Consider the following 72089-nt stretch of genomic DNA (forward strand, 5'->3'; position numbering starts at 1 on the left):
ATTACAGGTAAGTGCAGGTGTAAAAAGTCCAGCTATCTTCAATTAAGACACACGTTAAATTTGAGAAAAAATATTGTAAAACAATACCATTTTTTTTATTATTTTTTGGAAAAGTGTAGTTATTTTTCTTAAAGCTGTTACTTGTTTTACATGAGAAATGCATGTTCTTGTCCCTTAAAAATAATGTATACACTTTGAAAAGTCTCACTTTTAGCTTGTAATGTGGTGAATACCAATGAGCAGAGCTCACACGGACCCGGGGTCTCCGGGCCCCGGACAATTACTCGGAACACACAGGCGCCCTGAGACCAGACGGCAGGCCCCCCGAACTGCAGTGCAGTGGCGCCTCTGAGGGCTTCGTCCGTGAGCGGTGTTGCACTCGCGGGACCCCGTGCATTTACATTCCCGGGTCCTCATTCTCTGCAATTCCTCGGGCTTCTCGAGATGCACCAGTTACTGTGAGTTTACTTAATTTCATGATGCCCATTCATGCTTTAAGCACGGGTTTTCCAAGGTGCGTGGAACCAGCGCTCCCTAGTCACACGGCTATTTATCCTGCTCACGTGCTCTGCCCAGAAGATCCGTGTTATTCTCCTCCAGGTTATGAAATGCAAGGGTTAGCGCTTATGGAGAAGTGAATCTCCTCTTTACTTCTCGGGGAGGAAGATGCATTTTCTTACTTAGCCCATGGGGTCTCTTTGCATATTATGAAGATAAATAAGCATTAATGTGAATTCAGTTGACTAGTCTATACCGTGGGGTAAAATACACATGGAGACGACGTTCTCTGGTTTACACAGAATGAGCACAAAACCCACACAAGGGACTGGGGTGCCAGTCAACAGCAGGTGTTAATATGCCTGCCTTGGCCAGAAGTGAGGACTGTTTTTAGACGAAATACGTCATACGCACCACACAATCATAACAAAAGTCATTGCCCGTTTGTCCCTAGCGACCTCGATGGAATCACTTTACATTCAAAGGAAAGATCAGCCTGCTGTGAGAACTATCCAGGTCCGATTTTCACTGAGTGCCTGAACCCCGTCATCGTCGATGGGCCACGAGGGCACCAAGGGCCCAGGTCCGAGCCCCTTCCTCCCTCGGAGACCCCAACTGCCTGAAGCGGTCTGTGCCCCCCGCTACCCGGCCCCACCGCCCCGGGATTCTCACACCGCGTGAGCTGTGTCTGTTCAGTCAGACTTTCAACAAAACCAAGGTTTCGTTCAAAAGACACCAAACCTGGTTTGTAACCCATCACTTCACCCCATGGGGCCATCTCAGGTGAGTGTGGAATCTCTCTCCCGTTTCGTGCCTCTTCTGATTTCACTGTAGCTCGGAGGAGGAGCTACCCCTGCATATTGCTTTTCCAGTTTTGGTGGAACCTTATTACCAACCTGCCCTGCCACAGCTTGCTGATTAAGAGTCAATGAAGAATAATGGAATGTGAGCGATGGGAGGGCCGCTAAATTTCTCTTAGGCCGACCCCCGTATGTTGCTGGTAAGGAGCCCGAGCCTTGCCGGTTAGGGGCTTCATCACCAGCGTCTCCCTGGGGAGGAGGCCGATGACAACAGAGTCTGCCGTGCGTTTTCATCCTCACAGCACCTGCACGTGATGCCCGAGGGCCCCGTTGTCTTTGTGAAGGTGGGGTTAGGTATTTTCACCTGGTCCTGCTGTTGTGTCTGGAACAAACCCTTCTAGTCGTTGAGGCCGATACAGAGGGATCTGAGTGGATGGGAAGATTTGCCTGTACATCTGAGTCGGGGTTCTGGTGTGCAGAACGGGCCGGGACGGATGGCACCTGGTTCCGCCCACTCGGGTTCACTGTCCCAGGTCTCCCTCCCCAGAGAACCTGACTGGCTCCACGGCCCCTCTGTGGAGCTCTGGCGCGGTGTGGATGATCCCGGGGCTCGCGGTTTCGATTATTTCACGCTTCGGCAGAGCATCGAGTGCTGCGGGCATGCCGAGAACTGCCAAGAAGCCCCTCGATGCGGTCTTAGCAGAAGCTATTTGCAACAGCCTGAGGAGAACTTCCTTTTCCATAACGAAGCGTTATTTCCAAGATTTAATTTTGTCATTGCTTTTTGTTTTCTGTAAGGCCTGCTTGATACGAAAGGTCAAGATATCAGCAAAACACAGACAGATTTTTGCTGAATGACATAAACCTGTCAGGAGGCTGGGCTTTGATGTTCCATTAAGTGATCGATGGAGATTACTGACTTTTGGCTAAATGCTACTCAACCAGATAAGGTCAATACCTGTTAGTTCATTGGTGGAATAATTAATCAATCAATACAGGATGCTTGAAGTCAGGGAGAATTATTGCCAGGCTTCTGTCTCCGGCTCTGGTCACAGGAATTATTTAAAAACATCCTTGCAGCATTAACCCCTCTGTGCAGGGCTTATTGTGACATTATGTATCCAGGGAAGAGGAAGAAAAAAAAAAATTCCGGCGAGTGGCACTCCTTGTAACCTTGAGCTCTGCCGAAGGAAAAGCCTCTAACAAGCTGAGTGCATCATCATTAGTTCTCCCTTTCACATCGCCGCGCTCTGCTTGTAAGATAATTACATGCAATTTTTCTGTTTTACAGTTGGGCCACATGACTCCCTGTTCTTTTGCAAAGCCACTCGCCCCTCCCCCAGCCCGCTGGCTGGAGGCTGGCACGGCTCACCTTTAAGCATCTCAGCCGGAGGCTTTTATGGTGGCTGGTTACAATATTTCCTAAGAGCTAAAAAATTATCCGTCTGGTTCACGGAAAAATTCTCTCTCCTCACTACTTTCTATGTCCAAAGCAACCCAAATGCTTCTTCTCAGAAATGTACTAGGCAGAGATTCTTTGTGTTTTTCAAAGTTGTCGATGTTGCCATTTCTTTGAACGTGTGAGTTTGGGACAGTTCATAATCCTTCGTTCTGGCAGATAATTACTTGTTTGTTTTAATTACTTACTGGTTCTTGTTCTGTGGGATCGAAGGATCTTTTCTGTACAATCTACAAGCTACTATTAATTATTTTGCAGAACGAAGGATAATAGCTTGATTTATTTCAACAAATAGTTATTGCATGTGTAGTATGACCTAGGCATAGTAATGACCTTTGCTCTCAAGGAGCTGAAACATTCTACCAACACTTTCCTTTATTCTGGCTTTCACATCACTTCTCCATGTCTTGGTTCATTTAATCAGTGAGCTAGGTAGTAGGTGACTATTAATGCAATGTGTCAGGAGAGGCTAAATCACATAAATCTTATTTCTTTCAAGATTAGTTATTTAGAAAATAACTTGGGGTCAGTATATAGGATATACTGGATCTTGGTTCTTTAAGCTATCGATGACTTTTGCTCAGGGGATATAAACAATGTGATACAGCGTGAGGGTCTCTGTCGGCCACGGGAGCCCTCTGTGTGAAGACACCCTTTGTTCATGTAAAAACACGAGAAGTAAAGGAAAAAGATAAGAAGAGAAAAGGTGAAATATTATCACACACCCTAAACGACCACACTTGGCTGAGCGTTGCCTGGACAAGCTCTGGACACACGTGCCACACTGTTGTCTGCTGGCCACCCGCCCCAGCCAAGCAGCGAGGAGAGAGCCAGCCTATCAGATACACAGTTCAAAACACTGGTACTCGGGATGCTCACAGAATTGGTTGAATTTGGCTGCAAATTAGATGAAAAAATGAAGACTACGCTAAGTGGAATAAAGGAAAATGTAGAGGAAACCAACAGTGATGGGAAGGAAACTGGGACTCACATCAATGGTGTGGACCAGAAGGAAGAAAGAACCATCCGATCAGAAAATAATGAAGAAAGAAGGATTCAAAATAATGAAGAGAGGCTTAGGAACCTCTAGGACATCTTTAAATGTTCCAACATCCGAATTATGGGGTACTAGAAGGAGAAGAGGAAACAAGTGGCAAAGTTATTTGAACAAATAATAAAGGAGAACTTCCCCAATCTGGCAAAGGAAATAGACTTCCAGGAAGTGCAGGAAGCTCAGAGAGTTCCAAAGAAGTTGGACCCAAGGAAGCACACACCAAGGCACATCATCATGACGTTACCCAAGATTAAAAATAAGGAGGGAATCTTAAAATCAGCGAGAGAAAAGGAGACAGTTACCTACAAAGGAGTGTCAGCTGATTTCTCAAAAGAAACCTTACAGGCAAGAAGGAGCTGGAAAGAAATATTCCAGGTCATGAAAGGCAAGGACCTACATCCAAGATTGCTCTGTCCAGCAAAGCTATCATTTAGAATGGAAGGGCAGATAAAGTGCTTCCCAGATAAGGTCAAGTTCAAGGAGTTCATCATCACCCAGCCCTTATTATATGAAATGTTTAAGGGACTTATCTAAGAAAAAGAAGATAAAAATATGTACAGTAAAATGACAGCAAACTCACAATTATTAACAACCACACCTAAAACAAAAACAAAAACAAACTTAGCAATCAACTAGAACAGGAACAGAAATGGAGATCATGGAGGGTTAGCAACAGAAAAGTGGGAGGAGGAGAGAGGGGGAAGGTACAGAGAATAAGTAGCATAGATGGTAGGTAGATAATAGACAGGGGGAGGGTAAGAATAGTATGGGAAATGTAGAAGCCAAAGAACTTGTAAGTATGACACACGGACATGAACTAAAGGAGGGGGATGTGGGTGGAAGGGGTGTGCAGGGTGGAGGGGAGTGAAGGGGGAAAATGGGACAACTGTAATAGCATAATCAATAAAATATATATTTTTTATAAAGGCTCTTTGGGGTAATTTCTGTGACACAGGAAATAAAGCCATAGAAGTCAAGGGCAGGGCTGCAGCTCCTCGCTAATCCATGGTGAGGGCACTGGGCACGGGCACGCAGTGGCTGCCAGCGGCTGGAAAACACACTCACCCTTCCATCACCGGGCCACACGAGGGCAGTGTCAGCTGGGTTTGTTTGGGGGTCTTTTTCGGTCCTGTTATTAATGTGCCCACTCTTAAAGTGGAATGTAAAGAAAAGACAAATAACTTTTCCTAATCCGTCCATTCACCTATCCACCCAGGAGACAGTCTGGGCAGGTGGGTTGCACCGCATGATGCCGACGCTTCCTGCCTCAGACTCATCTCCAGGCGCCTTCGAGCAGCAACTCGGCTCCGAGCCTGTGCATTTGTGCCTGAGACAGAGACGCTCGGTGAGAGTGAGTGCAAGTGTTTCAGCAGTTATGATTTATTCCGTTCATAGATATCCTTACATTTTCGTGAAAATTCAGAACGGACACCTCCTTTAGCATGAAGAGATCACATTATAGACTATATAAACTTTCATAGCGCCTCTGGACATGTGATTCATCATTTCCCAATTTTCTTAAGACCTTTCAGGAATAAACCCAGAGGGAAAATAAGGCTGGGATGGTGAGGGGTGAGGAAAGGCCGTTTCTAAGTGGTCTGGAGGACCCTGGCCAGGACCCTGGCCGGTCTGGGCACGGCCATGGTGCAGCTGCCACGTGGGAACCATATCCTTCCGCCCTCAGGCATCAGGCGAGAGCAGCGCCCCGCAACCCAAGCACGACCGTGACATTATTGTAGAACAGCGATGCTCCGTTTGCAGCCTGAGGTGGTCATTTGAACAGAGTGGCAGTTTTAACCCCCTGAAGGAAACAAGGGTTGGTAGTAACACAGCTCATGGCCAGAGCTCACCTCCCCCACCCTGGCCTTCGATGCCCCCCTTCCTGCCATGTGACCCCCGGAGCACCCCTGGAGGAAAGCCCGGCGCTCCCCCCATGCTGCGGTGAGGTTGCAGGTGGGTGGCTGGGAACCCTGGGTAGAAAGTCACAGGGGAACCCTGGGTAGAAAGTCACAGGCGTATGTTTTGGTTTTCACTCTGCCGTTGACATCCCAAACTTGAACTTGGACCTGGCCGGGAGCAAAGGCCTGTAATACTCTTCCACAGGACAAATATCCACTCACTCTGCAGCCTCTATGAAAGAACTACTTCGCCCTCGAATGTTTCAGAAAATCAAAAATACTGGTCATTTTCTACTCTGTTAAACAGTGACAAAAATAATATTAAATGCTTTGATCGACATATTGAAGAGAACTTAAAGGTATACTTAAAATTTTCTAAGGTCCCTTTTAATGACATTTTGGCATTTCTATAGAATCAATGCACTGACATGTACAATCGGTGCGGCTGGGCCAAGGCAACGTCGCACAACTGGAAATGACCTCGGTGGCCTCCAACCAGTCCTGAGTGGAAGCTACTTATTCAACAGTTACCATGCAAACCATTGGCACGGTTGGCTGTTCCGTCAGAAGGGCCTAGGTCGTTCCGCAGCCTTGGACAGGCCCCCGCATCTAAACGGCTCCACGGGCAGCAGCTGGCTTCTCAGCTCCGGGCTGAGCCTGCCCTCAGACCCGGTGTCTGCCCGGAGCAACTCTCCACTGAAGCCGAGGGCCGCTCCCGCGCTCCCGCGCCTCCTCCGCCGGGCCCCTCCCACCGTGCATGCAAAGGGGTGCGCCCCCTGCGGAAGACTGACCTCGTGGGGCAGAGGAGAAAAAGGGGTCTTTTCAAGAAATGGTGTTTGGCCAGTTGAGTATCTCCATTAAATAAATGACATTTGACCTTAAACTATATACAAAATCCATTCCAGATCTAAATAGGAAAAATGAGACAAATAAAGATCTTTAGGAGAAAAACACGTTTATGATCTTGAGGGTGGACAAATATTTGTTAAGACATAAAGGAAGCTTTGGAAAATTGGACTGTCATAAAGTTAAGAATCTCTTAATTCATCTATTGTTACAAGACAGTGATTTATTATTAAGAGAGTGAAACAGTCAGTTGTCAAGTGGAGCGTATACCTGAAGTTGATGCCTCGTGAACACTCAGACCCACAAAGCACGAAGGGCTGCCGAGATTCAGCAGGGACTGGCCAGAGGAGGAAGTAGAAAAAAAAAGCAGCGTGAAGGACTAGAACAGGTGCTCACAGAAGAGGCTAACCATGGACGCTTCTCAGTAAATACTTTTAAATTGAAAGTAAAAGCATCGTTTATTACTTAGCTGGTATCATCATATAAGTTCAAGTCAGATAAAAGAGTAATTCGTCGACCTGTGATACATAAATGGGCCAGCCCACCTCCTAATTTTATGAACTGGAAATCATGATCCAATTCCTCGTGTTCAGCCATTCCGAATCAGGGGTCCCCCCCACCCCCAGTCTTTAGGTGGATGTCGGACTGAAGTCTGGTACTAATGGGGTGAATACGTTAAAGAAATACACGGTTTATATGCAATGAAAAAAACCTGATGACTATTTGATGATGAGGACAATTTCCTCTCAGATAGAATAATTTTATGAAGACATACTGTGCCATAAAGAGATCAAAGACCACATTATTATTCCAGATAATGCTTATCAGTAATTATGCTGAATGTATTTCACATTAAGTAACCCAAATTATTATTACCGCTATTTTCCATACCAACAGTTAATAGTGGGTTATTGATCACCATTAATAATGTTTCTTTATTTAAATTAATCAATGCTTAATTAACCAGCACTAAGTAACAGAAGCTAATTGATTGTTATTTGATAATGATATTTCCTCTGGAGGGATAGGCCATATGGAAAAACATTTGTATATTGCAAATCTCAAAGACTGTATGAATATCCAGTACAGATTTATCGGCACCTACATTAAACGGATTTCATATTAAGGACTAGGTCAGTATTTTTGTGTGTTTTTCACTTGTCAATATTTTTTAGTGATAGATGTCATTTGGTGGCTTATGAAAGAAAGCTACTTCTGAGTAGACACTTGCGATAAGCCCCTCAGCACAGACTGGGGCCCTGGGGGCCACTTTGAAAGTGGAACTCAGGCCGGAGTTGGTGTCAACTCTGTGGGCACCAGGGTGCCAGGGGCAAAGCCGCCCACAAAGCTCCAAAACCTTACTCCTGGCACTTTGGCTGTGATGAGCATGTGGAACAGGGGGGCGTGCTCTGTCTCCAAGGGACTGGGGCTGGTTGACCCTTGCTCCGGGTTCGAAGATCTAATTTCAAGGATCCCTATGGACAAAGCCACACCCAGCAGCCTCTAGTGTCCATAGAACCCCACATCCATCACCGTGGTAGGTCATGCCCACTACGACCCATCCTGGAGACCATGCCCTTCAAGAAACCACGCCCATTAGATGGGAAACACAAGAATGCTCCAAGAGAATGGTGCCGTCCCATATTCAGCCATCTGTCCCCAGGCCGCTGAGCGCTCAGAACGTCAGAGATTGGACATCTCAGGCCACACCCGGACACGTGCACTGGCTGCTTTTTAAAAAAGATTTTATTTATTTATTTTTAGAGAGGGAAGGGAGGGAGATAGAGAGAGAAAGAAACATCCATGTGCAGTTGCTGGGGGTCATGGACTGCAACCCAGGCATGTGCCCTGACTGGGAATCGAACCTGTGACACTTTGGTTTGCAGCCTGCGCTCAATCCACTGAGCTACGCCAGCCGGGCACTGACTGTTTTTAAATGTTAAAATTGGTCACCCACTGGGAAACTGGGAGTGACGTGCGGTCCAGACTTCTTCAGGAGATGGGTTTTGAGATTAGAAAGATGTGGTCTGAAACCTTAGCCATTCCGCTTACTATCTGTGCAGTCCTGGACAGTTCGCTTAGGTTCTCTGAGCCTTAATGTCCTCGTCCATTGAATAGAATTTATCAAAGTTGTGTCATTTGTTTACATGCTAATTTTTTACAATGAACATAAGTTTATTTGAAGACCTATTATTATATGCCTGGTGGCCTCCTGGGTAGTGTGGTTGTTATTATGATTAATCAAAACGATATTTCATCAATTATCTGGCCTATGCTAATTTTGATCAACAATGGCAGTGGCTGCTACTGTTTTCTCTTAGTTCCTGTTCTCATTTCCAGGGGCTGAAACAGGAGAGACGAGTGGAGGCTTCTCCACCCCGGTGCGTCCTGGGACCTGAGAAACTTGGGTTCACTGCCCCCTGATCTGGGCAGCAGCTGGCCGACCTTGTCTCTAGATGACGCTGCCGGCGGGTGGCGGTGCACCTTCCCACCGGTAGATGGCGGTGCACCTTCCTAGTTAGAGTTGCCGGCTTCATCTCACGCCTTCGCTCTCTCCAGCCTCAGCTCTGCGACTTGGCTCATGACTGGGCCTGTGTCCACAGGCTGCCCAAACACGAGTTTCCTATCACAGAGGGACCTGACCAGAGGGTAACATTGGAGACTCACTAAGAGTGACCCGCTCAATAATTCTGCCCATCCATTGCTGAGGGGCTGGCCGGCCACAGCCTCGCGCGTTGCGCCACCAGAATAACCCCGCTCACAACAATCCTTCCCGCTCCTTGCCCTAGACTCCCTGCGCCCCTCTGATGTCACGGTCAGGAGTGAATTTCGTTTCAGGCCACAGAGTGCTCTGTCAACAATAGCTTGAACAACAGTGACACTTCATTCTTGTCACAGGAGGTGCGGCGGTCGGAAGTGCATGCTGCAGCTCGGTGGGGCTGCGGTGGCTGAGGATCCTTCTGCCTTCCTCCTCCTCCTCCTCGTGGCTGCTCCGTGGCTCAGTGCCGCAGGGAGCCTCGGCGGGGGCAGCCAGACCGGGCTCCATTCCCTCCTCCAGCGGTCTCCTAAGAAGAAGACAGCAGGTAGGTCAACGTGGAAAAAAGAAATCTATTCTTCCTTACGTCTATGTTTCTGCACACCCAGACAATTTCTGTTGATTTCTCTCATTCATGAAATCCTCGCACGTCTCTTTAACTGGGGTACACACATATCCCTGAGCAGATAGGGGATGAGGCAAAAGGGAATCGGCCCACTGAACAGGGTGTACCCCGGGCTGGTTACAGCTCCGCACAGCCTGAGCTGGGGCTCTGCCAGCAAAGGGGGGGGGGGCTGAAACTTTGTGCACGGTGAGTGGGCCTGCCTGCCGGATGCTGGTGGTAAGTGATGGCTTGGACAAAATGTGCTCTGGGCAGTAAGGCTGCCCGTCCGCACCCTAGGCAGCAGGCAGCCTCAAGAGGGCCCCCAAAGGCTGGTATTTTTTTACCATTTTTCTGACCTGTGGGCACCACCGGTCCCTGTTGGGACAATATGGTAGACTCTGTGAGCTCATCCTGCCTTGACCCGTGTTTTCTACAGCTGCTCTCACTCAGCATATAACCTCTCCTTTAAACACCTTCTTCCCACACAAATTCCACCTTCCATCAGGACCTCCTGTAGTCGGTCTCCTGGCCCAGGTGGGGAACCCGAGTTCTCAGAGGGAAGGAGCCCAGTGTTGGTGGCCTTACCTGTGCACTAGCGTGGGAGTCGGGGTGGATAAGAGTTACCCCCTTTCTGCTGTTCACATAGTTCCCTCCGCATCGATCCTGGCATTTCCCCCGGCCCCATGCACGTGGGCTGGCAGGAGACCACCTTCTCCCCGCCTCCGCAGCTGGCCTCTGGTCCCCGCTTCCACACCGGCCAGCCCGCATCTAACGAGGCAGAGCAACTGGGGCAGTCACCCTGGGCCAGGCAGAAGGGGGCTTCCATGCCGGGCTTTGGAAGACGGGCATGCTGCCAGTTTGACTTCCCGCTGACAGTGAGGATGGACCGTAGGCAGCGACCAGTAACCGAGGAAAGCGGAAACGCTGATCGCCACAGAAGTTTCGGCTCTGCCGGAAGCAGCGCAGTCAGCAGGTGTTTTGTTTTGAAGCGAAAGAATCATCTCCCTGTGTCTCGCCCACCGTGTTGCAGCGTCTGTCCTCAATTTACAGGTGGTGACGCAGCAGCGGGCGCTGCTTCGTGATTGCCCTAGGGATCTGCAGTCACTCCCTAAACGTGAGGCCCGCTGGTCTGTGTGATTCATAAAATCTCAAGGCATGTACTCGCACACGTGCACCTGTGTCCGGGCCTCTGGCCACAGCGATCGTTGCTTCTTCCTTCGCTTGTTCACCACAACCCTGTCTCCACTGCCGTGTGCGTTTGTAGTGTAAAGTAACCTGAATAACCGTCAGTGCTTTAACTTGACTTGTAAGAACGCAGTCCTCCCGTGGAGACGTGACTCAGTAAATACTGGTTGTACAAAAGGATCATGGGGGTGGACCAAATGTCAGGTTTGGCGTTGCTGCCGGTGGGCCCCTCTGGAATGGCGAACTGCCCTTGACCGCCACGTTGCTGTCATCCTTGGCCACTCCACACAGAGCTTCCGTCCAAACTCTAAGGCTCCATCTGTACCTCTCCCTACACTCCTTTCAATGAAATGTTCCATGTGTCCGATCCACCAAATCAAAATCCAAAGGACAGCAACAACAAAACCGCTAAGTTAAATTTAAAATAAAGCAACACTCCCACACGTGTGCACATCATATAGAAGTAGACAAAAGCACGTTGGGATTCTTCTTATGTTCTTATTTCTGCCGGCTCTGACTTGTTTAGCAGTTACACGGTACACCCTGGGGTGACCCAGTTTAGTTTGAGGGTCCTACGAGGCTGCTGGCTCACTCACCGATGGCAGTGAATTCAAATAAAATCAACAACCACAAAAAGGTAATAAATAAGAGTGAGGTGAATTCTATACAAGTCATGTGCACATCGCAGGATTTTTCTACGCCTTTTAGTGCAGTAGGACATTTTCTACTGCCACAGTGGAGTTGCCAGGGCCTCCATAGAAGGCGACCTATATGCATAGCTAAAGACATTTATTTAATCAAGTAATTTGGAATTTTCATTAGAGCCTGGCTTCTGTGGGAGCAAATGTATGCAATGAGGTCACTCTGTCTAGACAAAGTCTATTTAATTTGCCTGCCCTAAACCAAACAAATTACTTATCTATAGATCTCGGCCTACTCGACAATATTCAATATGGTCCGTTGCACCTGGATATTTAGACTCCTACAAGAAGACCACATAATTTAGCTTCATTTAGACCTCATTGCCGTGGTGACCTTCCGGCCCAAAGGCTGTCCAGAAACTTTTCTTCCAGAAACGTGATCGGTGTCGTCTGTGCTGAAATACCTGGTCCCTTTTGGATCATGGTCACTGAATTCACACGTACGCAATTTAAAAATAAGATGGGGGCTTGAATAGCAATACATGTTTGTAAGGAATATTAATTCAGCTAACAAATATTTTGCTTTAGACATCTAGAGTTCATGGAGTATGTGAGAGTAGAGTTGCAAAAATACTTAAAGGGGAATGAAGACCACTGACTGTAAGATTCTATATATTACATAGATATTTTATAGACTATACTACATTTACATAAAATTATATATATATATATACTAAAATACATTAATGCCTGCTAACATCTGAAATTGTTCATCCTAGCTCTTGGTGTGTTACAGCCAAAAGCTCTGAAATTTCCCTTTAACTTGGAAGGATTATAAAACTTTTGTCCACTCATGAAGCTAGTGCAAATAATATGTCCTCCACAGTGGAAGATTTTAATGTGATGAATAAGGTTTTCTAGAATCCATTTTTAATATGCTCAAAACCATGTTTTCCTCAAGCAAACAGGGGTTGTTATTTATTATGAGCACTTTGGCCAACAGTTGGGACTGAGCCACTTAATTGCTTTGTTTGCCGTGGTTTTGAGTTTTGCTTGCTGGTGGTGTATTCCAGCGTCCCGGAGCACTGGGTTGGTTCCCACTCGAATTCTGTGCAGCCACTCACTGTATCTCGTTTTCTACATGCGCCCCCCTGGGGGGCTCAAGTCACCCGGGAGCCTGGCCAGGTTTCAACACTCCTGGGCCTTCCAGCCCCACTGGCCTTGCTGGAGACTTCGACCGTCTCAGCAAGAGCACCCACATATTTAATTTTCTTGATTCTGTTTTCTGGTTGGTGTCCGCTATAATTTATAGTTATTATTATCAAAGTTTCATATTTGCAGTGACACTTTTTTTGTTGATATTTTAGTATTTCTGGTGGAAGAAGGGGATCATAGTGAGTGGCAGAATCAAATGTAAGATTTGACTGAAATCATCCACTTTTAAAAATCTCTCCGGGCTCACCAAACATCTGTGTACACCTGTGAACGATGGTAGTGCTATCTGTAAGTTCCAGTGTTGTTGCAAACCTGGGTATAGATACAGTAGAAACTCAGGTAAACTCAGAGCTGCTTTTTGATTGTGGTAGGTTAGGAGCTTTCTTTGTATTTTTCATAATTAAATTCATTACCACTTCCCTTTATACTGAAAATTCCCACTTACATAGTTGTCACTGCTTACAAGGTTAAATGAAACCCCAACTATCAATGATGACGGTAACTATTTTAGTTTGTAGGGCTGTCGTGTAATCTGGGTTTCTTGTAGTCAATGCAATTACATGTGCTGGGTGTGCTGTTGGATAATCCTTTGCACAAGAACATGTCTTGCATTCGTAAATTCAAATCAATCTCCAATTTTTTTTAAAAAAACAAGACGTTTGATCATAGAATCCGAGCCCTTTGTTTCCCAGCCGGAGGCAGCGGTGGGAACAGACAATGGTAAGATACACAGACTGGAAGTGCTATCGCTCACGTACTTACTCCAAAAGGGGGCAGCAGACGTCTGTGGTATTCCTGCGCTGCGGTCTCCGGCCAGAGGCGGAGTAATCCGTCCTGCTGGAAAGTCTGAGATGGTCCTTTCCTCTATGCAAAATGTGGGATGCAAGTAGATACCAAACAAACAAACAAAAAGGTTATGGGGGAAAATATTTAAGGAACATAAAATACATAATTTCACCTGAGGCAGGTGATTGGAGATGTCAAAAGCAGAAAACTCTTGGAAATGCCATGGTTTTCTTTGTCTCACTGTTCCTGAACTCAGTTAAAACCAGAGTAAAATCATTTTTTTCTTCATTTTTTTGTTCCTGCTATTATGGTACATAGTCCCCCCAAAATTATCCATTTGTACATAATGTATCAACATACTGCTTTTATAAAATGATGGTAGATTTTTAAGAGTGAATATAATTTTTAACAAAATTTGGGCATTTAAAAAATTAAGATATCTCTATTCCAGTTCATTGTGATGAGTTTCTCTTTAAAGGAAAATTCAGCCTTGAATTGGCACTAAAAGAGGAAGCGGCAGGCTGCTTTTTGTCTTATCATCCATTTTTTTTTACATATTGTGTTTTGGCTTCAAATTTCCATTATTTAGCCACTTAAAATTATCCTTTTATTTTAATGTGAAATGGTTCATCTTAAAAATATCAAGCACGCCATTAGACACATCGTGAATTTTGGGGAGCAGACGGAGAAGCAACATGGGTTTCGCACTGTGGCGGTGGCCGTCCGGAGGGGCGGAGCGGACCGCGAGGAACAGGGAGGGTGTCCCGGTGCAGTGCACGTAGGCCCTTCGGAGGGATGGTGCCCCGGGTAGCTGTCCGGGGTGATGCCTGTGGGAGGCCAGATTTCTCACATTCTAACAGCAACTTAATTTTTTATTTGGTACTTTTACAATTTTTAAAAACAGCCTTATCTTTCATGAACAGCCCAAACTAGGTAGTAGTACTTGCTCACGACAAAGGCAGCCCAGACAAGGAGCACTTCTGGGCTAAGCGCGGCGTGAGCGCGGACGGCAGGGGCCTGGCACGCTGGGAAGTCCAGTATTATTATCTTTATCCCTTTCCAGCGGTGACCTCCTCTTCACCCCCGTGCAGAACCCACTTCCTGTGCCACCTGGGCAGCGTTCTCGACAGTGACGCATGGTGTCAGTGGGGGACAGCGGGCCAGGATCGCCTGCTCTAAAACAAGCATCGACGTCATCCTGTCGCTCCAAAGCAAACTTCTACCTTAAGTGACTGCAAGCCTTCCCGGGGGCCACTCTGGGAGGCCCCAGAGGGATTCGTGGTCAGCATCCTCTTCGGCCCCTTCTCCGTGCGTTCTGGGCTCCATCCCCACCCCTGACACTGCAGCTGGACACCCCAGGGCCCTTGCTCCCTCTGCCTGCTCCTTTCGGGCCGCCCTCCCCTCCCAGGACATTCGTTTCTCTTTCTAGCCTTGTTGAAATGTCACGGCCTCTCTTCATGACATTGGAAGTTTTCTTTCAATGATCAGGTTTACACTTTGAGAAATTCGACACATAGGAAATTAGGAAGCACAACTAATGGTAAGTCGACCGGGGAGCTCTGCAAACAACATGTGAACTGGCCGTGCCAACCCTCCCCACTCCCCGGCAGCTGCCTGGATGCGCCCGCTCAGGCCTGCACCCCGCCTCCTGTTCCATGGACCCCTGGTGCTGAATCTGGGCTCCTGTTCCTTTTGCACTTTAAAACAATGTAGCCAGGTATGCATGTACCTTTAGCAATGTAATGCATGTACCTTCTCGCTTTTGAATTTTACTAAAATGGTTCATACTGGATGTAGCCTTCACCCAGGTTTGCCCCCTCCGCGCCGTATTTCTAATACTCTTCCACGCTATGGCCGTCGGCCAGAGGGCGAGCTATTTGCACAATTGCATTGTATTCCATAGGCGACTATTGGACATTTCATTTAAATTCCTTTAAAAAATGAATGTTTGTGCGCTCAGTTTTTAAATATTTTGTTGGTAGGAGCACCCTTGAACCCTCCAGGAATGAACGCTTGTAAGAATTGCTTTGGGGGGATGTAACTATCGGGCGGTAGAGTATATTCCTGTTCAGCTTTAGAAGAGAAAACTGATCACAAGTGTGTGTGTCAGGGCGCACTCCCATCAACAGCGGCCGCTGCCTCTTCACTGCACAGAGTCCATGCGCTGCTGTTCTCGCGTGAGCCCTGAGCTCTTGCAACCAGGAGCGGCCTCCCACCTGCCCCAGTAACAGCTCGCACACCTGGCTCAGGGTTTCGTACACATAGGTTCGTGGTGGATGTGAAAGGATTGCATTTTCAGTAGCTTAAATACCAATGAGGACAAACATCGAGAGAAGAAGACACGTGGAAGGTAAGGGCAAGAGAAGCAGATGTTTATTATCGAACCTAGGGTATGAGCTCACTTTACTACCAGACCCCTCTTTTCCTCCCCCCGGCCCCCAGGAAATGGGGCCAGAACAATGGGGCCAGAACAAAATGTTGGGTTTGTCTTTTTAACGAGGATTGTTTCTTAATATTCACTAATTTATATGGAAAAAGTCGTCAGTATTGTGGATTTTTATATAAGTTGTTGACATACTATTTTGATGCCAGGAACTTCATATTTATTTGTATTATTCACTTTTCAAAGCAAGAAAGACCCTATTACATTTTGTGCAAACCTTTTATGTAGAACCGTGCTTTTTAAATTTTCCTTTTATTCTGTTTCTTGATCATTTTGGTGAAGAATGTAACACAAGTTAAGAAAGAACCTTCACCATTCATCCAGTTTTGCTGTCCACATGTGCGTTTATATGATAGCGTTACTGCGGCATTTCCCCTAGATGCTCTGGGAGCGCAGGGCCGTCCAGCCAATGAGGAAGCAGAGGCTGAGGAGACTCTGATTGGTTTGTGATTCGGCTTTTCTGACTTTGGTCTGGCTCCCGATTAACATCCCTCACCTCGGAAGACTTCACAGCTCTCTCTCCACGAACGTGTTACTGCTGAGTGGCTCATAACCACTCCGATATTGAACGTCCCCTCTGCGTGTGATTTCAGAATGTTCCTCCATATCGATTCTCATCTGTTTTTGTTTATTCTAAAAGGAATCCTACGACCTTGATAGATTTGGGAGCTCCCTTTTTCTTTAGGTTTTGAATTCCTAGACATCCACTGATATTTTATTTTTCCTGTGTATCCTATTATAGAGCGCTCACCGCTATGTGCAGCGCCCATCCCCTCAGACCGCACGAAAGCAGATACTCCCCGCAAAGGGGGCAGGCCCTTAGGTCTCAGTTTCCAGTTCCCGAGGAGACCGGGCCATCTGGCCGTTCCTGGAGAAAGTGCTGGGGAGAATGCCCAGACTTCCGAGTGGGGAAAAGGAGCAGTCGGCCCAGTGCTCGAGGTCTCACCCCGTCTCGCAAGGTTTTGTTTTCCTAAGACCCTCCGCGTCTTCTCACTTTCCCCTTGAAGTTGTCTTTGGCAAGTATTTAAGTAAATGTACACATCACTTTTCCTGCAGCTCATCGTGAAATGTGGTCCTCCTCACACAGGAAATTTTTAATGTTTGTGGAGGCATTTTGTCAGCATTTTCTGTGCTATTTAAAAGATCAGCGTCTAATGGGATTAAGCCGGGTAATCAAATAACAGACTGAGACCTGGGTGCAGGGTTTGGTGCCTGCGGAGTATTCCCTTGATGGATAGAAAGGAGAAGTGTCCCGTGGTTCGGGGGCGGGGGGGGAAGTCACCATGCCGCTGTGCGGGGCATTTCTGCTAAGTCAGCACCTTGGCATGAAACTGATACTCAGATGGGTGGCGGAGGGGACTGATAAAGGGAGGAGGAAACCTGACGAGGTTTCCTATGAGTGCATGGAAAATGTCATGTGATATTTGAGAAACAGCGGGTCTGGAAATGTTGAAGAAAACCAACTAATGCAGACAACGGGGGCTAAAATCCACTTATGGTGCCCTAACAGTCTAGATCCTGGACCAGTTCTTCACTAACGGTTTTCACAGCCTCTGGCTCCACTTTGCTGCCCGAGCCGGCTTCCTTCCCCTGTAAATGGGATAGCAGTTATTCCCTCTGGTCACTGTTGCACGTTCTGGTTTACCCCCAGGGTTCCTTCTTGGTGTTTATTTTTCTCTAAAAATGGTCACGTGGGTATTCACAATTTCTTGTTTTGTTTTTTTTTTTAATTTCTTCTTGTCAATAAAACTCTCATTTAGCTTAGAAACCATTTAAGTTCTGGGAAGACGAAAGTTCACTGATGACTGTATCATACTGTCATTATATACATCATATTTGTGTGTGCACATGTGTGCTAATATGTATGTGTATGCAGTATGTGTAACAGTGGAGTCAAAATGAATTCGTGCATATAATTTTTCACTTAACTTTCTCTCAAGCTTATTTGTTTCATGTCTTGATTTTTCATGAAGCCCAAAATATTCCATGTGGTTAACGGTTCAGTAATATAATCCACACCCTATTCCCAGCCAGTGAGTTTTCTCGCTCCCTGGCACTGCATGTGCTTTAACCTCACGGCGTGTTGTAGGCAATACGATGCCAAAGACAAAGACCTTTTTCCTTTTTTTTTTTTTTGCAAGTATTCTACAGCATTGTCAAATCCTCTCGTTTCCCTTCAGCTTTTTCTTCTCCTGTCACCCTCGTGGTCACCAGCCTCAAGGTGTCCAGTCTCCCTGGGCAACAAGAAGGCATACGGCAAATCATGAAATAGTTTTAAGAAGTGCTAACGTGTAAACTGTATTTAAAAATGTAAGGGGTGGTTTTCTAATGAATTCTGTGTATTGTCTGCCATGTTAGCCAAATTGTTTTAGATAACTTTCTGATGTCCCCAAAATAATCCTATAAAGGCAACCTTGCCTTCTCACTCTTCAAATCTGATCAGAGCCCTAGTTCCTGTTGTCTTATCATAGGACAAACAAAACTTGACCTTGAACATGAGTGGAAACTGTTCTGTGATCATTTGGCTTTCATTGTGAGTCTCCCTATGATCACTGCACATTTTTTACACGTCACAATGAGATCCGAGTTAATCTTTATGTTACATGTATGTTACACATATGAAATATGACACAGAGGGTTATCATACATAAAACTTGATGTATTTATTTTATATTCCTTACTGGGCATTCCTGGATAGAATAATTTTATTGAGAACCAACTTACAATGTTTCATAGAGTATATTAATGGTTAGATGATGGATGGTTCAGTACAAAATTTGCCACAGAAATACATATAGGCTTGACCAGCCCGTATACATTTTTACTAACCACAGCGTTGATTCACGATACATTTGCATACATTTTGTGTCTTGAAATGGATCCTTAAATAAAAAGAAGAGAAATTGAATCTCTTTTTAGACAACGCAGTGCTCAGATCCCTGTCTAATTGATCAGTTTAATGTCTGCTTCCAAAGCAAATAGTTGCGTGCCAATTGAATTCTTAAAGTGTTGTCAATTAATTTCCAAATACTCATCATTTTTACTGGTCAAATTTTTGGCTTTAAAAAATTATCTGTATACTATGATTTTATTTTACATATATAAATATTTTATTGGTTTTCATGGAAAAGATTTTACAAAATAAGTATGCAATTTTGTCTCTAAAATATTGATTTTCTTTACTAGTATAAGACTCACATTATCTAGGCAGCTGACACGGGTCACTGAGGAGTCAGTATATGAGAACATTTGGCTATTATCGACCTGAAGAAGTTTAAAAATAGCATTTAAAAGGTCAATGTGTGCATATCCTATTACTGATTCCAATGTCCATTTCTCTTTATATATGTCCTTGGGCTTCATTATAGGGAAGGGCTTTACTGATGATAATTTGTTCCCTTTCCTTATCCGATTAAAAAATCAATTGTGACGCATTGTTTCATGCACGCATGCCTGTGTATATACACACAGGTAAATTATAGCATATGCTTTGCGAAAACACATGGAAAATAAGCATCGTCTCCATTGGATGTTATTGACACCTGAGTACTTCCCTATCTTGTTAAGTTTTCTAAGTTAAAAATTCTCAACCCCTCACCAGACTAAAAGAAAGCCAATGCACATGTAAGCATTTCTTCATGTTTATAATACTATGAAAAGACCAATTTTAATCTTTTATGAATCAAAGGCCCATTGCAACTCTGGGTATGCTCTTTTTGCTTACATTTATTTCTGCAAGAATACAGCATTTCAAGGGAATACACAGCCAAGACACTGAGTCGGCTGGGAGAGCCACGTAAAGCCCCCCCAAGCCTGGGCCCCGTGCCAGAGTGACGGGCCGAATCTCTCGGATGGGCCCCCAGCACGGGTGGGTTTTCCTGGCTCCCCAGCCTCAAAACCGCAGCACCAGGCACCTTCCCGGAACTTGCTCTCGCTTGATTTAAACCACGTGTTCTTGTTTCATCAGCTGTGTGTCTTCCCGGGCCGCGACAGAGCACAGGGCTGGGGTGAAGCTGGCTTGTTTTCCCACTGCGACTCGCCGAGTTACGAGCTGTTGCAAGTTGTGAGCGCACGCATATTTGAATCGGGCATGAATTCATGCGGCCCCCAGACCATAGAGCTCTTCTGATGAGAAGACCCTCTCGGTTCTCCTACCAACCCACAGAAAGAAACAGACACAGAGACATACACTTAAGCAATAATTGGGGGTGCAAAATACTACCCGATTGGTTCCTCCGGTTGAAATCACTCTGATTTCATGGAAGTTGTTTTCGAGTTCTTAGGGCGACCAGCCAGTGTCATCTGCCTGGGGCCGAGGGTTTGCTAGAACATAAATTTCCCAGCCCCTTGTGCAAAGGGTTACCTAACCAAGAGGCTTTCTATCAATCCATGCCAGTTTTTGAAACCCTAAAAACGACAAAATTCATCTTCCAGTTGAAAAAAAGAGCATTGTCAGGTTTAACATTTAGGAAAAGTAGAAGGAGAAAGTTGAGCTGGGTGTTGTCTAAAGTTCCTTCCAGTTGAAATATCTTGTTATTACCTAAAAAGGGGGCATGCGACCCAGCGCCCACCACCTGAGACTCACACCATTACTTAGAAGTTAACAACAATCTCACCTGATTATCTACCCTGGTCAATTAAACTAAAGTAGTTAATTCAATTCAATTCCATTCAATAAACATTGGGCACGAGTGGAGACCTAGAGGCATTGCCTACTAGAATGCGTGCTGGCCCTCAAGGAGTTCCTAGTCTGGTTGGTAAGGACCACCCACAGTGGCAAGGCACCTGTTGGCGGGATCTTTGGCTGATGCTCTTAGCGGCTACGAATTCTTAAAATTTACTGCTGGGTTGCTCTTTACGTCCCCAAACAAATATACCATTTTATCTGGCCCTGTATTTGATTTTTACGGTGTCTAGACAGGCAGATTTGGCAGTTACCTGAAATAATTCTGCTGATGAAGTCTTCACCGTTCCCATGGGGGGGCGTGCGTTGCCAGGTGGCCTGTTGTTACCCTTTGATGGTATTCATTACTCTGTCATTTGAGCTTTCCCAGTGTTTGACAGAAGCTAGTGCAAAAAGAACTGTTTTGGAGACATACTTCAGCAAAACAGCTAGAGAAGAATTGGTAAAAATGTCCTAGCTTTCTGTTTTGGATTGTAATCTTCAGTTTTCAGGTCAAGTGTGAGATATGATGGCTCTTCTCCTTAGCAGGTAGGAGAAATTCAGCATGTCAGTGAACCTCCCTAACCCGGTGTCTCATTTGTGAAATTGCAACAGTCCCTCTACCCCTGTTATGGGGCCACTTGCAGAGTCGACGCAACACTGCGTGGGACGGACGCATCGGGTTTCCCGGGACAGGGTCAGTGCCGGTAAACGAGCGTGTCTGTGTTGCAGTTGTAACGCCTCTCTGCCTCTACTTAGCGCTTCCTAAAAATTACTGAATCTTCTGTGTGTTTCACGGATACGCAGTGATTCGAAGGGGTTTGGGATTTTCTATACCTGTGCACTGTCTTTAGAAATAAGAGGCAAAAGCCATCAGAAAAGCCCTATGACGCCGTAATATTAAATAGACTACCTGCAAAAGACATTTGAGGGAATTGTACAAAGCAGAAAACATTTAAACCTGGAAAACTATGAGGCCATGAATAGTATCTGTTTCTAATCAGGGAACCCTCCTCCTACTTTTTAAAATTATATCATCGAAGTCATCATCAACATGCCTTTTTCCAAGCTTCTTTTGAAAGAAAAAGAAAGAGAGAAAGAAAGAAAGAAAGAAAGACTGTCCAGAAAAAGTGCAGCCATTGTTAATATAACGAGAACGGTTTGTGTGACATCGGTGTAACCTGACTGTCAAGGAGAGTGGACTGGAATGCGCATGTGTGAACAATGAGGACCTCACTGTACTAGTCCGTGGGGGTGGTAGATGCTGTTGAGTGAGCGTGTGCACTGTGTGGCCGTCACATTCAAGATGACTGAGTGAGTAGAGCAATGAATGTGCAAAACAAATTTTGTGTCAAGCTGGAACATTCCTCTGAGGAAACTATTTGGATGATTCCGAAGGCGTTCAGGGATGATGTCATGAGTGCAGCATAAATAAAAGTGTGGCACAAACACTTCAAAGACAGTCAAGAGTCTGTGGAGAGTGACCCGCGCTCTGGGAGGCCTGCAGCAAGCAGAACCCCTGGGAGTGTGGAGCGTGTGCGGGCTGCCGTCAGCCAAGGTCGGCGACTGACAGTGCGAGAACTAGAAGCTGACCTGGGGATTCCACACACTCCTGTGTCCGAGATTTTGACGCAGGATCTTGGCATGAAACATGTCGTGGCAAAATTCATTCTGTGGCTTTTGCAAGGGGACGTCGTACTGCAGGTTTTAATGACTTGATTCAAACCGCTGCCAATGAGCCAGATTTCCTCAAGAAGGTCATACCCAGAGATGAATCTGGGTCTACTGCTGTGATCGGCCCAGTCGGTGTCCTTGCCCTGTGGACAACGTTTCTCATGTCCCGTATCTTCTTCAATAAACGCGTCTGTTTTTCATAGTACATGGCTGGATACTTTCTGGACAGACCATATGGGTATATGGAAATACTCGGCATTAAAATTTTTTTTAAAGATTTTATTTCTTTATTTTCAGAGAGGGGAGGGAGAGAGAAAGAGAGAAAGAGAGAGAGACATCAATGTGCGGTTGCTGGGGGCCATGGCCTGCAACCCAGGCATGTGCCCTGACTGGGAATCAAACCTGCAACACTTTAGTTTGCAGCCCGCGCTCAATCCACTGAGCTACGCCAGCCAGGGCTTAAATTTTGTTTTCAATACCACTGTCAGTAAACTGGGCAGCGGCAGCAATATCATGCAAAAGAAAGCAGCGGGGCACTCTTTGTAAAGACGGGGGAGACAGGTACACAGAGCACAGGGAGGCCTTGGGCGCAGGAGGATACTGAGCACGCCCTCTGCTCCATGATACTCAGTGTGGTGTGAGGTCTCTCCACGGGTTTTCTCCACATTCCTCAAGCCGTGACATTTTCCTTTACATCATTTCACTCTCCGTGCGGCTGGTGTGTCGCTGGCTGCCTCCGCAGAACCCAACGCCTGTGCCGTCTCCCGTCTTCCAGGAGGACACGTGGCCCGGACGGACTTTGGCATTGCAGCCCTTCCCCTCCCCTGACTCCAGGTGGGCGGCCGTGGGCTGGGCGGCCGTGGGTCTGTGACACGAGGAGGTGTGGGATGTGCCGTCCTCCTCGTTCTGGGTCCCGAGTTCCGCAGCGAACAAGAACAGTTGTGCTCAGTTCTCCTTCCAAGCATGATACAGTGTCAGCACACAGTCCCTTACTGAGCCCCGGAGAGAATTAGAGGCGATCCACAGAGGGGGTGGGTGGGGGTGGACGCTCCCCGCTGTCCCCCTCGCCCCCCCGCTCTGGTGTTTGGACTAAAGGACGTCCAGACGACTGCCCCTCAATGTCAACTCAATGTCAAGCCTCTTCAAGGCGTGTTCACGAGCCGGAGTCTGCACTGCTGCAGGACGTGTGTCGGTGGGAGCTTCCCCAGGACGCCGGGAGGGCCGTGTTCTCTGGGCCAAGGCTGCACCGCGTCAGGGTCAGGCCGCTCGGGCCTCCGAGCTTCCTCTCTCTCTCTCCCCTCCTTCCGGCTTTAAGTACAAAAATCGGTCTTCAGGGATGTGCTGGGAACTATGCAGCTTTTCTGAATGACATTATCTTCTCCGAGGGGTCGTCTCATTTTGGGGGGACAACTGCAGACTTGGCTGAGGTGTCATTTCATTTCCTTTTCTCTTACAAAACCACAGGCTCAGCTCGGCGTGACAGGGTGAGTGATACGCTTGCTAAATCTGCACTAACGTATGCAAATGTAGGGAGGAATTATTTATCAGGGAGGAATACGTTGACTGTTTTTAATAAAGAAAAGTCTAATGAGCCTAAAGGGGAGCTCTGTATGAACTCGGGGACAGACTGGGATTATTTGCTCGGGGAAATGAGCTCCTGTGGAAATTCTAGGGCCACAGAGACCAGCAGGCGCGCACACTCCCTTCCTGGTTCTGGGCTTTTATTTTTGGAGAATAGTGTAGAGGTTTCACTGGCTTTCAGTCACATTTCTGTGCTGGGACTGAAGGGAGGAAGCCCCCCCCACCCCATGGGCAGGGTCCACACCCTCGGCTCCACCTGCCCAGGTCAGCTTCTGCGTACCCGCCTGGGCCCAGGTCGGAGAGACGCCCCAGGGAGGCCCCGGCTCCGCGGTTGATCTAGGTGAGCCGTCAGCACCTGTGCAGAAGGTTCTCCAAATGGATGCTGGTCTTTTGGTCAAAACCCCCTTTTTTCAACTCTCTTTCCTGAGGACTCAGGTCCGCTGTTGCACGTTTTTCTCGGCTCTTGAGTGGGAAGACGGGTTTAAGATGAACTCGCTCCAATAAAAGCATTTTTCCCAAAGCTGATGGTTAGAAGGTTATGTTAAGTAGAACTTTACAGTTTGTAAAGAGCTTTCACATGTGTTAGTTCTCATTAGAGAGTAAAAAATCATCATATATCTATGGTTATATATCACATAGACCATATACACATATGGTCTAGCACATACAACACGTCCTTTTTAGCACAACATTTTTTATTACAAAATCATAAGCATGAAATTGTGTAATATAACAATATCACACTCAAGCACACCATATGACATTTTAGGCAACATGTTCAAATTAAAACTATAAATTATTACACCCCTACTATTTCCCTACCAACCACACCCAGGCAGGCCTTACCTCCGCCGGATCCCATGGATACAGACTGAATCACGTGTGTCCAACATGTGTCGTCCGCCCTCCGCACTGCTGTGCTGACTCATGCTCCTCACGCACGGAGATTGAACTGTTTTGCTTCTGAGAATGCTTAGTCATGATTTTGTTTGGCTCTGTGTTTGCTATTTATTCCTCTATACTTCCTGTGCCAGGAAATCAGAAAGGCAGGGGCCCACAGCTGGTGAGTTACAGTACATTTCTACTACCGGGTGACTTTCACCCAGTGTTGCGCCGACCTTTCTCTGGGGGCACCATGACTCCGGGGGTCTCCGGTTCCTCCAGGCACCCCAGGCTGAGAGGCAAAAGGAAGTTGGTCTTTTTTTCCACTTTTTCTTTTCCTTTTTTGACTTATTTATGAATTGATGCAAATTCAAACTGTTGATTTCTACTCTGAACTTTCCATTCTATTTTTAAGTTTACATAAAAAAAGCCACAAAATGAACATTTGAAAATGAGTTTCCAACGATGGTTCTTTTCACAATGAAACTTTCACTTGAGTTCCAGATTGTTTAGTTAATGTGATACTGCTCACAATAAGTTTTTTGTAAATGACCTTTTTATATTATGTATTGGGTAATTCTTACGGAGTCAGCCATGTACCTCAACCCTAACGTGAAGCAGCTGCTTTTTAAGGGCTGGCTGCTCCCTCTCTGGCAGCGAGCTCTCTCTCTCTGACAGTTCATCGCTTTGCGGATAGTTGCTTTCTCGTGCATCTGTGTCTTCTACCAAGCCTGTGAGATGCTTGAGGAGAGAGACCCTGTCTTATTTACTTGTCATTCTCTTTAATCTTTTCTTAGTGACATCTGTGGTCTGGAACAGCAAGGAATCGAAGGAATCACACAAAAAATAAACAATTCGGAAAAACATTGAGGATCTTTTTTTTTGTTGAAACCACTCTACTTGATTGTTTGGTTGACTTAAGAGTATTTCAGTGACTTTTATTTTGCACGTGTCTGTGACTCCCCCTTCCTTCTTCCTCCAGTGACAAGATAACGGACAGGAAATAAACTGATAGGATGGTCGCAAATGCCTTGGATCTGACCTTCTGAGAAGCTGGTCACCCCACAGAAAGTCACGTGCCCACTCGCTGCGATTTCATAAACTACCCAGAGAGAGCTGAGACATTTGCTACTTATCAGGGCTCCTGCTTTTATATTATATAAAAATATATACATACATAAATTACATAGGATGTTACATATATACTGGAGAAAAAAATGAGAGGCAAAAATGTTTCTAGTTTAGTTAGGTTTTGGAGGCAAAGTGCAATGACCTCTAGGTGCAGATGAATCAGGTCAGTAAATGTTCTTTTGTTGAAAAATGACTCCTTCATAAGATACGGTTTGACCTGGTCCCACCCCAGGGGGGTTTGGGGAGTGTGTTATTATGGCAAGCAGATCCTTCAGTTCGAACATCAACTTCCAAGGGAAATTGGGAGCTCACCGACATTTAGTCACTCTGCATGGAACTGGACTTCGCCTGGTCAGTACTATGCAAGAGATGATATTTCAGCATGGACTGTGTGTGCTGGTCCAGGGTTTTCGCGCCCAATTTGTGCTCACCTGCATCACGTACAGTTAGACTGAGACTTGCAGGCCTACACAGGAGACTAAATTTTTTGAAAAACACATCTACACACATTTACTCTCATCCCTCCCTCTGAATAAAATAATACCCTTTTTATTATATGTTATTATAAAGAAGACAGAGCACACTTCAAGAACAGCTTTTGATGCCAGGAGACTGCATGAAACACTCACGTTTCAGGGCGGCACTGGTGCAGCGAGATGACCTCTGCTTACTGGGGTTTGTGTGAGAGGCATGTAGAACTTCTTGCTTTTTTTTTGCAAACTTACTTTTGTTCAATACATGACATTCTTTAATATAGTGATGAATCTCTACATGTTGGTTTTCTTGTCAAAAATGGCACTGTGTTTAGAGTATATGCATCTGCCTGCTTTTAATTTTGAAGAACTAATATTAAAAACCCCTCGGAAAGCTCTGTAAAAGCAGTGGATTTTATTTCATAAAGCAAATCCATTTTAGCTTTCCTGGTTTAGCGGAACTAAGATTAACATCGGAGAGAGGGGAAAAATCTGCCTCGATGCCTTCATTTCATTAAACGAGAGTCGACAACCCAGAATCCATCCCACAATTAGAAAAGGCTCCCTTTGGTTTTAGTGGAACGATATTGGATTTCAATGTCATTATCGTGCCAGCTTTTATGTACTAGTTAAGCCAAGCAAAATTGCTACTGAAAATTAGGCTTTTTTTTTTCCCTTTGGACAGTGAGGATGCACTAGTTTCAAACAAAGCCCTTATCTTGTAATCCTTGATGCAATATGGAATCAGGCAAGCAATGAGGGGTAATTGCATTCCTGTCTTCAAAATGTAAAAATCTAGTGTTTCATTTTAAAGTATTACCTATGGGGACTCATTGACCTTGAAAATGACAGATTGAACTTCAGGAGGAGAAGTTTTCAAACCTGTCCATGGTACCTGGACATAAGCAGCTGACTGCAATCGTCCCTTATGACCCAGGTAAGTAACTCTGACCTGAGTGAGTGCATGGGCCCAGGTCACTCATTACTCGCCATCATTTCTCGTGGAGTTCAAGGCAATCTAAAAGACCAACACAGTGCATATGAATACCCTACAGAGCCAAGGGGTGGTGACGGCAGGCTGGCCTGCCTGCGCGTCGGCGAGAGAAAGCTGAGCTGGGAGCACCTTACACCCCTCCGGTTGGCTGCAGCGAAGGACGCATGAATTTGCCTGCGGACCCGAACGGGGTTGTGCAGCAGACAGGGAACACAGGGGGAGTCATGGGGCCCACCCAGGGGGCTTCTCTGTAGACCGAACTTTAAAAACAGGGGCCGAGAAGAGAAACTAGGGGGCCTGCTTGGGAGCAGATCGGCTGTCGAGAGATGCCCACACATGAATGGGCCCCCGGAGAGCAGCTGCAACACCCTTTGTGCTTCTAGAACACGCAGTGCGAATGCCCTTGGCCACTAGGGCTCGGCCCCGAGAGCGCTGCCGCGGGTGAAGATCCTCTTGCTCCTGTCTCTCTCTCCCCCACTTACAGCCCAGGGGGCGCCGGGTCACGGTCCGGGTGGGGGTCAAAATGGAGAATAGGCACCAGACACGATGGAACAGACTAGAATCTAATCATACTGTCTTTCCCATGATCGGACTTGAATGGTGTGCCAATAATTTCCTATCATGGAAAACCAGGTATTTTGAAATGAACAAAATGAGAAGCTTATTGACAAAATGTTCCTGGGGAAACCCATTATCTGAGATCGTGCAGTGAAGGTGGGACCCAGTCTAGAGCTCAAGCAAGGGGCAGGGAACACCTGGATGACGGAGCAGGTGGGGGTGTGCAGGGCGGAAGAGGCTGTGGTCCACCCTGGGAGGGCTCTGTGCGGCGGAATCCTTACACTCACGCGTGTGCAACATGTTACGGTGTAGAAGACCCCGCACGAGCATGTACCCCTCACGTAGTTTCGTGCCTGTCCTAGTCACCTGGGAGACAAACAGAGTGACCGGGGAGACCCAGTGTGTGTCCAGTGTCCCACAGGCTGGAAATGGTAGAAGGAAGAGCTCAGGTGACCGGTTCTCTCTGCTTCAACCAGCTGCCTCTTCTGATCAGCTGTCTTTGTTTACACCACTCGGTCATTCTTTCCGGAACTGTTTACCACATTGGGCCCAACACTGAGTGCAGTGCGGGACAGAGCCCGAGCTCAGTATTGCAGGTTGAATGAGCAAACAGGTGGGTCAATAAATAACAGACAAAAAAATGTGTGACTTGGTGTTCAAGATACATGGGCCTGGGTTGCTGGTCACGTTGGACGTCCTTTGAGTTGCACAAGCACAGCGGGCCCCCGAGTTTTCCTCCTGTGGTCGGTGGCGTGGACCCGACTATGTCTCTTTCACCCCATCACTTCCCAAGCACTCCGTTGCTGATGGCTACTATTTCACTTTTTGGAGGGGAGATGGTCATGGGCTTCATTTTAGAGACCTACTATCTTATGAGGATCAACTGATTCTGAATGCCAGAGTGATTTGTGGTTGTATTCTCATTTCAACTGTGTTTAAGAAATCCGCTACAGAGGAAAATTCAAGACAACCTTTGATATTTTCAAAGGGTACGGGAACCAGGCCTGTCTATGTCTTGAACTGCTCTTGGACGTATTTTCTTTAGAATTGGTGTTTCTACCATCAGAAGAATGGAGAAAGGTTGACAGTCCCCAAACGTACTGGTACTTTCTAGTTTCTACCCCAGCGGACCCTCAGTGGTCTTAGCACTTAGAAGCTCTCTTCTGACGCTTTCAACTCCCATAAGTGACATGTGGATGCTTTTCCAACTTTGTCTGATAGTCTCTTCAATTGCCCTAGTCAGTGTGTTAGAATAAACATTGATTTAATTCTGATTCTATTTTCACTTGGAGCTTGTCATTCTGTATTGAATTTGAATTTTGAACCTTACTGCCATACACGAACGTTTATACCAACTCTGGGATCGGAAAAGGAGCTGAATGAATGAGGACGAACTGTCTGTGTACATAGTGACTGTCGCTAGGGAAACCATTCCCTAGCAAATATTTTGCATGGTAGCTGAATTTGAATAGAAGTCGTTTTCACAGATAAATGGTAGCACTAGAATAAATGTATTGTCTTTTTAAATATAAATGCATAATGGAGCCACATGGACCATGCCTTTGAACGAGAACTTAGCGATGCATTCATATAAAGTCTGCAATTAAAAGGATTGCTTGTGTTACATTTCTGTTTTCGCACATTACCCACAAAGTACACTCAGGGACTTTCCCATCAAAACTAGATGACCCTTGTCTTACACCCGTGATTTAAACAGCTAATGAGTTGAGATACTTAACAGAAAAAGTAAGGATTCAGTGACTACATGATTGGGGGCCAATTACTCTCAGTAAGCCTCAGTCTCGTGGTGATAACAATAAGGATGTGGTATGTGAAAAATGTTAGCTTGCAAAGTGATTGTATTACATTATACTACAGAGTCAAATGCGCCGTGTCCAAAACAGGACTGATCATTTGCCATGGCACTTGCCAAAAGTCAGAGGTGATTCTCTGAACAGTAAGGCAGCGATTTTAGTATACGAAGAGATCTAGAGACCAGTCAAAAATATTCAGTCCACTTCCTCTCAGTTACTTCTCAGGGACGTATTATACAGCTGAAGCGCCAACCTACTGGTTTCGTCGTTCCCGGAACCAGAGGGTCTGCCCGGAGACATGGGGAGCTTGCGTGCCTTGTCTCCTGCAAAGCCCCAGCAGAGCTGCCAACCTTTTGGTGTCTCTGGGCCACACTGGGAGAAGTAGAGTTAGCCCTGGCTGGCGTAGCTCAGTGGATTGAGCGAGGGCTGTGAACCAAAGCATTGCAGGTTCGATTCCCAGTCAGGGCACATGCCTGGGTTGCAGGCCACGGCCCCCAGCAACCGCACATTGATGTTTCTCTCGCTCTCTCTTTTTCTCCCTCCCTTCCCTCTCTAAAAAATAAATAAATAAAATCTTTAAAAAATGGAATCTCTTAAAAAAAAAGAAGTAGAGTTGTCTTGGGCCACATATTAAGTACACAAATGCTAATGAAAACTAATGAGCAGAAAAAAAAGGTTTTAACTCAATTTACAATTTTGTGTTGGGCCACATTCCTAGCCATCCTGGGCCGCATGAGGCCAGCGGGCCTTGGGTCGGACACCCCTGCCTGCAGGAGGAGCTCCTCGGTTGTATCGGTCCGGACTCCCTCCCATCTCCTGCTTGTGCCGGAGGACGTGCCCATAGCTCACCACCACTGCAAGCTGCAGCCTGCATCTCTCTCTCTTCCCCGAACAAACCCTTTGTGTCAGAGGAACACCTAGCTGCCTTTTTGTCTGAGGTCCGCACTCGCCACTCGTGCCTGCAGATAGCGACCCTTTCAGAAGACAGACTGGCTTCCCCACTCTGGCCGGCGGGTGCTGGCGGAGTTGAGCTCCCTACCCCACCGCCTTTGGGAGCCTGCGAGAACTCCGTGCCTCGGCCTCTTCCCTGGGGCAGGAAGGACCGCCCTCCAGGCTGGTTTAATGAGCTCATTTGTCTACATACTTTAGAAGTTATACTAATAAACAAGCCAGTGGCTTTTGAAAGTAACTTTTCCACAGGGTAATTTAGAGGTACATTCCAGACATTTTCCATGGGTAGCGAGGATTTCCGTCGGTAACACTGAATTTCAAGGCAGGTGCCCAGAGATCGGGGTGAACGGAGAAGAGTTTCCCGTCACAATTCGGTAGTTCCATCTTTTTAACTGCCCAAGCGCAGAAAATGTGACTAAAATACGGTGAAGATTAAGTGTGCTCCTAGACTGGAAATACCATCCTAGGTTATCATTTTTTGTGTGTGCGAAGTCTGGTGTAGCCATCATTTTAGAGTCCCTCAGACTGAAAACTTCCACATTCTCTTGAACTTCTTTGTTCCCCAGTCCCTACATCCACAAAGCGGTGGCCAACATCTGCACCGTAAATCCCCGCACTACTATTTGTTAGCTGTGTGCAAGACAAACATCTCTTCCTCCACGTCATGCATCTAATAAAGCTTGATCATGGAGGTCACCCTCTGAAAGGGGTACGAGCGGTACTGGTCTACAATATTATGAAGGCACAGAGATTTTATAAATCGAGTAAGAGCCCTTGAGCTCCTTGTTTAAAAAATAGTCTATGCATGCACCAGCCTGCATTCTCATAAAACATGGGAGCAAAGCTTGTGTGCCAGGGCTTCTTGGAGACTCACAGGAAGTGAGGCAGGAAAGGGGGGGATAAAAGACAGTGCTTCCCAGGCTGGCCAGGGCCCCATCAGGAGGAAGACAGGAGGCCAGATCCTGAGCAGGTCTTTAGAAAGTCCTCACGGAGTCCCTGAAACATTGAACAGTCCTCCTTCTCCTGTCTCGCTCCTCCTGGGTGCACGTGAACTGTCCTGCACATATGGATTGGGTTGCTCACCCTTCTTCAGTCCTTCCCTACCCAAGGGCCACCTGGTGTCCCACCCCTGCAGGCGCAATGAAAGGCAGAGCATTCGGAGCAGTGAGGTTGAACTTGTCTAGCACTGGGATGTGCAGCCCCCATGATGTTGATGCAGGCCAAGATGGAGACCTTGACACAGGATGGTCCTTGCCCACGGGTGACCTGGTACAGTGGACAGTAGGAAGACGTAGGCAATCCACGCAAAGACCCTGATGCCTCAGGGCCAGGGGAATCCAGGAGAGGCTCGGACTGTGTCTAGTACAACACCAGCTCAAGAAGATATTTCTGACATGTTTGTGATGCAGTCATTTGAACTTTACAAATGCACTAGTCTAGGTCACATTGCCACTGGATGTCAAAGCAGGAGGAAAAGCAAGCAGGTATGCCGATTTCTAAATGTGACAAATGGAATAATAGTGACTGTGGGAAGAACACAAGTGCAGGAGAAATCAGTGAGTGGTTAGCGGCATGATTTCCTGCCCAGCATAGAACGACTTCCCCAATGCTAGTTACCAGCTGCCACAGGAGAATTCCTTGGAGCAGAAGATGAAAATGACTATGACTATGACTAGCACGTCTATAGACGTCCCTGTCCGGGGAATGAGAAAGCTGAAGTATCAGTGAGGTAGTCTGCAGACACTTTGCCAAAGCTCCATAAAGAGCATAATCTGGCCGACCAAAAAGAGAATTTCAGTGATTCAATACTTCTCTCTCTGTTTTAATTTTAATATATTTTATTGATTATGCTATTACAGTTTTGCTATTTTTTTTCTCCTTTTTATTCCCTTCCACCCTGTACCCCCCTCCCACCGTCATTCCCCTACCTTAGTTCATGTCCATGGGCCATACATATAAGTTCTTTGGCTTCTTCATTTCTCATTCCGTTCTTAACCTCCCCCTGTCTATTTTGTACCTACACTTATGCTTATTCTGGTACATTTCCCCCCATTCTCCCCTACCCCTCCCCACTGATAACCCTCCATGTGCTCTCTATTTCTGTGAATCTGTTCCTGTTCTAGGTGTTTGCTTAGTTTTTGTTTTTTTTTAGGTTCAGTTGTTGGTAGTTGTGAGTTTGTTGTCATTTTGTTGTACATATTTTTGATCTTCTTCTTTTTCTTAGATAAGTCCCTTTAATATTTTATATAATAAGCCTTTGTGATGATGAACTCCTTTGGCCTGAGCTTATTTGGGGAGCACTTGACCTATCCTTCCATTCTAAATGATAACTTTGCCAGATAGAGTCATCTTGGATGTAGGTCCTTGCCTTTGATAACTTCAAATATTTCTTTGCAGCCCCTTCTTGCCTAAGAGGTTTCTTCTAAGAAATCAGCTGATAGTCTTGTGACAACTCCTTTGTAGGTAACTGTCTCCTTTCATTTTGGTGCTTTTAAGATTCTCTCCTTATCTTTAATCTTGGGTAATGTAATTATGATGTGCCTTGGTGTGTGCTTCCTTGGGTCCAACTTCTTTGGGACTCTCTGAGCTTCCTGGACTTCCTGGAAGTCTATTTCTTTTGCCAGATTAGGGAAGTTCTTCTTCATTATGTTTTCAAATAACTTTTCAATTTCTTGCTCTTCCTCTTCTCCTTCTGGCACCCCTATGATTTGGATGTTGGAATGTTTAAAGCTGTCCTGGAGGATCCTAAGCCTCTCGGTTTTTTTTTTTTGAATTCTTATTTCCTCATTCTGTTCTGGTTGAGTGTCTATTTCTTTCTTCTGGTCCACACCATTGATTTGAGTCCAGATTTCATCCATGTCACTGTTGGTTCCCTGTGCATTTTCATTTATTTCACTTTTCATAGCCTTCACTTTTTCCTCTATTTTGCGACCATACTCAATCAATTCTGTGAGCATCCTGATTGCCAGTGTTTTGAACTCTGCGTCTGATAGGTTGGCTATCTCTTCGTAGCTTAGTTGTATTTTTTCTGGAGCTTTGATCTGTTCTTTCGTTTGTGCCATATTTTTTGTCTCAGTGTGCCTGTTAGGTAGTAAGGGGTGGAGCCTTAGGGACACCCCTGGGTGGGGCAACCCACGTGGCTGTGTTGTGATGCTGTGTGTGGGGGAGGGGTCAGAGAGGGAACAATGCCGCTTGCTCAGCTCTCTGCTGACATTCAGTCACTTCCCCCGCTACCCACAACAAATTGGGCCCTTCTGGTGCTGATTCCCGGGTGGGTGGGTTTGTGCACATTCTAGGACCCTGTGGGTCTCTCCAGTGAACTCTCCTATGAGCTGGGAGTTTCTCCTGCTGCCGTGTCAACCCCCACAGGTTTTTTCAATCAGAGGTTTTGAGGCTTAATTTCCCCATGCTGGAGCCCTGGGTTGTGCAGTCTGTCTCGCTCCCCAGTTGTTTCTCCTGGTTTATCTGCTCATGAACGTGGGGCCACCTGCTCCACTAGCCTCCATCTCACCACGAGTCCTCTCTACTCAGCTGCCGGTCTCCGCCCCTCCTGCTGGTCTGGGTGAGTGTTTCTTCTCTAACTCCTTGGTTGTTGGACTTCCATACAGTTTGATTTTTGGCAGTTCTGTTTGTTTTTTTTAAATTTGTTGTTGTTCTTCTTTTGGTTGTGCGAGGAGGCAGAGTGTATCCATCTACACCTCCATCTTGGTTGGATGTCCCTTTTTTCTATTTTTGATCAACACAGGGAGAATCGTGGCTTCTTGTTTATGTCTCTCACAGTGCCATATGCCCTTTGACAGCAGAAGCCGGAGCTTACGACCACTTGCTGGCTGTTTGAAACTGACATGGTTCAAGACAGTTAATAAAACAATGTCCGTGGGGTCAGTGACTCAGGTTATAAAATAAGAATAAAAAAGAAGCCCTTTTATGGTGAGTATGATATAGAACCATTTTTTTTCTGGGATTGACTATTGTGTTGAATCATTGCAAATATGTTCATAAATATTAATTAGTCTGTCACTTTATATATACTTACTCATACACACATATATATCATTTCCTCATATGCATGTATATATTCAAAGACAATGTGAATTAATAAGAGTAGCTATTTAGCTTTTAAAACATCGTATAAATGGAAAACTAAAAACCATTAAAACTGGATCAATTGCACACAATAAATAAAATAATCTAAATTTATTTGAAAGTTACTATGTATAGAATAATGAAGTGGTCAAGTGCAGAAACGAAAGTCATAAATTAGTATGACTATTATCAAAATACTTAAGGAAGTATTATAAACACAAAGTAACTTATCTAAATTGAAGAAAGAACTTTAGTACCTAAAATATATGTGTTGAACACCACAACATTTAAGAACATCTTTGGGTGGAGTATGGCATGTTTTATGTAAAAAGAAAGATTGCCCATTTTAGTATTTTAAAGCTACCTTGTTTGCATATTGCTGGCAGCAGGAGCAGGGACAGATTTCCGTTCGGTGCCGCATCCGTACAATTTTCCTTTGGTTCCGAGGCGTAGCTCTTCCCTTGAGAGCCGCACCCGTTAGGAGTGTCATCAGAGGGAAGACAGGCCTTCCCGCATCACAAATCCACGGCATGCTGTCTGTTTTGCAGAGGTTACGTAAGTTTACGTCCACGAATAGAGAAAAGAGTGGGATGACGCAGCTGAAATGGGAGGAGCTTCACTCGGTCCGGCCGGACGTGTCCTCCCCACCGACCTCCGCCACTAAAACGTCCTCACGTTCCCGTGAATCCTCGCCGCACTTTGCTTTCTGTTCCCAAAGGCCAAGGCTGTTTCCACTCATTCAAGTTGCATCTACTGAGGGCCAAGGGCTGCGAAGGATAAAAGACAGGACCATAAGATGCCCTCTGGCTGCCAGGAGTGTGCCTTGCGGGGGGGGGGTGGGGGGGGGGGGGGGGGGGGGGGGGGATGCAGGGACACGTGATTCTCGGAGATGGTTCAGAGACAGTCATTTCCCATCAGCACGGATTAATTTCACAGTCGCCTTCCTCGGGGTGGCTCCAAGGGCTGCTATTGTCCGTGGTCACCGATATGGCCCACCTCCCCACGTCAGTGACAAACCCTCCCAGCGAAGGGCCTGAGCCAGAACTGCCCGTCTGCGCTGCCACCCCACGGCCCTCCTGAACAGACCGTTCTGCCCAGAGACCCGGTGTCTCAGCCGAAGCATTCACGCATCCCCCCTACAAATGTGCCCTGGCCTCCTGCGACACCTTTGCCTCACCATCCGAGACAAAGGAAATGCGTCCTGCTTCTGAGCTCAGGTGTGAGAATTCTTCCCCGTTCTCTGTGCCCTTTGGTAAGTGATCGGTCTGGTGCCATTAACAGAGTCCGGAGTAGCTCACTTGTTCTCAGAGCGCTGGTTCTGGATTCCATGAAGGTTGTCATCAGGGTTTCATGAAAACTCACGGCCAAGCACAGAATGATCTGTGGTGAGCTAACTGACTGAAACGCCAAGTCTTTGCCTTTAACTTAATACTGTGTTAGCTCTTCGAGGAAAGGCTTGTTTGAAATCCCCAGTATCTGCAGTTTATTTGTTGACAGTAGAAACCTCCATAATGTCACATGGGAAATGGGTCCTGCCTGGGCCTCATGTTAAGGAGCCACAGGGCGGGGGCCCATGTGCCCGGTACACTCCCGGCCTTGTTCTCCAAGCCGACCAACTAGTAACAGCAAATGATACTTTGATGCTTGCATACATAGTTACAAAAAATTTTTTTTAAACTTCAATTTTTACTTTAGTCATTGATGCTGATAGATTAGTGTTTTATAGTGGATTAACACCAACATGGTGTTAATAACAACTAATATTTTTGAGAGGTTATTCAATTACAGATATCGTGATGAGACATTTATTGGCATTGCCTTGTTTAATCTTCACAATTCTGTAAGAATAGTACTATATCATTATAATTTATTTTTCAGATTAGAATTCTGAGTTTTAAATACTTTAAATAAATTGCCCAGAGTCACATCATACATGACAAAACCAACAACTAGACTCAAAATATCTTATCTTAAGTGTGTAGTTTAGAAAAATGAATAAGGCAGGGGTGTCAAACTCATTTTCACCGGGGGCCACATCAGCCTCGTGGTTGCCTTCAAAGGGCCAAAATAATTTTAGGACTGTATAAATGTAACTACCCCTTAACTGTCAAGGAGTTGAAATTACATTCGGCTCTTTGAAGGCAACCACAAGGCTGATGTGGCCCCCGGTGAAAATGAGTTTGATGCCCTGGAATGAAGCATGCAGAAAAGGTGTAAGGGTAATTCAATGAACTCACAGTATCTAGGTTCTCCAGTTGTTAAAATTTTGCCACATTTAAATTATCGCTCTTTCTCTCCCTTTCCCCTCCACATCAGTGGCATTATTTTATTAATGGTATATTTATGTATATATTTTATCTATGAAAGTAGATGTTATGTTTTATTATTGGCCCATCTGAGAGCAATTTATAGACGTTATGCCCTTTTACCCCTAAATATTTCAGCAGGTGTCTCCTAAGAAGGACATTTTCTCATCTGATTGCTGTACAATGGTCAGTTCAGGAGCTCTAACATGGATATTTCCCCAATGTGCAGTACCAGTTCAAATGTCACCAATCATCTGTAAAAAGTCCTTTATAGACTCTAGACTAATCCTATCATCTTCAAGAATATTTCAGATTGTTTTTTGCATTGACATTTAGTAGAGTACAGGCCTGTTGTTTTTCAACGATGATCCTTACCTTGGGTTCATCTGATTGTTTCCTTATGACTCCGTGCAGCGTATACGGGTTTGTTAGGGTGCGGGGTGCCCACTCCCTGTACCCCGAGAGCATCCCATCAGGGACACTGATGTCGGTTGGCCTCGTCATTGCCGATGGGACACTGACCCTGTGGTTGAGGTGGCTGCCAGTTTCTCTGCAAAGGTACTGTCTTTTCCCCACGGAACTACTAAGGAATATGCAGGACATGCAAGGACACCACGTAAATATAGTGTCCACCGTCAAACTTTAATCCAGTAAATCCACCGATAATTCTTGCCGAGTCGATTATTACTGTGATGGTTGCACGATGGTGATTCGGAAAGCCCACTGCGCCCGTGTCGGAGAGTGGCCATCACGGAGCACCGCAGACCAGGGGCTCACCTGACAGGCACTCATTATCCCGGAGGCAGGTGTGGTTTCCGGAGGCCGCTCTCCTTGGCGTGCGGGCAACTGCCTTCTCCCGGTCACATGACCGTCCCTTTGTCTGTGCTGTGCGTGCGCTAATTCTGTCTCATAAAAACAGCAGCGTTACTGAATTAGGACCCACCCGATGAACTCAGTTTAACTTAATTACCTCTTTAAAGGGGCCCTCTTGAAATAGAGTCAAATTCCGGAGTGTGTGTGCTTGGGTTTAGGGATTTAACATGAATGGGGCGGGGGCCATGATCCAGCCCCTAACACCTATCATTTATTCTGCGTTTATTAGGTAGCAGTCCACTTTAACATAGTTTTCCCTTTCCCCAACGTATCTATTTTGCTCTCAGAATAGACCCATAGATTCTTTTTAAATGAGTGGATTATAATCTGTTATTGTCATTCATTTCATGCTCGAATTGTTCCAGAATTGGATTGTGAGGGTACTTTTTTTCAAATTGACATGTGTCATTTTTACATGACCCCCTGATTTGTTGAGCCCTTCCTCACTTTCTGGAGTAAAAATATATTTGAGACTCATCTCATACTTCTCCTGCCCGAGTCCTGGAACCAGCCACATCTCCAAGGACGCCCGACTGTGTGTCGTGGGCAACAGCATTTAGAAATCTAGATCTGGGCCAGAACATGTATTCTGAAGCATTCCATGAAAAAAAAATGCAATGTCAAAACACACAAAACTAGATTGGTACAAATATAATTAAATAGATAAATATATTATAACATGGCCAAGTTTGTTGAAATAAAGAATCCAAGTAAGAAAATGGTGACAGAAGTCTATCATGATGGAAAATAAAAGACTAAAAATACCTGTGGGTACAGTAAGTCAGGGTGTAGTGGGCCACAGTCCTTATGAGGTACAGAGTAACTCAAAGTATTCGCCCCGTGTGTCTGGAAAGCACGGCTGAGAGCACACTCTGTCTCGCTGCTCCCCTTTCCAGGCCTCTGAGTCTCCGTATAGATTTCTAATCTGCTTTCCCGGTAAATCAAGTTATAAAAGACCTTTAAAGTAATGCTCAACAATCAGGACTAAAATGAGAGAATAAATTCAAATACCACCCACCAGACGAAGAGGGAATATTGCTGACAGAAGTTGTTAATAATGAAAATACGGACCAGCAAAGGGACTCACTGATGTAGAGTCTGTCTGGATGCATATTGATTCTTGAGTGCATTAATCCCTGATAGAGGAGAATTAATGTCATGGAGTGAGTCATGGGCCCGAATATAAGATCCTCCCCGATGTGTTTTCAGAGCTTGCAGTCGCTCGAGTGTGGTGACCCCTGGTTGTTAAGCAGGCCAGCTGCTCTCCATAACCTGATCTCGTGATGCATCGGACAGACGAAAATACTTTTTACATAAATTTCATTCCTCTTCGCCATTTTAAGGCCGCAAAGCACCAATGAGTACTCTGGGAGGGAGTAATTTATTATTTCACGTAAGGATGTTTTAAAAGATACACGTATACCAAGATGATAAAATCTCTTATTTATCGTACCAGGTACTGGCCATGTATATTATTACATTGAATTTATAATAATATTAGGCAGCTATTATTATTTCTATTTTGTAGGTGTGGAAACTTTGTTCTAAAAGTGTTACATAATTTTATGAATGCTGTACATGTTTTAAGATGCAGATAAAAGATTGACATTCTGAGATCCTTGTCTCAAAAGTCTGCCTGGCATTTCTTGGCACCGTTATCCTTCATAACATCCAGTTATTTATCAATGGTATAAGAAATGATGAAAACAAACTTGTTATTCTACAAAGCGTAACTTGGTTGGTCAATGCCTTGATATGGTGTTAAAGTGCTGTATCATAAAACGTTAGCTATAAAATGTTATCAGGGGCTTTTACTTCCAGGAAAATGGGGTAGGTACTTTCACCTATTGCTCCCACACAGAATAGCCAACAACGCTGGACGTGGTATAAAGCAGAAAGGAGAGCGCCCCGGGAGGCAGAGAGAAGTCTGCAGACTGGCTGAGCAGGCGCGCGGCTGAGCAGAGCCACAGCGCGAGGTCCGTGGGTGTGCTTTCCCCATTGTTCCCCTGACGGCCAGGTTTCAGGTGGACGGCCGGAGTCCTTGGCAACCCAGAAATTTCAACAAGAGCGGGGACCAAACTTAAGAAAAGTCAGCTGTCCTTGGCAAAAGGCCAGGAAAGGGGTAACTAGCGAGACAGACCCACTGGGATGAGAACCGCTCTGCGGTGGCTGCGCACTGCAGCAAACACCACGGGGTCCGCTGGGCCCTCCAGCAGAGGCCGCCCCCGGGGACACTTGGACTTTCGCCCTTGCCAGTCCGTAATGAAGCAGCCCGAACACTCCAAGTGGCATTTTCAGGGAAGTCCACGTGAAGAGCTGGACCTTCACCCTAGCCAGAGGATAGTGAGACCCTTCCCCTGTGGGTCAGTGAGGGGCAGCGAGTAGCCCGAACTTCTACCTGCACTAACGGTACTGAGACTGCGCCCACCTTTCCCACAGGGGCGCTGTTGGAGGAGGCCCGGAGCAGGGGGAGGAGGGGGGGCCCTCACTGTGCCGCCCTCCCTCCGAGCCAGCGGGGGCCTGTCCGAGGGCAGTAATGGGACCCTGCTGCCCTCCCAGACAGGGCGGTCCCCATGGCAGGAAGCCAGGACCTGCACCTCACCAGGAGGTAAGGAGTTGGTGTATGGTGTCCGCGTGGGGGGCGTCGTCAGAGAAGTCCTGCTGTGATAGAAGACTCAAAGGACACCAGCGTTTCATATCTCAACACGTCCAGATGTCAGGCAGATGACTCGTCACGCCAACAACCAGGACAGCCTTGACTTAGATGGGAAAGATAACAGCAGATGACAAAACTGAAATGACGCAGATATTATCATGATCCGATAAGGAGTTCAGAGCAGCAATCACGAGAGTATTCAATGAGCAATTACAAACATGCCTGAAATACGTGAAAAGTCAAGTCTCAACAAAGAAATAGAAGATATAAAGAAACACATGGGAAATTTAGAAGGGAAAATGCGGTAATAAAAATTTAAAAAGTCTAGTGAGTAGGTTCAGAAAACAATAGGCATAAAGAGAGAGCAGTAGAAGTCAGCGTAAACCGCAGAGGGGAAGCAGACTGGAGGGAAACTGAACGGAGCGTCAGGGCTGTGTGGGGCTCGAAGCAAAAATCTACCATTTGCGTCTCTGGAGCGAGGAGGAAGAAGAGGAACCAGGAGAGAGAATGAAAAAGAACTCAAAAAGTGGTTGGAAATTTCCCCAAACTGCAAATGATATAAACCTACAGATTTAAGGAGCTGGTTGAACTTCAGACAAGATAAACCCAAGTAACTCCATGCCAAGACGCATCATAGTCAAACTTCCAAACACGAAAGACAAAGATTAAAACGTTGAAAGCAGAAAGAGAGAAGAGACATCTTACCATGTGGGAAAAAAAATGACGTGAATGACGATGCATGACTCCTCCAAAAGTAGGAGTAGCCCAGCATTTTTCTAGTGCTAAAAAAAAAAAAAAAAAAAAAAAAAGAAAGCCTGTCAAACCGGAACTCTGTATCTAGTGCAAATATCCTTTATAGGGAAAGGAAACTGAGACATTCTTGGAGGAAAGGAAACTAACAGAAATTGTTACAAGGAGACCTCCCCTAAAAACTCGGCCAAGGAAAGGAATCTTGAGGCAGGGGAGCGCATTGATGGGAAAATGGGGACAACTGTAACTGAACAACAGTAAGTAAAATTTAAAAATAGAAAAGAAACTTGAAAACTCAGAAAGGAAGAAAGAACAAAAACTATGGGTTAATCTATCTCTTGAATTTTCAGGATTATGATGGATGGTTAAAGCAAAAATTTTAATACTATCTGATATGGTTCTCTATGAAGAGTAAATATTCATCATCATTAGGTTATAAATAAGAGAAGACAGAGGAAATTAAGGCGAGTTAAGGTTGTTATACTTCATGTGGAGCCATAAAGTATTGATACCAGCAGACCGCGGGACCCCTAAAACAGGTACATGTTTATTGCGGCATCATTGACAACGACCAGACAGGGAGTCAGCAGGCGCCCCTCAGTAGGTGTTTGGACAGAGAAGATGAAGGACATACGCTCGTACCCACCAAACGTCAGAAGTGGACGGAGTGGGTTCACAACAAGACAAAACGTGACTCAACTATGCGCCCTCTGCAAGACACTTCACATACAGGTTAAAAAAACCCCTCTGGACTTCTCTTTCTAGAAATATGGAACTAGTCAGAAAGTCCGAGGAATATAGTAATGTTTGGTTTTACAAAATAGAGTTAAGCAGTGTGCATGAATAAAACATTATCGAAATTAAAAAATAGTAAAATACTGCCATTATTGGACTGAAGGGTAATTTAAACAAGGATATGAAAATGGCTTTAACGTGGATAAGAAAGCAAGCAGAGGGAAGCGGTGGTGTTGGTGTTTATGTTTCATAACATACCTGCATCTGCTGTCCTAGCGAAGAGATCCAGCATGAGGAACGAAGAGTTCACATTGTGCTAAGTTATGAAAAAATATTTCTTTTGCAAAGACATATTGAATAGTTGTATCTTAGAGCAACATTCTAGTCCACACTGAAAGAATGTTCATAAGGGTTTTGACTTTGTTGGTCTAATTTAGTTTTTAGAAATAAAGAATTCAAGCCAAGAAAACACTGTTGGGATTGAGAGCCCACAATGTCAGATGAAATATATGCCAACACATTGTGGTGATTACTGTGTAATTGAAAAAGTTTTGGGTACGTGAGAATGCATCGTTCCTACTATTTTCCAGTTCAGGGTATTTGAAATGGCTCTTCAGAGTGACTTTGCTACTGGAAATTTTTTTAAAGATTTTATTTTTATTTATTTTTAGAGAGAGGGAAAGGGAGGGAGAAAGAGAGAGAGAGAGAGAGAGAGAGAGAGAGAGAGAGAGAGAAACATCAATATGTGGTTGCCTCTCACATGGCCCCCACTGGGGACCTGGCCTGTAACCCAGGCATGTACCCTGACTGGGAATTGAACCAGTGACCCTTTGGTTTGCAGGTCAGCGCTGAATCCACTGAGCCACACCAGCCAGGGCACTACTGCAAAATTTCATTCTACCTTGTTGATAGGTGGGTGTAATCTCATGCTGACAACTCGCTAGCATTCTGAAGCTTCCTAATACTGATGAAGAGGAAATTTGATCCTCATGTATCAGTAGATACTATACCTGGATGTTTAAGAGTTTACAATATCGGCCTGTTTTACTGTGGACAAATGCAAAAAGCCATAAGTCGTTATAATAAATAACTCGTTAGACTTTTAAGGAGCTTCTTGAAGAGCTGAAAGCAGAAGTTTTAAGAATTTGATATTAAAAATGTCTTAGATCTAAACATCTTAAGAATAAAGAAAGTCCCTTTTACCTGTTTTTTTAAAGCATATATCACTGAGCTAAAAAATAGTACAATTTAAAAATTTAGATTCACATTTGATCTATATGTAACTCAAGTAAGGTTATTATTTAAATAGAAATAACTAAAAAATAAGTACCTTTCAACATAATGTGTTGCTTGCTGGTCTTTTTCCACATTAAAAAAATATAAATTCAAGTTGCAAATGAAATAAGTACCTTTTAGCATAATGTGTTGTGGGAGTATTTCATTTCCCATTGCTCTGGGTTTCTTCCCCTTGTTTTTGTTGTGTGAATTGTTTTTCCTCTTACACAAATTATATCGGATTAATACTGCATTTTTTATAATTATTACTTTATTAAAGCCTTCACATTTGCTAAATTTAGATTTATATTTTAATGCTTTCTTCTTTCTTCTGTTTTTTTTTCTGTTCAAGAGTTAGAACCTGGCTGTAGTTTTTAATATTAGATCTTTATCTTGCTATAAATGTAAAATAATGAAGTTTATACTCTATGAAAGCCTGACCAGCAGTCTCAGAAAAGAACCTATTCAAGGACATGCTTAGCTTCTGGAGCAGGGCTGTCAAACTCATTGTCATCGGGGGCCACATGGGCCTCGTGGTCAGGACTGTGTAAATGTAACTCCTCCGTAACAGTTAGTTAAGCGAGAGCTCGGCCGGGTAGAAACGAGGTGGAGGGCTGGATAAAACAAGGTGGGGGGTGGCCCGCGGGCCTTGTGTTTGCCGCCTGTGCTCTAGATGCATCATTACTAACATCTAGCATAATGTTTTTTGCTGGCCCAAGTTTACTAGGTTGTTAGAGTTTGGTTTATGAAAGCAACGGCCACACACCAAATTGTCAGAGCTACTGTGTTGTTTGTCTGAAGGTGAAGACCGTCTAGCCTCACTTCGTTCAAGACTTCGCCCAGTGCATCATCATCTGTGTATTTCTAGAGGCAAAAGGACTTCTGAAAAATTACTTGCAGCTCGGTGAAATCATTTTGTAAGAATAAGTACTTTTCAGAATAGAATTATTTTTATAACTTTCTTAAATCTGACAATCGTCACACATCTGGTCAGGATCGTCATACTTCAGTTTGTTTTGTCTTTACAGGGTGTGTGTTGGAGATACGGCTCGCACTTTGCAATTGGTTGACGTAGCTTTTAAGTTTCTCCTCGTCTACAGGGTTCCCTCTCCCTCTCCGTCTTGCCCTCTCTTCTCTCTCCCTCCCTCTCTCCCCAGCAATGTGTGTGTTGGAGAGTCTGGGATCTTTGTCACATGGCTCCCCAGAGTCAGGATTTTGCTGACACCATCAAACCGTAGAGTTTAACAAACATGCTCTCCCACGTCTTTCCTGAAAATTGGTGGGTAGTGTTTGATCTGATTCATATTTGAGTTTGTAAAATGGCAAGACATTTTATTTCTAGTGTTGTGGATTTTTATCAGAAGGCCCACAATGTGTGAATCAATCTCTCTCTCTCTCTCTCTGTGTCTCTCTTTGTCATGGAAAGAGCAGTTTCCTTTCATTCACGCCTTCATTGCCCATGGCACAGATTTTATGGAAATGAAAGACTAAGTGCTGGATTCTGTCTAATATTTACAAAAACTTCAAGCTTAAAGGATGGAGACACCAGTGGATTCTTTTTAAACTGAAAAGAAAATACTGAATATGAAAGTGTTTATTAAAATCTCAAAGGCAACCTCATAAGGTGAAGCCACATTGATTTTAAAATCTCCTAAAAGACAAAACTCATTTTCATTCTTGATTTTACTGTTATTGATGATTCTGCTTAATGAAGGTGAATGCTTTCAGTCCGGGCATACGGCGGCCCCGGGCGGTTGTCAAACGTCACATCGAGGACAAGAAAGGAAGTAATATTCTTTTGCTAGGACTGCCCATGTCCAGTTTTAAAATTTTAGTCAATTTTTTTAGTTTAAAATAGTTTAATAAATAGCCTCAAGGCTTTTTTTATATGGTAGTATTATCTCTAAGATAAATGATAGCACCTCTTTACCTGGATGTGCCATAAATCTTGCATTCTTGGTGTCACACGGATATAATCGATCATTTGTAATTATAATAATTTTGAGACATGTAACCCAACTGCAGTGGTAACAAAACTCACAAGTGCTTAAAAGTCAATCTCAGCTGTTTTATGTGTGTGTGTTTCAGTGAAGCGATAATTAAATATTCAGAAATAAAAAGATATCAGCTAAAAGAGTTTTGCATTACTCATGCAAATAAGATTTTTCAATTTTCCACCTTACAACATGCTATACAAATATAATTGTATGTTTTTAAAAAATATTTTATTTATTTTATTTTTAGAGAGGGGAAGGGAGGGAGAAAGAGAGGGAGAGAAACATCAATGTGTGGTTGCCTCTCATGTGGCCCCCACTGGGGACCTGCCCACAACCCAGGCATGTGCCCTGACTGGGAATTGAACTGGTGACCCTTTGGTTCATAGCCTGAGCTCAATCCACTGAGCTACACCAGCCAGGGATCTGTATGTTCTATTTTATGATTTGTGAACATCAAAACTGCAAAGCAAGTCCATTTGTATTCCGAACCTCAGTAGTGTGAAAATGGCATATACAGTTGTTTACCTTTTTAAAAATATTTAGAGTTTGGGGTTAGCACATATTTCACATTGGGGTACCCCGTACAGTCGATTATGAAGGTTTTCTATTTAAGCTTTATCATGCATTTTTTACCAGCAACGATAGCTTCATCAAATGCACACTACTCAAAAGCATTCCCTGTTATGTGGCTGGACAACCAGCTGTCTGTGTTCACAGGTGTGTCTGCGTGTCCGTGCAAACACACAAAGCCGTCGTCAGAGCCGGGAGGCAGACACGCCCACCCTCCCCTCCTGCGGAGGGTCAAAGGAACTTGTAGCTCGGTCTCTGAGGGTTTCCTTCTGTTACAAATATGGAAGTGGGCTGTTAAAAAAAAAGTCTACAATTTAATAATAATAAAAAAGCAACCCAGGGCTGCGTGCGGCCTGATGGCTCCAGAGAGCAGAGAGAGATTATGTTAAGGCCCAAATGGAGCTTTAACATTTTACATCCAGAAGGTCTAATCTAATCCAATCCTCTGCAATCCAATTTTTTAAAATGCATCCTAGACATCAGATTAAAGCCTGCGCTCTGCTTTCTAGGCCGTTTTAAACACACTCAGCATCTGTGCTCCTGACCCACCATGGAGCGGTTTTGAAAAAAAAAAAAAAAAAAAGGGATTTAGAAGAAAAAACACCAGAATCAACTGTGCGTGTGTGTATGTGTGTCCGTGTGTCCGTGCGTGTATGACATACACATGATTCCACCAGGCTGATTAGAGAATGGTTACTGTGTGCATTTGTGGAACCGGTACCGAGCATTAGGTTGGAAGCCTGCGTGGGCAGATGGCATTTGGGAGCAAGACTCGATGGCTTTGCCGTCCGGCCCTGCCCGTCGGGGCTGCTTCAGTCCATCTCGCGTCTGCTCTGAGCGCTGGAGGCCAGGCTGACGTCTACCGAAGCTGGCTCCACGTCGAGCGAGCTAGCCCCCGTTTGCTCCAATTATCCTTTCCGTGGAAGTGACTGCTGGGTTAATTGCCTCTAATTCGTTTTCTTGCAGCCCCACCCCCACCCCTGTGCGCACAGAGGCGGGAGCGCGCGCCCTCCCACCAGGCCCGGCGCGCCTCCGCAGCCCTATAGAAACAGCAGGTTTCCTCTCCTGCGTGGATTTCCACGTCCACTAGGAAAAAGAGAAGGAAACTTTCGCCAGGTGGCAATTTTAGGATTTGTCCTAAGATCCTTGTGTCCTCAATTGGGAATTAAGTTATTCACTTGCTTAAAAAAACATCCCTAGGGCTCTCTGTCACCCTTTCTTGGGTCATTTATTCCTAAGTTTTTTCTCCAGTGTTTTTGGGGATTTAAAACAAAATAATTTGCTTCGTCCAAGTTTGCATTTTACCACTGTTACCTCCTCGTGCCCCAGACTGTGGAACTGCTGCTTCCAAGAGACGTATTTGTGCAAACTCGGGTTCTTCAGCAGACCGGGTGCTTCTCTCGCGGGGATCGGAACCCCTTTCTGAAGATAATGAGGCCCCCGTGCATCCGCAGCCACTCGCCGGGTTCTGGGGAGGGGGATGCGCGGATCTCCCGCCCCAGGGCCTGAGACCGGGCCTTGGAAATAGAACCTGTGACTCGGGGGGGCTTCAGCAGTCTTTTGTGCATCTGCTAACACCGACTTCCAACCCATGACATTCAGTTAGGTACACGATGCTTTCCCCTAGAACTCTGCTGTTCAAAGATGAGCCGTTCAGCAGCTGTGCGTGCCGGGATCAGGAGGGCGAACGAGAACCCCAGGCCCCACCCCCTTCCCACTGAAGAAGGAAACAACATTGCAACCCGCTCTCCAGGCGGATGCTGCGCACAGGACGGTTCCACGGTGCTCCACCACACGGTGGGCTCCTCCGTGGGCCGCCCACGGTGCGCCTTCAGCAAACGTGTGTTGAGTGGGAGCTGAACCCTCGAGCCACGCGGCTTCTGTGAAGTCACACGCCAGTTCCGGCCTGTGGGTGTATGAATAATAAAACATCTGCACACACATGGGCATGTGTCATTTGTAGAAAATAATTCAGCCAGTTCTCAGTTGATGAAACACTAGGTGCACACAGGACGGAGGTAAATGAAGCAGTGAAGATGTGCCCAAGAGAACTCCACAGCACCTCAGCGATGTCCTGCTTATTTCTGCCCCCCCACAGAGGGGGCCCGGGAGGGTGTAGGCGAGAACAGCTGGAAAGGGAGGGGGTAATCGACCTGGGGAAATGGTCAGGTGACAAAGGAACTCCCACGGGAGGGTTTGTTGCCAGACTACCCTCCAGTTCTTCTCTTCCGGGCATTGTCTCGGGACAGATGTAGTCCCACACTTCCAATGTGTTCTCTGCTCAATTGGAGGTCTGAATCCCAAACTCCATCATTTTCTTTGTATTAAAATAATTCCAACGTTTTCTTTTTAAAACCGTTTAGTCTTGATGCCCTCTCAGCACTTCCCGTGACATCAGCATACGCCAATGAGCTCCTCATCCGTCTTTCTCTAAATGAGTGGCAGGCTCTTTTCAACCTGGAGCTCCTCAGCGCCCCTGCAGACTTCTTCCCCGTGGTACTTCCTGTCTCTCCGACTCACTCCATCACTTCCCAGCCCTCCCCTGCCAACCCGAACACCTGAAGATCTAGAGGGATTCTTTACTTTCCATTCCTTGCCTAGTTCTTGCTGACAGAGTGATTGTTCCAAAGAGCATCTCTGATCTTAATGCTCCATGGCTGGAGATCTTCCCTGGTTCTTCATGGCTTATGGGATAGAGGTTCAAGTCAGTCTCCTGCCCTTGGCCTCTAGGACTGTCTTTGACCTGCGCTGGCCCTCCCTCGTGTGTCTGAGTCCTCCCTTCCTAAGTCTCTTGTAGTTCCCCCAACACCCCTTGCGTTTCCGCTCCTCTGTGCAGTAGCCGACTGATCTCTCTGTGCACGGAAAAGTATCAGAGAGACGCCCCACAGGGCAGGCAGCCAGACTCGGCTTCCTCCCGGGCTCTGCCACTGACTGGTTGTGTGGCTTGGGCCAGTTTATTCATTTTTGTTTATAAAGTGAGGATCATACGTGCATCTCATTACATTCAACCTTCCATGATGATAGTGTGTAAAGATAGCATGAGGACGTGTGTATCAATTGCTTTGTTCGATAAGCATTGCTATATGTTGGCAGCGTTGTATTTTGCTGTGTAAAATTCAGCTCTGGCGTGGGCTGTGAACCAAAGTGTCACAGGTTCAAGTCCCAGTCAGGGCACACGCCTGGGTTGCAGGCCATGGCCCCCAGCAACCGCACATTGATGTTTCTCTCTCTCTCTCTGTCTCCCTCCCTCCCCTCTCTGAAAATAAATAAGGAAAATCTTTAAAAAAATTCAGCTCTGGTATCATGACTTTTGGGGACTTTCCTGTCTTTGAACCTCAGTTAGAGTTCCCACGGCTTCTGCAGAGCAGCTTTATTATAATATTTACTGCAGTGCCTCTGAGCAGGCCCGTCTCTTGTTTCTCTAAGATAAACTGAGCTGCTTCAGACCACTGTGCCTTTCACGTCTCAAGGCCAAAGCTCAGGAAAGTAGCAACTTAGAATAGAAATTCAGTAAATACTGCTTCCTCTATATTGTCATTTGTGTGTATAAGCTTTAGATCCCAGTCCCAGAATATCTGAACGCTTCAAACCTGAGTCATATACTGCTTTAGTAGAGAATGGACTGAATTCTAGAATGTGAAATACAAAATTCAGTTTTAGTATATAAGAGCTTTTTTTCCCTAAATATGTTTTGTTTCCATTTTTAGTGTTGGTTACTACCCTAGTATATGGAGTAGAAAAAAGTCATATTAATAATAATATTAACATTAGTTAATTTTTCACTTTAATGATCTCTGTCTTGAACAAATTGACACGAATTCGTTGACATTAAGAATATTTGGCGTAGTAAAATATACAGTGACCAGACAAAATTATGTGTTCTCTGCTATTGTGTAAAATGTCTGAAATGAATAATTACAGAGTGGATTTGTCATATAATGCTGTCAAGGTAATAGACTGAAGAATGTAAATTCATAGCCTTGAGAGAAAACGTTACTGAAAAAGGATTTAAATAGTTTGAGGATCCGCGGCAGTTCTTACATAGATTTTACATCTCTGACACCAGATTTCACATCTCCAGTATAGATTGCACATCTATGTTTCAGTTTATTCTGAATGGCCTCTCTATTGCCTGAGTGGACAAATATCAACATCAATTATATGTACAAAGTCACTTTTACAATTGCCAAGTGGTCAATTTATTCCCTGTTGTTTCTATTTACTCACAAAGAGCAAGAAATACCGGGAACTTTGACTCTCTCTCTAGAGCACAGGTGGCAAACACGAGGCCCACGGGCCGAATCCAGCCCTCCACCTCATTCCACTGTGTTCCAGCCCGACACCTTGCTTCTACCCGGCGGCAGCACCGAGCTCTCACTGAACTGTTAAGGAGCAGTTACATGTGTACAGCCCTAAAGTTACATTCAGCCCTTTGAAGGCAACCGCGAAGCTGATGTGGCCTCCGGTGAAAATGAGGTTGACACCCCTGCTCTATAGAGTATATCCAGCTCTATTCTTCCCATCTATCTACCCATCCACCCACCTATAGGCAGCTGAGTAAATTTAAAGGGAGACACCTGAGAACTAAAATATCTTTTCTCTTTTGGCAACAGTAACTACTGGGAATTGTATTGAAAAGCCCCATGGAGGACAAAAGACTTCAAAGACAGAGGAAAAAAAGATTCTAGACAAAAATAACCCCAAAGAAGCCAGCAAAGAAAGAGGGCCCCCTTCTATCTCAGCGGACCCGTGGTGTGCTGTGAAAACCTTCGGGGCGGCCTGTGAACCCCACCCCAGCGAGCGCCCCCACGCGAGGAAGCCGCCACGAAGACAGAGGGAGGCCGAGCGACCGTGGTGAAATTGGCAGTCATGGGCTTGCAGGAGAAACACCTGCTGATTGATCTGAATACGTTTCCCTAGGGTACAGATGCCCACAGAAAGAAAACTGAAAAGTAATGTGACAAACACAAATATTTTGATCGTGCGAGAACATCTTTACATCCTCATCCCCAAAGCACCTCCCATCCCCCCCCCCCCCCCCCCCCCCCCGGCGGCTTGACTGCGCTCCACACCGCCGTCTGCTAATTAGCTCAGGGGTCGCGGTTCCCCCTGATGCCACTGGCCACCTGCCCTGCCCGCCGCTGGGCGGATGACAACAAGATGTGAAACGGAAACTCCTGAAGGAAATTTCAAAATGTTGCCGGGGAGTCGAAAACAATATCATGTTGTCCGGCCGGAGAGTTCTCCCAGGTGGGAGCAGCGGACGGTCGCCAGAGGGGGTTCCAGGCACAGACACTGCTGTTGCGCCCCTGCTGTGGCCCCTCCCCCCGGCAGTCGACCGCTTCCCCGTGTGAAACGAAGCGGTGGGCTTTCTCACGTGGAAAGCCACGAGAGATATTTTCTTACGGATGGCTTAGCTGTGACGCCCAAACAAAGAACCTCCCCCCCCATCCCCTGCCCGCCATGACCGCTGTCTGGTGTTTTATCGGAATTGCAAGATAGAAAAATAAATAAATAACTGTTGAACTTTTAGGACAAGAAGAAAAATGAAGTCTGCACTGTGCCTGAACTTCCCTTAGGAGCCCTCCAAGTAAATTTAGACTCTTTTTCCTGCAAGCAGACCTCGCCAAGCAGCAGATCCCCAAGTGGCAACAATTCGCAGCGACTCTTGTTTCTCTGGCCACAAGTTGAAGGTGTTTATTTTTCACAGAACGGACACAAAGGGGGAAGAGGTGGCTAAGCCCCAAGAATCTTGGCTCTGTTAAACCAAACGGCTTCAACTGAGAAGAGAGGGCTTACAAAACCCAAGAGTAAATAAGGATTACTGTGGCATCCCCCGGCCAGCAGCTTCATTTCCCCGACCGAACGAGGAAGGCGCCAACCACACCTGCTAGGCGTTGGCAGGAGGCAGGACTTGGCTCTGAAGGGGGTGGAGAGTGTGGTTTACAAGAGGGGCCTTGGAAAGTTTGGACTTGCATGAGAAACTCGCTGCTTCTGTTTCTACCGGCTTCTTTTTGGCTTCTGGAATCATCTGACCAGCACTGTGGGGTAGAAATTGTGCATGCAGACAGTCCCCGCTGAGAGACTGGAGTGGCAGCTGTGGGGTCTGATGATAGGGGTGACCCCCCTCTCTCCACTGCCCCCACTGCCCTGGACGGCAGCACTGTGGGTGGGCAAGTTCAGGGAGGAAATGTGGGACCGGTTTCGATCCGGAGAAGAACATTAAAGAATCGTGCATGGGGTGGGGCGGGGCAGGGCAGATCTTACTCCAAGTAGAATGGACACCACGCCCATGACCCCCGGGAGAGGAAACGGCAGCAGTGGGATGGGAATGACATTTGAGGGTGGAATCCATTACTGCGGATGCAGGAGGCAAGCAGGCGGCAATTCCTCCCTTAAGAAATAATGTCGAGTGGCTGGCGTAGCTCAGTGGATTGAGCGCGGGCTGCGAACCAAAGTGTCGCAGGTTCGATTCCCAGCCAAGGCACATGCCTGGGTTGCAAGCCACAACCCCCAGCAACCACACATTGATGTTTCTCTCTCTCTCTCCCTTCCCTCTCTAAAAATAAATAAATAAAATCTTTAAATAAAAGAGTATGGAGTCTGCCATCCTGATTTCTATGCAAAATTATCTATAATATTACCTTATTTTTCCAGTTTACCGTTTTCTCATCATTAAATGTAAGCGATGGCGTTTGGGATCCTAGAGGATCTCTGTGTGGTTAACTATACAAATGAGCCTTCAACCGCAGGGGTTTGAACTGCGTGCCCACCTGCTGTGCGTGTGTTTTTCAGTAAACATGTAGGTTCTTCGCATCGGTGGGGTTCGCACCTGGGGATTCCATTCAACCCACAGTGAGCCGAAGCCAGGCGCAGTTTCCCGGTGGTGGTCCCCAGCTGTGGGTGGAAAACACTGTTCTGGGTCAGCTGTTCTTTGAATCCACACGTGGAGGGCTGGCTGTGGACTCAGAGGGTACACGTGGGTTTTGGAAGGCACAGAGTCAGTGTTCCCAACACCCACGTTTTCCCAGGGACACCTGTGTTCAGGTAAGTCAAGCAGCCAGTCCGTGTTCGTGAGCGGCAGTTACAAGGGCTGGCGAGTGCGCTGCAGCAGGCCGGCTACCAGGGAAGGTGAACTGTGGGCTTGCGCTCACGCAGCAGCGGGAGCTGAGAGCCTGGTGAGTGGGTAACGTTGGTTCACACTGTTCAGAGCACCCGACAGAGGCAGGCAGCCCCGCCGTCATGGTGGAAAGTTGCTCACGAGGTGCAGGGGTTTCTAGGGACATGGGGCTCCTGTCTTGGGCCCACGGGCCTGCTGCAGAACCTACGTAGGTCGTAACAGGGGGCAACGATAGGCTTTGCCTCCATGCGAGATGCCTTGGGTCAGACTCCTTGGAAGCAGAGACTGAGAGAGGGTTTTGGTGCAGGATCTTTGGTGAGTTTTTTAGAGATAAGGAAGGAAGCAGGACAGGGAAGGGGGAAGAACTCAGCAAGGCTGTGCTACATCAGGTAACGTCTAGCCGCTAGCTGATACATAAATGACACAGCCCACCCAGGCAGGCTGGGGGCCTTCAGGACGTGGGCCGGGGTTTGGGATCTTTTGCAACCGGTGCGGGTCCACCAGGTGGTGGGGCAGGGAAGGTGCAGCCTCCCAGGCACCCTTGGGGGAGTCGATGCTCATCAGCTGAGGGCAACTCCGGGGGTGGAGGGGTCAAGTGAAATCACTCAGCAGCTGGGGGATGAGGGAAGCTGTGTGGAAATAAGGACGGGGCACCTACAGCCCCAGCACGGGAAGCTGCTGATTGTCCTGAAGAAGTTGCCATAGCAACCGAGAAGGGGTCCAGTAACCCCAATCAGCGCCGGGGGTGGGGCGTGCGTGGAGGATGCCGGAGTGGGTTGCGGAGGTGAGCGCCGGGCCGGAGGGGGTTCCCTGCAGACCACGGACCCCGGGAGCTGGCGTGGCAGCGATCTCAGCAGTGCATGCGGGACTCGGACGGTGGTTGTGTGGCGGCTGTGGACACCGTTTCCGTGTGGGCGCCCAGCGGCAGGCAAGGCAACGTGGAGGGCGGAGGGCGAAGCAGCGGGAAAGGCAGAGACAGGAAGAGCCAGGGCAACCCAGGAGGCTCGGTCTGGGAGACTCTGTTTTCGGTGACCTGAGTCCCTGGAAACGGTTGTTTCCGACCCAAGATGCTTGACCGGCAGGGTATGTTGGGCCTTGCCATCATACATACCTAAGGTGGGACCAAAGTGGAGCCCCCGACGCTATTGGAGCCGGAGGGGCTGACCTTCGGCAGCCCCTCGAAGATGGGACCCAAACCTGCACCTTGTGATCTCTTGAATGTCTAAGTGCTGTGGCTTTTGGCTTAATTTTTTTGTTTTTCCGGCTCTCCTCAGGTTTTCTTTCCGAAAAATCCAACCTTGCATGGATTTACCATGCTCCGTCTCAGGACACACAGGAATGGGGCAGTACCTGTGGGAGGCACGGGTGGCGGTCAAGGTCACCGGAGTGGCCCTGGGACCACGGAGTGGTAACAGACAAGCAACAGCCAGACTGTGGACACTGAGGGCTAACCCGGTCAGGGCAGCTGAGCATGCAGTGTGTTTTCTTTCTTTCTTTCTTTTTTTTTTTTTTTAAAGATTTCATTTGTTTATTTTTAGAGGGGAAGGGAGGGAGATAGACAGAGAGAGAGAGAAACATCAATGTGCGGTTGCTGGGGGTCATGGCCTGCAACCCAGGCATGTGCCCTGACTGGGAATCGAACCTGCGACACTTTGGTTCGCAGCCCGCGCTCAATCCACTGAGCTACGCCAGCCAGGGCTCAGTGTGTTTTCTTGTTAATGGATTCTGCCTGGCTGCCCCCTGCCCTGGTTTCCCCTCTGGTCCTGAGATACCCGTCTGGAAGCTCGAGTAGGCCACTGCAAAATAACCATCCAGAGTGTTTTCTTGGACCCCGGTAACCTTGTGCAGTACAAAGACTCAGTCACTGAGACGGCTCGCGTCACTTCCTAACGGTCTCTGCTTCCTGGCTGGCTGCCTCTACCCACGTAAACTGTGTTTCCTGGAGCCCAAACCTGATCATGTCCCAGTGAAAGCAGTTGGGGCCCTGGTGTCTCTCTGACCTCATCCCTCACGCACCTTCAGCCACATCGAACTTGCCAGCTGTCCATGCTGTCCCATGAGCTGGGGGTCCCATCTCTACTTGTTGTTTCGGGCAACACTCCCTTTTCCTGTGCGACTCTGTGCGGATGGCACCTCCACAGAGAAGCTTTATGAATGGCCTCCCCCACGCTGAGCCGGGAAGCCTGACGCCAGGTGTCACTGCCATCTCACGTACTGCACTGTCTCAGAGCTGCCACCCTACCTGCCAGTCTCCCCAGTTGTCCTCCAGAGCCCTGGAGATTATACCTGAGTCACGCTTGAGTTAAAAATTTCCAGTACGTTATTGGCGAGTGAATCTTTGAATGACCAGCCTCAGCATCATACTCGTAGTCAATTAACTTCATTTCTTAAGACATAGAGCAGACAAGTTATATGAAATGACTTCATTTTTTAAAAGATTTTATTTATTTATTTTTAGAGAGGGAAGGAGGGGGAGAAAGAGAGAGAGAAACATCAATGTGCAGTTGCTGGGGGCCGTGGCCTGCAATCCAAGCAGGTACCTTGACTGGGAATCGAACCCGTGATGCTTTGGTTTGCAGCCCGTGCTCAATCCACTGAGCTACGTCAGCAAGGGCTGAAATGACTTTGTTTTTATTTAGTAGATTCCTTCTATGTGAGGATGGCCAGTAGGACATCTGTCCTCTTCTTGGTTGATGGTGTCTGGTATAGAAGTCCCTTCCGGAAGTCTGTAGTGTTAGGGTGAGCAACACAGGTGTATGGGTACTTATCCCAACTTTCCTAACATAGTTTTAAAAGAAAAAAGCCATTCATTAGAAATATGAAGGGCAATGGAATTAAAATCTGTTTTAGAAATGATGAGCTCCTTGATGTTCATTTAGTATTTCTGATAATATGAATATTCATACTCACCCTCTTCAAAGAGAGATAATTGTTCTTGAACTATTTTTGATGACCTAGTCGGTCTCTTAGTATAAATAAAGTCGAAGACACAGTAGACGAAGGAACTTGACCCGCTCACTGTTTACTATTTCTACAAACCAGCAGGCTCATCCGCCCAAACAGCAGAAGCAGAGCAGCAACCGTGTAGTCAGCAGGGGAGGCGAGGTGATTTTGGGGGGGTCTGGAGTGTTATTCACATGATTATTTACTTACAATTCACATTGTTCCACAAAAAGCCCTTGAAGTGGATTTCATTGTAGGGCATGGTAAATTAAATCTAAGTTGAAAAACGAATCCAAGAGAAAAGCAAAAATCCTAACGACGATAGGAGGGAGGTGATCCTGTAAGAAGCATGCCTGCCCTGACGGGTGGGGCTCAGTTGGTCACATGTCGTCCCACCAACCGGAAAGGTCTCGGGTTCGATTCCCTATCAGGGCACATGCCTGGGGTTGCAGATTTGGTCTCTGGGTCAGGGTTGCATGCAAGAGGCAACTGATGTCCCTCTTCCTCTTTTTCTCCCTCCCTTCCCCTCTACCTAAAAATAAATCAGTAAAATTTTCCAAAGATAAAAGAAGCAAGCACACCTCAAGCCCAACAGCACCAGTAAGTTTACACTCTCTGGCCGATGCCTGGTATGAATATGTTTTTGAGTACGGGCCATCTGAGACAAAAAAAAAAAAAGGGTAAGCCTTCTCCAACGCGGTCGCGTCTCCCAGCACTCAGCAGCAGGGGAGCCAGCAGGGCCCGCAGAAGCAGAGGAGCAGAAACGCAGCTCCCTGTGCCCTGTCCCCCAGGCCGGCTGGAGGGCGGGGGCGCGGACGGCGTGTGCCGGTCAGATTAGTGAGGAAGGAATGCGAGGCTTAATGACGGTGCTTTCTCCGCCCGAATTCCACACACTCCGAGGTCCCCCTCCCGGCCACTCTCAGCCCCTGCCTGGCTACCCGCCTGGGAGCCCCGGCGGCTGTTTGCAGAAGGTCCCGGTCCTGTTTGTCTCCTCCAAACCTCTCCTTCCCCGGTGTTTGCCTGCGATAATGCCTGGTAAATGTGGCATAATGAGAGTCCACACCGCTGCACGCCCACTTCCTTCTCGCCCCGCACACGGACACTTGAGGGTTTTAGACTTAGAGCCTTCTCCCTGGAGCTCCGTGAATGCTTGGCGGGGATTTCTCTCCTTGTGGGGAACCGTGGGCTGAAAAACCTCGCGCTGCCAGAATCCGCAATCCGTGGCTGAGACAGAACGGCCCCCACCTGCCTTGCGGGAAGTGGAGGGGGAGTACAAATTGCTCCAATTAATCACGATCCCCACACCTGGGGACACCACGTGCGGCTGAAACTCTCGAGCCATAAAACCAGATGGCACGCTCTGTTTGGATAAGCTGTTTGCCTAAACACGGAGCCAGATTTGTCAACACTGGGTCAATATTTGAGGGTGAGGTGCCAGCTGTCTTGCAGGATGCCGTTAAGTGACCGGCGCCCGCCAGCGGGTCTCACGTAAGAGGCATCTCTGGGCCTGGCCACGGGCCCTGCGTTCCTGTGTCACACGGCAGCCCTGGGGCCGCCTCGGCCGCCTCCGCAGGACTCGGCGCGCGCAGCGCAGCCTGTCGCCACACTGCCACGATTTTCTCTCGAGAGTTTTATTCATTTAGGGCTGGCAATAACTCACTAATGGACTTGACTGTTTGTTTGCCCGCCATCCCATCCTGAATGCTCGCTGACCAGAGACTCACTTGGACCCGCGTGCGGTTTGGGTTTAATTTGCCATGTCGCCGTTGCCGGGGACCCGGTGGTTTGCACTGGGTATGCCCCGGTAAACTTCGTTGTAATTGGAGGGGCCTGTCTCGCTCCTCGATGCCACATGGCGCAAGCACCTTAAAAGTAAATTAATAATAAGAGTGGTTAAATGGGTATTTTATCAAATTACTGGTTCGGGGACAGCTGACATCAGTGTGTTGCATGTAGTTCCAACCAGCAATAAAAAGCTGGTTTCTATGATTCTTAACCTGCCCGGCCAGCCCTGTCTGCAGAAGCTGATGTGGTTTTCGGGTCTTTCTGTTTACTCCCATTAAACTTCAAGGCAATGTCCCCCGGGGCGCATGTATACATTTTCTGTCCTATTAAATAGAAACTGTATGGACCCAACAGGCAGCTAATGTCTGTTGGAGAGTGTGGCTTGAAGTCAGGAGAGAGGCTTTGTAATTTAATATCTCCTTAGCACACTGTGTTCCCTGAAAGTTCCGCGAACATGAGGTTTGAAGTCAGAGTGACTGGTTTTGGCCATTTAGTAAATTATTAGCTATATCCACAAGTTACTTAATTCCTCATCGCTCATTTCTTCATTGAACATAGGGAAGAATTCCTGAGGATTTTAGGTGGATTGATTAAAATGGCATATGCAAAAATATAGTCAACTGTGGTGATTTAGGCAATAAAGGACCATTGCTAGTATTAATATCAACATTTAATTCTTAAAATATCTAGTGTTTAAAAAAAAACATATGAAGACCCCAACCTCAACAGTATGTACTAGAAGTATATACTAGGTTTATATTTGGAAGGCCAATTATATTTAAAATGTCAGTTCATTCTAAAGTAATTTGCAACAAAAGGTAGGTACCTGTTAACTTTGGGTGTCTTCAGATCTGGAGATTTTTTGTAGAAAAACAGTTTTCTGGGGGGTGGTCTGGGGAGAAGATTGGGGTGAGGATTGATAATGAATTGCAAATGTGTAAGAATGACTAATTAGGAAGGCTATTCCAGAGAAATATGACAAAGAGTTTTTATTGTAATACAAAATATGTTATGAATTCTAAAATATTTAAACTACTTACGACTCATATTTGAATTAACAGATATATCAGAAGAACAGAACAGCTTTGAACTAGCTATATGACCATGAAGTATGTAGTTAATCACAGGGGAAGTGATTGATTATTTAATAAAATGTGCTGAAATAACTAGTTGTATGAAAAGTCATAACAACAGCCAGTAGATTTCTAACTCCTACCATATGAATTCTGGGTAGATTATAGAAGTTTATGTAAAATGAATACAAACAAAATTGGAAGAAAATAGAGGTTATGAGCTAATATTTGTAAAGAAAACTATTCTCAACATAAAATTAGTACAAATAAAGAAAATTGCACTTGATTCAGTCATATATAAAACACTAATGTAATGAAAAACTTAAGCCAGATTTCGAGGGTAAATAAACTGGAAAACATGAGCAATTACTAAGACAAGCTGGAATCACTTTAGTTTATGAAGAACTCAGTAATAAAACAACAGTATCCCAAGCTGGGCTTAGGAGAGAAACAATTTGCAGAGGATGAGTTACACAAAACATACAAATCCAGCTGACGGGTTCAGTACTGGACATATTTGAAAGAGCCATCTGACAACATGTTCCTCTTCCCAAGGTATCAGATTTAAATTTAATTTAAACTTTCCAAGGTGATACATTTATATAATGTAAAAATCAAAGGTAAAAATGCCTCCTCTTGCCTATTGCTAGCTCTTCAATTCCATCCTAAGAAACTAACTAAAGTTTGCAATTTCTTATGGAACGTTTTTTTACACTACATGTGAATCAACACTGGTAAGGCCTCGGTGAACACTTCTGGGGAGAAAACCTGTGGATGACCGGAAATTGGTAATAGCCACTCTAGGAAGTAATGTACTTGCACAAGCTTTACCAAGTTTAATTTTTGACCCATTCATTCTCCTTCCTCATTCTAAGGATCTATGCCAAAGAAATAATCAGACACAGGAACAAAAAATTACGAATTGATTATTAATCACATCTTATTTATAATAGAGAAAAAAGCAGAAACAAATTTGAAGTATAAATCCTCCCTTGAAATGCTTTTCCTACACTGTGATACAAGTATACCATTCTCCACTAACTTCTGCAAATGGACTATGGGGAGACCTATTTCTGAAAACAGAGGGTGTAGAAGGATTTTTGATAACTTATCTTCTTCTTTCCTTCCTTCCTTCCTCCCTTTCTTTTCTTTTCTTTTCCCCCTCCTCCCCTCCCCTCCCCTCCTTTCATTCATTCTTATTCCAAACATTGATGCTGGTGATATATCATTGTTTAAAAAAGTAAACAAAATTCCCTGCCACATAGCTCAGAATATAATTCCCACAGAATCATATCATGGCAATTTGCTTTACTGTTTATAAATATTTTGTGGTTCTTTGAGGCATTTAAATTTGATATGAATTTTTAAATCACTTTAACCAGTTTTCATAACAAAAACACTCCCACCCCAAATACAGAAATACAGAACCTTCAGTAATTCTGACTACAGTTGAATTGTATTTATTATTGATTTCAGAAGAATGTGTATTTCTGTAATATCATCTCTACATGCAGGAACAGGGTATTTCTTTGCTCATGTCAAGTGTTCAGTCCCAATACTATTTAATTCCTTTATTTCTATATGTGTTTTTCCTACATCATTCAACATATTTCCATGAACATAAAATACAATTAAAGTATTTACTTAAATAAAATAATAAAGTCATTAGAAAAATTTGAATAATGCAAAGAGATATTCTTGAGCAATACAGGACACACAAAAATAATAAAAAGATAAAGCAAAAACAACAGCATGGGTTCTAACCTAAGAATTTTAAATGAATTAGATCAAAAAGTAGTTGTAATAGAGGAATGATAGAATGTAAAAGATAGTTCCAGTATGTGGTGACATGGTGAAATGATATCATCATTTAAATTTACTCTTGGTAAGAAAATAATATATAATCCAAATGAAACAGCTAAAGTTAATTTATGGGAAAAAATCCAAATGGCCAAACAAGAAAAGATGCTCAGTTTAATTACTGATGCAAATTAAAACACTAAAGTAACATGATTTACCCACCTCCCCAAAGGAGCTAAAATGTAAGACAGTGAGAACACCATTTGCAGGCAAGAGTATGAGTAATCCAGTGGCTTTATACATTGGTGTGTGTATAAATTGCTGTGATCTCAATAGAAACAGATCTACCAATACCTATTAATATTAAGTATTCAGAAGCTTAATTTTCATACATTTTATTTTGGGAATTTGTCTTGAGGAAGTGAGAACAATTGATAAAGCTGCATCAGCAGAGGGCATATTGCGGCGTGGATTGCCGTGGTAAAGGTACTGCAACAGTCTGGCCACCCAATGAGAAGGCAAGGGGGGGTTAGCTCGTGGTGCATTCATCCAGACTGTGGGACCACTGGGCTGTTAACACAGAGAACTACCACAGGGCTTCATCCGTGAGCCTGAGCGGATGCCCTTGGCGCCCTCTGAAGAGAGAGGGGCAGCTGTAAGAGTACTGGTCAAGTGTGGTGCACTCGTTTGGAAAACAAGCTAACGAAAGAAAGCCCAGCTCTGGACCCTTGTCGAACCGAATGTGTGTGTGCATTTATGATGTGGATCCTGGGGCTGGAGCCACAGACTTTTCTGGTCTTTGAGTGCTTTCACAAATCATGAAGACTTTATAGTAGCTAATTTCATTTAAAATATAATAATGTTTGAAATTTAAAAGTTATAGTTAAAACAAGAACAAAACAACTTGCAGTAATTTATGTTTGAAATTGCAACTACTCAAACATATAATTCTTTGGAAAACTGAGTCTTATATGTAACAAATTAAAAATGTGTTATGTTTCAAAGCTACTATAACTTTAGACTTATTCAAAGTGGTTTCAACACAGTTTTTATATTGCTATCCTTGCCTATTAAATATATGTCATGATGTATGTTACAGTATGCTTCTGCCTCTGACTTGAGAATATATTCCCATCCCCACCCCCTTTCTCACCCCCCTTTTTAAAAAAAACACTTGGATTACTTTTTCTCTCTGATTCCTCCAATGTAACCATAGGTATCTTCTTTTTCTCCTCTGACTGTAGCAACAGCCAACTGAACAATTTAGTAGAACTATTTGGTAAAAGAGATTTTAAATGAACTCTCTCAGTGTGTTCATATACTTGCACAATTTCTGCAGAGTGACTTCCTGAAAAAAAATCAAGTGACACTTCAGGAGGGCGGGTAGAGCGAGGGCACCTGAAATTAAAAGGGAATGAAGTAGGCACCTTTCCAAATGGTGGAGATAGCGTACTGTCTAGGAAAGTATATCTTTAATTCAATTATGTTATTTTCTCAGGAACTCTTTTATAAAAGCTTAGGAAATTACAAAGGAAAGGATCTTAGTAACCATATATTTGATTACTGAGGAAACCAAGAAATTTTGTTATTGTTGCTTTTTTTTGTTTTATTTTAATTGTGATTAATTTCTCTATATAAGCAATAACCAATTATTCTTCATAGCTCAAACTGATAAAATTTTTTATTAAAAATAACTGTTTTTTTTTAAACAGAAGTTGATTATTACAAGATATCTGCAAATCTCTTTAGTGTCTAACTTAGAAGATGGCTGGACATTTGTACATGCTTCAGTTTATGGGCAGAAGTCTATTCTATCTTCGTGAGATAATAAGAACAAAAAAGGAAAATAATATTTCAGTATTATTATAAAAATAATTTTTACATTGTAGACTTCATAAAAAGATCTCAAGGACCCTCAAAGCGTCACAAGACCATGCTTTGAGGCTGCTGGTTTAGAAACCAATATAACTACGCTGAAGGAAAGAGCGCATGCACAATTAAATTATGGAATCCAGAAGAAGAGTCCACGAAACTTGGCCCACTGGAATGCACTGATTCTTTCTAAAAAAGGCGGACTGAGCTGTTTTCATATGAGGTCGAGAGAATTGGAGAGGAACAGTCTGCATTGCTGGAAGACCCTCTCCCGGGATCAATGGCATAAGTAACCCGAACAGCTCCCTCATCTCCCTTTCCGCTCAGGGCTCTGGAAGGAACCGTCCAGGCAGCCAGAGCTAAGTCACTTGAAGTGCCTCAGCTCTCCATGAGTGAGAGGAGCTAGATCCTGGTCCCTTCCTTCTCATAGCTGGAGGTAGAATGTTCTCCAAAATTAAAAACAAAAGAGAGAATGTGGATGCTGGAATAGCGACACTAAGACACAGGTGCATCGCCCTTCCCAGTGGGGGTTTCCCATTCATGTTCTGTGTTGCTCCCAGACCGAGGGCAGCCAGGTGCTGGCTCCTGACAGCTGTCAGCATGTCACTCTTCACACCAGCCACCACGAGGAGATGGTCAGGCACTTGGGTAGTTGGCCACAGGAGAGTGATAGGCACTCGGCTGAATACAGAGAAAAACTTAAGACCTGGACAATGACCACAGTATCTCCCATTATCTAAATAACATATCCTAAACAGCTACCTTGTAAGTCCCTTGATACGGTGCTGAATCTCAAGATCACACGAAAGTCTTCATGGGCAAATTGAAGTTAACTGTTCTTGTGACCCTGACCTTCAGGTCAGCTTCCGTGGGAAGGCACCATTTTCCTGTCCAAAGATTTGTCCAACGCTTTGCTCCCGACAGTCAGCCATCTCCTACAGTAAATGCTGTTTCATAGGACGACACCTGAAGTCAGAGGTTCTTCGCTTGTCTAGCACCACTCGAGTTTAAAAGTGGAGAAACCTTCGCGCATCCTTCGAGTGCCACACCCGTTGGCGTGGGCGGGCCCCTGCGCGGCGAACTCTTGCCCAGCAGCACGGCGAGTCTCCAGGAGCGTCCGCTGACCCCAAAACGAAGGTCATGGCTCCTTTCTCTTGTGCTGGAGAGGTCACTCGAACACCAGCAAGTCTGGAGAGAACCGAAGAAGTAATTAAGCTCCAAATAATTACAGAAGACTCGTGCGGAATAAGCTGCCCTCGACCCCTATTTACTTCGGTCGAGAAGTAGCCCACGTTACTCCATTTCAGTCTAAGGCTGGTATCCCAAGGTCCCCTTTTACTTTGTGCTAAAACAAGGGCAGGGAAGACAAACGGTATGCCGCAATGTGCAGTCCATTGTAAAATGCAGATCCACGGCGAAAACCCCTAGAAACCCCCGTGCCGGGTGGTCACGCGGCCCCTGTGCCCCTGGGAACCCGCGCAGGTCACCTCCCGGGACGCCGGGCGGCGGGCCCCCGGCAGGCTTGGCTGCTGGAGTTCGCTGCAGTTTCAAAGGCCCGCTCCTACCCCTCGGAGTTACGGCGGGTTCTTACAAAGTGAGGATTAAAGTATTGTTATTTTATTTTTAAAAACGTATTTGAAATAAGTATTCAGAATGGCAATTCTAAATTGCAAGTTGGATTAGAGGTGGGTGGCTGTCAGGGAAGGAGATAAGGGTAAAGTTAGGGGCATTTGGGAACGGAAGTTATATACAGTTTTGGACAGCATATTTGGTAGGATAAATCTCTCATTATAATCGAAATTAAATTTAAAATGGCAATAAAATTCCAGTTAGGTATGACGGCAGATACTAGTTGGACATTTGTTTAATTTTCCACAATGAACATGGGTTAAACATGGTTGAAAACCCTCAATTTGGAGAATTGCAATTTTTTTTTTGTCTCAATGATGGGTCACCAAAAGTGACTTACTATAACCAAGAAACTCTAGCTCAAGAAAATTACAATGAAAATGTCTGCGCAATGTCAGTAATCTTTAGATGAGTGATGGGTGTTAGGGAGTTCACACAATTCTCCCTTCTTGGAAATGTTTCAAATGGTCCATAAGAAAAATTGTATGATTATGGCCTATAATGGCCTAATAGCTTGAAGTAGTCAGTGATGAAAAATATGTCAGAGGTGTAAAAATATTTTGGCAGGAGCTAGGCAAGTGCGCATACATGCTTCTTCAAAAAAATTAAGTGTGTGCTGATGGACTCTGCTCAGCCAGAAACACGCTCTGTTACATGCCCTGCTTCAAGTTGCACCGGCTCTGGTGGGACAAGCCCCCTGGAAAGTTTGAGTTTTAATCATCGTTCTTCTTTTGGAGAAGTAGTAATTCATGCCCTTATTTGTGATTACTTCTTCCTTCCCTGTTCTTTGTTTCGCTATTTAAAACATTTGCTCTATAGTGAATAGGTATTATTCAATATAGACCTCCCTAAAAGAAAGGAAATTCTCCTGCTTTTCCTCATTTTTTGAAGAATCCTTGTTTAATTACTCGATTTATATTTAAGTCGAACAATTCTCTTGGAGGAAGGCAAGACTAGACAGGTAATAGAAATTCTGAGTACCAGCAGGGACAAATGTGAAGTGGGCCTGGCTTAGTCCTTCTGCAGGACAGGCTACCCCTGCAGCTCCTCCTCCTTCTTCCCCTCCCCTCCCCTCCCTCAGACCCTCCCCTTCACTCCTTTCCTTCCTTCCCCACGTCCTGCTTTCTTCTCACTACCCCCGCTCACTCCTTCTGTCTTTCCCCCTTCCTTCCTGATTCCCTCCTCTCTCCTAATCATGCATTTTTAACGTGGTCAGACTTAGCGGTATCGAACGGCAACCACTTCATTTCGCTCACCATTCTGTAAGTCGGGAACTCAGAAAGGGCTGTGATGGAGATGGTTCGTCTCCTGTCTGCAGCGTCTGGAGCCTGAGCTGGACAGATACAGATGCCGAGAAGCTAGAGTGGTCTAGAGATTTCTTAACTCCCCTGTCCAACATCTGTATCAGTGTCATTCACGTTGGCCAAGCTGGGGCCGAACGCCTACACTGTGGTCTCTGCGTGTGGCTCGGGCTTGCTCCCACCCTGGGGACCTCGGGACAGTAGACTTTGGACAAGGCGTCTCAGGACTGTAAGAGCAACAGTCCTGCAGTCATGACTGACGATGAATGCGCTTTTGTGACCTCGCTGTCGAAGCTACAGAGCCTCACTTCCGACACATTCGGTCGCAAGCACACCCAGGTTCAGGATAGGGGATGAAGACCCCAGTTCTCTGGGAAAGAAGTGTCAAAGAAACCCCCGCTGTATTCCACAGCTGCCTCCCTTTCTTGCTTTCAAGGGGCTGGAAGCTTCCTGTGCACATCGGCCCGGTAACCGGGCACGGGAATCCACCCAGCCAAGCCTGCACCGGCACCCCTTCCCGGGACGGGCACTTTCAGCTCATTTACTTCTGTGACGTGGAAGAGCTCATCCAAGTGAAAACCTGGTAAACAAACCTATCGATCTGAGGAACACAGCACGTTTTCATTTTATCCCCTTCCACGTTCCGGAACATTCGCGGTGACACAGGGGGGCATTAAAACGGTGGCGTTCGTAGGGAGGCGTTGCTCTGAGCCCGCGGTGTCTGCGTCCTGGCTTCTCTGAAGTTCTTTGTCAGTGGGCCCCTCTCCTCGTGATCCGTCACGGGAGGTCCCCCTTCCTCCCACAGGAGCTCCGTGCGTGGCCATGGAGGCATGCCGTTGGCCACTGTTCCTTCCCTTTCCCCTTCACTAGTGATCACGAGGTGACCTGTGGGTTCAAGAATTACATGTCACAACCGAAAAATCCCCCACCAATATGTGGACTGAATCGGAGAGGGTTGCTGGAGGACTTTCTGCTCCTTACTTCAGCGGGGTTGACAGGCCTGGGGGGTTTCCACGCCTGGCCACGCGTGTCAGGCCACTCGACAGGGACCTAGTGCAAATGCCCAGCCTGACCGAGGCCCTGTCGGTGTCTCAGGGCGGTGGTTTTGACGTTGATGGAGACAGACTTCTCCTGAAAGTGCGATGATCCGCACGCCTTTCGATTGGTGTTTTGGTGCAGACGGGTGTTGTTTGCATGACACCAGCAAGACCCAGGGTCTTTGTGTCTTTGTGGGACACACCAGCTTCGAAAGGATTGCATGTGGGTCTTGTTCATGGATGGCGACTGCTTCTGGGCACAGAATCTGCCTGATGGGGAGTCAGGGGTGTATTCACGAGGGGAAGGTTTGTTCTCTGTAGCGTTTCGAACGACTCTACTGGGTACTTAGGTGACGTCTGTCACTTGAAACGTATTAGTATTGAAACTGTAGCACTTCACAACTGAAGTGTATTACACACTCGAGATACAGCAAACTACCGTGCTTGAATCACATCAGGCAATCACAGATATCCGAGCCAGAAAAGACCTATTAGGTCATCATGTCTATCCGCTGCCATTTGTCATTGTTATTTACAGCACATTGTTGCAGCCAGGCTTGAACGCCTGGAACAATAGGACTTCCGCCACGGTGCCCACAGCGTTTTCTTCTATTGTCTGAGGGACCCGCTCACTGCAGCGGGTTTTTTTCCCTTAAGTTCAGTTGGAGTTCATCTCTTGCTCCATTTCCCTCCAGCGCTGTGATGCCCCCCACCCCACCCTGTGGCCTCACTTGCATTTTTATCTTCTCGCAGCGGCCCTGTTTCACAGGCTGAGCCCTTTAAAAGCCATACTTACACTTCAAAATTGTGATTTCCTTTCGGCCCCAGTTATGTGATGCGGTAGGTTGGCTTTCCTCAGAAGCAGACACTGGGATGGGATACCAGGGCAAACAGTTGTTTTTGAAGGGGAGCCCAGGGCATGCTGGGAGGCGACTGAGGAAAAGACCCAGGAAAGAGATGAATTCCCAAAAGGGTGAGTGATCAGACCAGCGCCATCGTGGGTGACTGGGTCTTACTCCTGCCCGGATGTCGTTGGTATGCAGAGAGCAGGGGCATCAGAATTCTCTCCCTGAGAGGCCAGGAAGCTGGAGGCGCACACACCTCTGTCCCACCCTGCACGAGGCACGACAGGCTGTGGACCACCCAGGCGCTGAGCTTTCATGCACCGCAGTGATAAGGCCCGGGGGATCTGGATAGGACCCGGTGAGTCTGCTAAAGGGGACGGTGTCCGGCCGTGGATGAAGCCCCGTGTACCCTTTCACTGTGCTCACACGGGGTCTGCAGTCTGTTCCCTGGCGGCCGTTGTCTCTGAGGCACAGGTATGCTATTAAGTAATTCTAGGAATGCTTCAAAAAGGTTTTTGTCTTAGAGAAAGGTGACATTTGATTTAGAAAGACATATGACATCATTGTCATCCATGCTTGTTCACAAGTACAGCAACTTAACTCTAGCAGCCTTACCTTTAATTTAAAAAAAAGTAAAGGAAAGGAAAATACATTTTTAAACAGTAAAATTAAACTTCTGTAGAAAAAACATATTAGTGGTTAAACAGATACATCGACATGTCATTGCTCTTACTAAGAGTATAACCTACCGGTGCATTAATCAGTACACTGTGCTTTTTACTCATACATGTCAATACCTTATCAAATAAATAGAATTCATTTATTAGTTTCAAAAGTCTTACATTTCATAAGAGGAATGATGCTGAATTATTATATTTATGCAATCACATGCTTCTCAAAACATTAAATCTCACCACCATAATTCATTTTAAAAAATTCCAACACCCAGAAATAGTTCAAAGTTCAAAACTATGTTTTGCTTCTATCATCATAAAACATAGCACAGTTGAAGTGCGTTTGTCCAGTTATTCATCTGTCTACCTGTAGTACCACATCTTTCAAAGATCCGATACATTTTAGACAAAATATTTTCAGGTCGGCCTATTTTTTAGGCTAAAACAATTGAAGGTTTTAAATATTCAATATTATTTTGAATAAATATATAAATATATGTCTTTGTCATGTATTTGAAGATTCACTTTTATTTAAAAATTAATTTCATGATCTTAGAAATTTCCTGGACAATCTGGATTGTAGAACTTCTTTCACCTCACCTCTGACTTCAATTGTATTTAATCTTTTGGAATTTAACCAAACATACAAAATATTGTCCATGTGTAGCCTAGTGGAGGAATAGGTAATAGGTAAAATGTCATTCAAGGTTAAGTAGAATTGATAGTTAATGGCTTAGTGATAAAAGCTCATGTGTATTTTTGCAATAATAATTCACGACAGGTTAGAAACTGAGTTGGTGTTGAATAATTTCACTGGGTCATTTTTAATTTTGTATTATGGTTTTGTAATCACCTTTCTATGTATGTTCATACTCTTCTCTCGTAAGCCACTTATGGATTAAAGACACTTGTTTTTAAAGATTTTAAGTCACTTTGATTACCATTCAGAAATTAGTCAATTGGTAAAAACATCACCACGGAAAAGCTGAGTTGTAGCAGGAGGGATTAAAAAGTGACTCTATGAATCAGGTTGTATCAGGATTCTTCTAGAAGCAGCACAATGGCTTTAAACAATAAGGACATTTATCATCTCACAAGAGAAGTAATTTGGACATAAGACATTCCAGAGCTAAAAAATTCAGTGTCATAACCACATCACTGAGCACCCGTGTCCCTTTTGTCTTTCCCGTCACCGTCGGCATTCTGGCTTGGACGACGGGCGGCCGCCTCGGTCCAGGCGTCCCTGTTTCACGTGGATCATACAAGCCAGAATGCAGCAGTTCCCCGGGTTTGGTTCTTCCAATCAGACAGAGACGTCTTTCCTTCGAGTTTCCTAGAACTCCCCAATTTGTTTTTACAATTTAAGAACATTCAGTAATGTCATATCATGACACAGATTCAGTGGATCTTGACCAGGCGCAGGCGCATTCCATGAACAGATGGCGTTTATTTCTGTGTCCGTGAGTTCATGTTTCAAGGCCGCAGCCGTCCATTGGGAGGGACCAGTGGGGGGGGGGAGGCACAGGAGAGAACGGGGAAGACGAGAGAGGTGAGGACCCAGGGGACAGAGGCGACGGTAACACCTTTTACTGGCTTGGTTGAGTTTTTCTCTGTTGTGGCCTTCAAACCACAGCCTATGTTTAAAATATTCTTTATATTTTAATTTGTTAAAATTTAAATTGGCGATTATCCAGTAAAGCACTTTAGAATTCCATTTCTCCTATATGAGAATCCTATTTCAAAGGGAAAGAAAGAATTAATTCCCAATTGATCTTTGTCTAAATAGTCCATTCGTTCCCCCTTCCTCTTTGCAAATCATCTGCTAAATGCAATCACATTTTAATTTATAATGAAAATTTTTTTCATTAATTTTTCTTATTTATTTAGTCTGCCCTTACTGTTTGATATCTGGCACATAAATTGTTACAATAGCCTTCTCTCTGCTTTTATTATTTCCATTATTACCATACCCAATTCACCCAGCCAACCTGCGTTTTATTAGTCGGCATGAAAGGCTATTAATTTTGTGCTGCTGCTACTCTCAGGGGCTCTTGAAGCTCTCACTTGATGAATCCTGTTTCGTTGTGTTTTTCCTGAAACCCGGTTCCTCTTCCAATGTCCTCCATCTCAGGAAATGGAACTCAAGTCAGAAACCCGAGTTTTCTTAAACACCTTAAAACTGATTCACTAGCCATCCATTCCCAATTCCTGTTGGCTTTGTCACCCACGTATCTCTTACATCTGTTCACTTCGCTCCAGTTTCACTGTGAGTATGCTAATACGTACTGAAGTCATTCCTGTTTGAGAGTCTGTAGAAGCCAGGCAACTGGTCTACCTCGACTACGCTTGCCTTTTATTTCTTAAATCTGCTGTTTACATACTACTGGAAGAATCTTTTCAAGATTACAAATATAATCATATTTTTTATTTTCCTTCTCCCTCCCTCCTAGTACGCCATCCCCTTTCCCTATTTCTTAAAGTTCTTATAGCTCTTGGGATACACACTAAATTCTGAACTTGACCTATAAGGCACTAACTGTAACGTCTATTTCTCTTTTTCACAAACTCATCTTGAATCATATCCCTGTCTAGTCTATTTTCTCTAGCTACATGGGTCTTTTTACAGGCCCACGAGCTTTCCTTTGTCCCTTTTTTAAAAATAAGCATTGGTTATACTTCAGATATTATATTAAATGTTAATTTCTTAAGGATTTTTTTCAACCTTCCTATGTAAGTCAAGTTTCTATTATTTGCTCTTATATCACAACATACATCTTCTTTATTTGTCGTAATTATAACGTTATATTTATTTATGCAGTTCAGTTACTTTTCAGTAGATTGCAGGCTCCATGGAAGAAGAAATTATGTCCACTTCTTTGGTGGATATGTAACTCGTGTTTCTGCATGAATGGAAGGAAGTGGGTCTTTGTTCTAGGAAGGATAAATTCTAATCCTATTTACCAACATTGGAAGGTCACCCACAATTTACTATTCTTACTTTTCTAAGTGTACTACTGGTAACATAGAGACAGAGATGATCAGAAGAGGGTTTTTGTTTTGTTTCGTTTCTGTTTTGCCGTCAGGGTTTGGAAACACAGCTCTTCCAGGCTAAAGAAGATGCATAAATATACTATATAAAAAGACAAGAGTGGGCCCTGGCTGGTGTAGCTCAGTGGATTGAGCGTGGGCTGTGAACCAAAGTATCGCAGGTTCAATTCCCAGCCAGGGCACATGCCAGGGTTGCAGGCCACGGCCCCCAGCAACTGCACATTGATGTTTCTCTCTCTCTCTCTTTCTCCCTTCCTTCCCTCTCTAAAAATAAATAAATAAATCTTTTAAAAAAAGAGTTGGTAGTCTTTTCCTAAAAAATAAAGATTTCCTTATAAAAAAAATCTAATTAATCCCGAGTGTCTTTTTATTTAAACTTAAACGTATGTATCTAATGTGTTGAGTGGGTATAACAAGCACTTTGTCGCCAGGGCAGAACATAATATTTTTAAACAAAAATGATGGGTCTTTGGAAATAGGAAGGGTTCATTCAGAAATAAGGTGAGCCTAACACTTTTAAGGAACTATTTTTGCCTAGAAAAATAAGACATGGGAGATTGGCTACAGAACATACTAAAATATAAGGCACGCAAGATGTTCTGTACCGGAAAACCACGGGCAGCATGGTCGCACACGCTTTGTACACCTCTCACAGCAACACTGCAGAAACCTTTTGTGTTTCCTGGTGGTGCTGCAGCAGGTGTTACGTGAATGTTTCATGGAAGTGCAGTTAACATTAACTGTCTTCCTCAACAACTGCTGTACTGCGTGGCCCCGGGCACTGGATGGGGTTCACTGAGTGAGCAACTAAGAGAGGGTGCCGACTGTCCAGCCAGGCTGCGGGTAAGCTCCAGAAAATGCAGACCCAGGTCCCCAACAGAGATTGGGGGAGGCCCGCAGCGGGGGTGTGGCCTTGGAGAAAAGACACCCCCGGGAAATGACTGGAGCCTGGATCCTGGGTGGCAGGTAGGCAAGAGCTTCATGAATAGAGAAGAGATGAGCCTCGTAATAATCTCCGTACGTAAGGA

This window comes from Phyllostomus discolor, chromosome 3, assembly GCF_004126475.2.
Source record: "Phyllostomus discolor isolate MPI-MPIP mPhyDis1 chromosome 3, mPhyDis1.pri.v3, whole genome shotgun sequence".
Taxonomy (NCBI): Eukaryota; Metazoa; Chordata; class Mammalia; order Chiroptera; family Phyllostomidae; genus Phyllostomus; species Phyllostomus discolor.